The sequence below is a fragment of the Miniopterus natalensis genome, chromosome 12, assembly GCF_054644295.1.
Source record: "Miniopterus natalensis isolate mMinNat1 chromosome 12, mMinNat1.hap1, whole genome shotgun sequence".
Classification (NCBI taxonomy): Eukaryota; Metazoa; Chordata; class Mammalia; order Chiroptera; family Miniopteridae; genus Miniopterus; species Miniopterus natalensis.
Genome location: NC_142092.1, coordinates 60,373,593 through 60,445,681, shown reverse-complemented (window position 1 = coordinate 60,445,681; position 72,089 = coordinate 60,373,593).

The window sequence follows — 72,089 nt, the reverse complement described above, 5'->3', positions numbered from 1 at the left end:
TACCCTGTCCTTCTGGCCCAAACTCCAGAAATACTTCAAGATTCAACTCAAGTTCCACCTACTCTGGGCAGCTTTCCTCGGCCTTTCAGAAGGGCCACAGTATCTATGGAGTGTACCCTATACTAACAGTTTTCATTTACTCCTGCCATGTAACTCCCGAAGATGGTACACAGCTTCCATGTGCCTTCTTATGCCACGCTAGGCAGTGAGAATACAATGGTGAGCACAAACAGTCTTTACCCTCATGTAGCTTAAATCTAGTTTAAGGAGGCAGAGAGCAATAACTAGCCATGGACTTACACACTTAGTGTTTTGAAGGAAGAGGGAGTGTGGGGAGAATGGATGAGAAGAGAAGCCCTCCAGTAGCTCAGGGAAGGCTGTGATGAGGAAATGAGTTCAAACTGGAATCTCAAGGACTAGACGGTGCGTAGGTGTTACCCAGGGAAAGGTTATGGAAGACAAGGCGCTAACCGTGGCCTGGGCTGCAGGAACGCTCTGCACAAGCCCATGCTGAGAGAGACATGATGTATTGAGGGACAGAAAGGAGACAGTGGTCATCAGCCAGGACCCAAGGAAGCAAGCAACAGAAACTCACTCTGGTGAAATTTAAGCCCAATGGAAAAATCATCAAGAAGATATTGAGAAGTTCACAGTTTCACCAGGAAGGTCTAGGAAGCAAAACAAGTCCACACAACCAAAGCATGGCACATAAGCAACCTGGTAGGGATACCGATAGCTCCATTGTTTTAACATTGGGCTCTATAGTCAGGATCATTCACACTCCCAGCACAGGGCTTCTGGCACTGACTCTGACACTTTCATCAACCATGCCCTGGAAACAGGCACATGTCACGGCTGTCACCATGGAGAATTTTTCCCCCAGTTCTCTCCCTCTCACCCCCCCCCCACCATATCACCACATCCAGACACCCCTGATTGGCTGACCATGCTCTCACTCCCTGTGTAGCTGGGAAGGTTTACATCTGGCTCTTTCAGCTTCTATAGCAGGATATAGACCACTTCTCATAAAGATTTAGAAGGTGGAAAACTCCCCAAACATAGAAAGAAGGTTCAGGTGTTGGGCACGCAATAGCACAACCGGAGGACGAGTATGTCTATAAAATTCTCAGATTGTTTTAGTTGTGCTCATCTCATCTGCAAAACTGTATTGGGATCTCCTTTGGGGAAGTGCAATGCTTTCTTCCTCACACGCTCAGCTTCGACTGATGGTGCTGGCCACATACTCCCTGCTCAATAAATTCTTGTTGACTTCAGTTTAGTTCATTCTGCAAAGGTCATTTCATTTGGCCTTAGCTGGAAAATGGTTTTCAAATGTAAAATATGAATAACTTGGCCCTGGAGTGAGTAACATCTGCAGATAATTATGTCATCTGGCCATGCAGAACCTCTGGGCATGGGGACGGTTTCTGGAATGAGAGCAGATATGGCATGGAAACTGCTACCTGACATTCCCATCCCTTCTCAGTGGTCTATTCCCTCTAGGGCAGTAGAGAAGCTCATGTCTTGAAAATGCATCTGGGCAATCCACTATTAGGTAGTGGTTACTTAAATGAAAAAAAGCTCCTTAAAAAGAGAACAGTCTACACAATCAGGTGCAATGCCTTGCAGCAAGGAGGCTTCCTTCCCATGTTCTTTTATAGCACTTCGGTGGAAGGAGGGCTGGATTAGGAACCAGAATATCTGAGTCCTAGACCAGGCTCTGGGCTTATTAGACATGAGGTCTCGGTCTAGTCCCATTATTTCCTTGACCTTCAGATCCCCCTTCAATAAAATGGGTATAATGATTTGTTAGGATGCAGACTGTGGTAGGTATCTCTTGTTTCTGCTTGTTCCGCATATTTCTATCTTTTTCTGGAAACTGTTCATACTACTTCTTCTACAATGATGATTCTCAAATTTGAGCATACATCAAACTCACATAGAGGGCTTGTGAAAACAGATTCCTAAACCCTCTTTCTGGAGTTCACGATCTTATAGGTCTGCGATAATGCTTGAGAATTTGTATTTCTAGGTATGTGCCAGGGGATGCTGATGTTACTGGTCCAGGGACACACTTTGAGAACCACTACACTAAAAAAACACCCCTCTCTTATTCTCAGTTCCTGAGGTTCAGAGGTTAGTTTACAGCAGTTGGCTCAAAAGATGGGAACACAAGTATGGCCTGACTAGTTAGTTAATTCCAACCACTTAGCCATAGAGGATAACTTGGGATGAGTAGGAGGACCATCTCAAGCCAGTGGACATCTCTCCTTCAAGGGTTGCTTACCTAGTAGAATGTAAGCCTGAAGCCACCAGGGGAGGGGGAGGGAGCGCAATCTTGTATCTCCTGATGATTATACTAAGAAAGAAAATCAGAGCTTAGACATGCAAAACAGAGATTCTTAAAACTCAACTTGATCTTCTCCAATCATCCTTGAAGCATGCTACAAGAGACTACACATCCATTCTCTTTTTGCTTGAGTCATTTGGGGTTCTGTTACTTGCAACCAAATAATCCTGAGCAATACATACATATCACTTCCCAAGAACAGAGTGTGAATTTAGTCCTTTAAAAACAAACAAAAAATAAATTTCAAGAAGTTGTAACTGTGAGACAATGACTAGAGGGGAAAATTATGAAATGGTGACATCGTTGGGGGTTAGCCTTCAATCAATCTGAGAATAACACACCAAAACCATCATGATATTTAGGAGGAACCTTTGTTGAGTAGTTAATGAATACCAGGCTCTCTGCTTAGTGACTAATGTGCATTATCTAACTTAATCCACACAATGGCTCTTGCAGACAAATAATATCAGCTCATGGACGAAGAAATTGAACCTCAGAGATTTAAAGAAACTTGCCCGAGGTTGTTTACCCAGTAAAAGGCACTGGAAAAGAAAAAATGGAAAGAAGAAAAAATTCAACCCAATTGGCCTGACATGGGAAGCCACACTCTGTCACCTTTGTGAGATCGGAAGTCTTGGCCTTCCACTTCAATTCAGAGACCACATCGTCTTGAGGATATGAGGATGGTCCTTGGTTCAAACAAAGGGATAAACATAAAAGGGATGGACCCTTTTGAGAAATAAGAATATTTCAGAGCCAATTTGGCCTGGGCTCAGAGGACTGAGAAGCTCCAGTTGACTTCAAACTGGCAGAGGGAGGCGATCCTGCTGGAGTTGTCTGAGGGTCTGGAAGTAACTGCTTCTGTGTCTGTGATCAGCTGACCATCGCTGCCGGCCTGGAACTCTGTGCAGCGCCTGCTTCAGGGCCCCCAGACAAAGGCACCCGATGGCAGCATGCCAGGTCCTTTCCTGCCCTCACATCAACAAACTCTTAAACTGTCCACTCGTCCCAACTCATTTGTTACGTTGACAGCTGCCCAGGTCTGTTGCCTGCCCAACTTATCTAATCAGTATCCCCCACAAGCCTGCCCCGAAGAAGCTGCTTCCAAATCAGAATGTTGCTGGTACTCCAAGGATACCCCCAATAAATATTTTATTGATTGCTAATTTTTCTGTCTTAAAAATATATACTCAGATGGTTTCATTATATAAACAGATCAATTTTTTTTTTAATTTTCATATCTTTCAGGTCATTTCAGTGTGTTCTGTGGCTCCTTCGCACATCACCTCAACTGTTACACTCTCCAATTTCCTTTCATTTGTATTTGTCTCAAGGCACAACAGCAGCCTGGTGTCCCCTTGAGTATACAATGGAGGTGCTGGGATTTGACACAGCGTGGTCTGATCAGTCCTCCTTTATTGCCTGCATAAATTCTTTCGCCAGCTTCCAAACCTGAATTCCTACCTCCATTCTTACTCCACACACCTAGACTATGCGCCTGCTGGCTGCACTGCTCTCAATCCGAAACACAAAGATTTCTCTCACTCATAAGCTAAAATCCTGCTCCTGATTCAAGCGCCGTGTGAAAGTCCGCACAGACTATTCCCCTGCAGTTACACCCAGACTAAACATTTAGTCTCCACCACCCCAGCCGTGGCCCATCCTCACTGGACCCCTGTTCCCTCTCAGTCCCTACACCTCTGCTAAGAATTGTTTCCTGACACGGTGACAACCACCGTCCTGCATCTTTGCTCATCCAAACATTACCCATCCTTCAAGTACCAGCTGAAAATCTCCCTCCTTCAGGTCGTGTCCTCAGATCCCCTCACCTGGAGAGAACGTGCACCTCCTCAGGATACCCACAGCACTTTTATTGCTCCTCTCTCACAGTCTGTAGCCCTGTCTCTATCACATTTATTTATAGGCAGGTCTCATCTCCCCCACTAGTCTATAAATCTTTGAATGCACAGTCCCTGTGTCATTCATCAATATATTCCGCACTAGACCTGGCTTAGTACCTTGCACATATTGGAAACTAACACATAAATAAACCTGTGTGGCTCTGGGATGGGACCCTACCCCAAAATGTCCCTCTCACAGTCTGTCATATTGATGAAAATCCCAAGGTCTAAGATTAGTTGCCCTGGGCTGTCACTAAGAGCCCATAGTAGGGCTATCTCATTAGACCATACTTAACAACAAATACCTCCAGTAATGTGGTCAGTGATCAGGTCACCCTGGAGCAATTAGGGACCCAGTTAGACGAAGCCCCCCCCCATAAGCACAATTTTTTTTAAAAAAATGCTTTATCTTTTAAAATCCATGTGCATTTGAATTCTAATCCATAAGATGCCAATTTTTCACTTAATACAACTATATCCTCCAAATGGCCAAATAAAATTAAGCCCCAGGCATCTATGCCAGGTACACCCTGAGGCTCCCCTCTGCTCCCCATCACAGGTGATGTTGCCCCTGACTGCACTGAAAGATCTGAGTCATTAGTATATTTCTGTGAATTAATGAGTCCACTCTTTCCTAGCTGAGGGCAAAGGGAAGACAATATGAGACATGGGAGACTTAACAGGGGCCAACTAGAATTGTGTTTTCTTGAGGGACAGTGTCAGACAGATCTGGGGGGGGGGGAAGGCAGAGAATATGCTTGGCATATGAGACTAGTCAAGGTGCCCTGAGACTGAAGGTGAGGGAGGGAGCCTGACCTGGTCAACAATGTTCCAGATAACGGCCCTGCTTTGGCCTCTCTTCTCCCCATTGAATCTGGAGGCATGAGATAGAGAGGCCATCAATTCACTTTGTTATTGGGAGCTGAGCTAGCTTATCCAGAGCCTGGGGGCTGTCAGCCCAGGATTGTTAATGAACATGTTTCCTGTAGATAATTATAGAAAAGGGAATATTGAAAGCACTTAAAACATTTCATTCTTTTTAATTCATTAATTATATTGCAATTATCCCATGCTCAGGAGCTGTGCAGGAGGCTGGATTCCAGCTATTCCTGCAAGACTCTCAGGGCAGAAATGAGGGCTGAGGGCTTGGGGAGAGAGAGCCTGGAGAGAAAAGCTCAGAAAAGGTTAACTGTGCAGATACAAAAGCTAATTGGAAACCTCTTAAACAAAATCCAGGTTAATAAGAGTGGAAAAGAACAACACGTCGCTTTTATAATGATTATTACGATTATTATCATTGTTTCCCCACCTACATTAAAATTGTTTGCATTCGGATGGGGTAGAACTGTCATAGCAACCTGACCCCTCCTGCAAACACCTGGCCTCGAAGCTAAATCGGGAAATGCACAGATTTTAGAGCTGGGGTGAGTCTATGGATGACTGAGGAATGGTGGGGAAACAGGTCTAAATACTGCATCTCCTCAAATTCTTCTACAGCATTACCCATGATGGAGCGTTGTAAGTGAGCTGGGTTAAACATTACATCCTGGGCCCCTACCATATGCCAGGCGTGTGAGATCGATAGCAGTACAGGTGAGGCCTCTGCCCTCATAGAACTTACATTCTGTGAAAACACGGGCAGTTAAATAGGCAATCACGTTACAGGGGAGCGACCTGGGCAGAGGCCGTGGAGCTCTAGGAGGGAGCTCCTCTGTGGTCAGGAGGAGGCGTGGGGACAAGACTTCCTGCGCGTTCTGTCTCTCTTCAGCACACGTGCACCACTTTAACAGTATTACCCCGAGTGCCAATGCTTTCACACTTCACCCTCCTGGTTTTCAGAAATTCCAGGCTGTTTTCTTCCCCAGAAATTTGCGGAAAGGTGAGAACATTGCCCTCATGTATATTTGGAGCTACAGCCTAAAGGACTGCAGTTGGCTCGCTTGATGTTCCCTGATCTTCCACCCTTTACCCCTCTGCAATCCATAGCTTCCTTTTTGTCCTGTTGAGCATGCCACCGCCAATCTCCTCCGGAGTGCTAACCCCCATGGCATCCATTCGTGACATGACCCCCTGATAGCAACGTGCAGCATTAAAGTCTGAGTCATTAATACATTTTTGGGAATTAATGATTCTGCTCTGTTCTAGCTGGGGGCAAAGGGAAGACAATGTGAAACATGGGGACTTAATAGGGGTCAACTAGCATTGTTGTTCCTGAAGGGACAGTGCGAAATGCATCTGGGGGAGATAGAGTGTCCTTGGCATCAGGCACTAGCCAAGTTACCCTGAGCTTGAAGGAATGTTTCTTCTTGTCTCCATCATGTGAACTAGCTCCTGTCACTTGCCATGCGGACCACAGATGAGTCAACCCAGTCGTCCCAGTCAAAGTCCCAAATATGTTATAAAGTCCAACCAATATGTCAGCAAAAGCAACATGTAGGTGGCTCATAAATGACCAGACACAGGGCAGAGTGTAGCTGAGACCAAAGGAACTACCCAGCTGAGTGCAGTACAAACTGAGAACCTGCAAATCATGAGCTAGATAAATGGCTATTGTTTGGAGCCATTATTTTTTGGGGTAGTTTGTTATGCAGCCAGTCAAATAATATTTAACTATATTATAGATCAGTTTAATTCAACCAAAGGTTTTTGAACACCTACTATGTTCCTAGCCACTGAAGGCATAAAATGAGTAAGATTCAGTTTCTGTTCAAGGAAACTTATAGTCCAATGCCTCTTAAGTATAACCAAGCAGTTGAAAAACAGAGATTTTTAACCCTTTGTCTAGGGATCACTAGAGCGTCTATGTTTAGGCCTCAGGGTGGTCTGTGGGCTCCTTGAAAATGTATTAAAATTTCACATGTATGTGCTTCTGGACATTTTTAAAAGAGAAGGCCCTTGGTTTTATGTCATATTCTCAAAGGGATAAGTGACCCAGCAGCTGCTGAGAACCATTTGATGATAACACCATCCAAACCTGTTCACAGAGCCCAACACCCCCTTGGCCGTCTACCCTATCGAGAGATCTATGTCACTGCTGACTCATCCAATCAGAAAGGTGCCTTCAGGATGATATGCTGCCAGAGGCCACTGGGGTTGATGTGCTGGGCGCTCAGAGTGCTATGGCTATCTCTTTAAAAAGCTTCCAACAGATAATGTTATCACCGCCTTGTCATACAGAACAGAACCTCCGTATGATCCAAGGCACATTTTCTTTAAAAAACGATGGGCTTCTCTACGTCTCCCTCTTGCTCACACCCACTACAGGGTTGGTACATCTTTCTCGTAGGGCAAGAACACAGGTCCTTCATTCCTTACAGCCTCACTCTTCTGGCAGCAAAGGCCCCTCCCGTTAGCCAGCAGTGCAGAATATCTACCTTGCGAGGTTCATGTTTGAGGGTTTCATTGAGATCTGTATGAAATTAAGAACCATATATAACCTTATTACAATATCTGATGTTTGGAGAGACAGTGTGATGGGCAAACTAATTATCCATTTCTCTAAATTATTGGGGTTTTCTTCATTTTTAAGCTAAATAATCAGCAAAAGGGGGGTGGGGAGAGAAGGGTAAAGAAGTGTCCTAATCACTAGGAGAACCACCTTATTCCCAGCTCTTCTGTAATTTTACTTACCAGCACCTTTGACCAAAGCTACCAACCCTGAGTCTAGGTTTTTTACTTATAAAACTGGATTTATAACCCACACCCTACCCTCATCACAAAGGTGGCCCTGTGTAGCTCAAGCAAAGAATATGTGAAAGTGCTTTCCCAATTGTAAATTCAGAAAGTTGTAAATTTCTATCAAAGTTTGGCCTCCTCTGTTTTGTGTTTCTGTGACTCACTTGGAGTCTTATGCCTGGTCACATATAATTCAATCAAATTGTCACCTGTGGAGTTAATGATATCATATGTCATTATCAGATTTATCAGATGAACAACATCACTCCCCAAGTCAGCCCCTCCGGGAAGGCTTCTCTGGCTCCCACTGGATGGCTGGAGTGGCGAGTATTGAACTTCTATAGTCCCTGTGCTTTCCTGGATTGTCATGTTCAAATCACTGGTCTGCATCAAGAAATGGTATAATTTATTGGTTAAGAGCATGAGTCTGGGAAAGACACTGCCTGGGGTCGAATCCTGTAACAACCACCTACCACCTGTATAAGCTTGTACAAACCATCTAACCTCCCTGTGCCTCAGTTTTGTCTCATAGGTAAAGTTGGGAAGATCAGAGTATCTGTGTGTCACACGGTTTGGGGAAGGTGAAAAGAGTTAAGTATGTAAAGGGCTTAAAACAATTCCCAGTGCTTAGTGAAATATAAAAAGAGCTCAAAAATGTTAGCTAATATTAGCTCTTTCCTGTGTCAGCTTGGGAGCACCTTTGCTGGTGGTTAGGGCTGCATTTGCTTGCTGATTTTCATATCTTCACTACCTTGATAGGTGCTCAACAAACATTAAAACATGCATACACAGCATGAATGAATGAATGAATGCATTCATGAATAAATGAATGATGTTGGGAAGAACCCTGCTTCTGAAGGCAGTAGGCATGAATCCTGGTCTAAGCCCAATCTCTAACTCCATCTGGCACCTCTGAAACACATTATTTACTTCTCTAACCCTCAATTTCCTCATCTATTCAATTTCCTAATGCAAGCAGGGGACCAGATCATCACTAATGACCGGGACAACTCCAGGGTCTATAAAATGAGATTATGAGGTGAGAAGGAGATGAGCTGTTTTACCCAGAGTCTACTGGTGAGCCACACAATTTACACAGAACATCCTGTGAAGTCTTCGCAGTGCACTGTCAGGTAAGCAAGGTTATCTCCATTTTATAAATATAGAAGCTGATGAGGCTCAGAAAGGTTAAGTAACTGGACCAAGACCCCATGGCTCGTAATTTGTGAAGCAGGACTCAGCGGAGTTCTGACTGAAGCCAAAGGTCAGTCCTGTCCTCCGTCCTGCTGAAATCCGAGCTATAAAACTGAAACGCCGTGTGCTGTAGCTCACGCGACACCCTCCCGGCAAAGGCAAGCCGAGGGGAAGCAGGGGCCGAGCAGGCACGCTTAGAGCAGGTGTGGGGAGAGCTGCCGTTTGACATATATGTTTAGACACATCGGCATCTGTGTTGGGATCCAGATGGGGAGGAATGAAGCAGGCAAGACAGTAGCAGCGATAGCATTAGCCTTGAGTTAATTGCTATTTTGGTGTCCTTCTGGAAGGAAACATCCACTGTACGGATTCACATAGCAAATGGAATTCATACCAATTTCTTCGAGGTGGAATCACTGGTCCCCTCCTCCCTGGAGCTAATCCAATGTCTATATTTAACCCGGTGGCTGGGTGGCATTGCACTTGCATGGTTATTTATAGATCCCCTCAAGCACGGTCTGCTGAAAAGCCACGGGGGTTTCGCCAAGGCTGGGGGCTGGGGCTGGGGGCTGGGGGCTGGGGCTGGGGGCTGGGGGCTGGGGGCTGGGGGCTGGGGGCTGGGGGCTGGGGGCTGGGGGCTGGGGGCTGGGGGAAGGAACCGCTCCGGCTGTGCGGCTGCATGTGAACCCATGTCTGGGCCTTTGCTGGTAAGGATGTCTGGGAGCGCAGGTGTGCACACGACCTCAGCGTCTCTGCCTTTCATTTATATTCCTAATTCCCAACATGAGGGGGTTTATTTGAACATGGCGGTGGCCAGATCATCAAATCTTAAAGTTGGGAGGAAATTTAGAGTCATGACCCCAATATCCCATCTGATATCTGAATTTCCTCTGCAGTATTTTCATTCAGCAAATACTCATTAATTACTACCCGAACTTTACCACTCATCAATTCAGCAGATAGTGACCGGGGACCCACACTGGGATCAGGGCTAGGGCTGCACACACGGTTGGCTCATGGTCTCTGCCCTCGGATAGTTATGTTGAGTTGGGAGGATGACAGGGAAGTGGAGATTTACAGGCGCACAATCAACAAGTCAGCTGTGACAATGGAATCACAGGACGTGGCGTGGCTTCTTGGAACAGGTGCCTGGCCTGGATTAGGGCTCCAAACGTGACCATTGTTATCTTTCCCATCTTCCTGATGTGGCTGGAGAAAGCCTCACCGCGGATGCTTGACTATCAAGTTCTATTTGTCCAGGAGAAGAGGGGGTGAAGTGGTCAGCGGGGAAGAACAAAACAATAGAGCGTTTTCAGGAAACGGTGAGGAAACCAGAGGGTCTGAACCATATTCTTTACGTTGAGGCGTAGACTGGGGTGAGACTGGAGGGGTAGATCGGGCTCATGTACAAAGGGCCTTGAATATCATACTAAATAAGAAGAGACTGGTCAGAATGATTTGGTAACTAAAGGAGTAATAAACTTTTTTGACTTCAAAAATCTGAAAAAATATCCGTATCAGTTTATACTATTCAAATTTTAGGATTTCTTGGGAATGATAGTTGGAGTCTGACTCACTACTCCCTCTGAGCCTCAGGTTTTATGTCTGTAATGTGATTAAGATGCACTTCCCCTCAAGGAACTTAGAGTCCAGAGAGGATAAGACTATTAATATCATTATAGTGTGAGGCAGCTCATAATTAGTGCTATAAGGCGCCATATGGGTCTTGCTTTCCTAGCACATTGGTTAAATACTATAATTGTGAATGCTATTATTAATAGCTGCTCTTTATTGATCACTTACCATATGAAAGCTACTTGTCTATAATACATCACTAAGTTTTCACCTCTAATTTAATGTTAGCAACAACCCTGCGAAGTAGGTAGACTAAGCAGATACATTTTACAAATTAGATAAAGTTTATAAAAACTAATTCATTTGCCCAAAGTTGTACAGCTAGTAAGAGAGGAGCAAGGAGCCAAACCTAGGTGGCTCTGATTCCAAAGCATATGACCTGTCCCATTCTGTCGCACACCTTCAAGGAGTATTGTGTTTCGCTGTGCTGACGGGGGAAGTTAGGAGAGGTGGTGGGTTGTTTCCATGTCTTCATGCGGTCTCAGTTCTAGAAGTTCTTCACTACTCCTGAAGCCCATACTCCAGATCATCTAGGGACTCAACCTTTGTGAGCTGTCCCGGTCACTCCTCATTTACATGGCTTAGGGAATTGTGGCAAGGAATTTCCCAGCTTATTTGCTAATATGTCATTATTTACATGGTCACAGTCAGATATATACATAATCTATTAACCTGATGTTAAGGTTTATTTTAATGAAATAGATTTGGCATACTTTCAAAATGATCTTAAAGTCACAAATGTACAACACACCCAACTCTGTTATCAACTCATTGTTTCATACAATTAACATCAGAAGACTGCATCTATTTTATCAGGACCCCATCTTCAACTAGCTGTGCATTCTTAGGCAAACCACCAATTTCAGTAAAAGCAGTAGGTTGGGCCGTTTTATTTTTAAGTTGCTTTGCATTTTAGTTATTCTACCTTCTGGTCCCGGACTAGGTGCCATGAAGCACAGAAACGTGAGGAGAGAACAGTCTTACTCCTCAAGCAATGGACCATCTACTGCAATAGACAAAATCTATCCAAACTAAAAGTTCAAGCAAACAGTGTCACAGAAAGCACAAATTAATCTCCAAAAAAAGTGTCTTGGGCAGTCAGTGCTGGCAGCGTGGAGAAAAGGTGATCATTTGGCTGGGGTGGGTGGCTCAGAAAGAGGCCAGGGAAGAAGTAGAACCATGAAACTGATGAGAAACTTGACCAATTTCAAGATTCTCCAGAACTGACCTTGGAGATCAATCAACATGCACGATTGCTGTTATATTTTTCTATATACGTATAGTCTCTGCATTTGTAGCTTACATACCGACGCACGTAGAGATACATAATCACACTGAACAAGAAGTCAGGGGCTGAGTCCTAGTCCCAGCACCATCACTAACTGTGGAGCCACGAGCAAGCTCTACAATCTCTGGGTCAAGGTTTCTTCACCTATCACCTGAAGGCACTGAAGCAGAAGGCTCTCAAATTTCCTTCTAGCTAAATATCTTAATTATATAATTCTGAATTTTAAAAAATCAAAGAAGGGAAAATGCACGAGAGAAAATTCCAACCCCTTGGCTAGCGGTAACTTTCCCATGTAAAACCTCTCCGCCGTAGCACAAACACACTTTTGCTCGTTCCAGCAAAAAAATAAATTTACAACACTTCCTGAAATATGTCCTAAATGTTCATTAGGTCCCAGTGACAACATTATAAATGAAGATCCAGTGACAGTCTTGTCACCTATTAATAGTGTACAATTTTCGACAGGTGGAATTCTGGGCTTTATGCAAATGAAAGATTGGCTCCTCTGTTATACTTTCTTGGTAAACTTCCAACATGCTGACTTAATGGCTCCGGTGTGCTGGGGGAAATAAAGAAGCCGCTCACATATATTATGAAGGAGATAATGTATTATTATTCCAGAAGTAGGCTTGTTGCACTCATTTGCATATAATGTTTAATTTTTAGCAAATGTTTCATTTTAATACATGCAAAAATGATCAAAAACTATCAAAATATGCTAATGAACTTTTTATTGCAAATATGTGTTGCCCTTGATTCGGGGGGTTTATTATAAAAACATTTGAAATTCTCAATGGTAAAGTGATTCTCTTAATAAAAATAATATTGAAGATATTCACCCAGTTTTGAATTGGAAAGGACCTTAGAGATCATCTAGGTAACATTCCTTATTTTACAAAGGTGGTTCCCAGGGCTCAGAAAGCTGGAGCATTTATTCGAGGTCACACAGCTCAGCAGAAGATAACCCAGGACTCCCACTGTCCAGTTTAGTGTATTTTTATTTTTATTTTTTTAATCCTTACCCATTGCTTTTCAGGAGAATGGAAGGGAATGGAAGGGAGAGAGAGAAACATCGATATGAGAGAGACAAATTGATTGGCTGCCTCCCGCATGTGTCCTGACCAGGGCCGGGGATCAAGCCTGCAACTGAGGTACGTGCCCTTGGCAAGAATCGAACCCAGGGCCCTTCACTCTGAGGTCTGAAGCTTTAACCACTGAGCCAAACTGGCTAGGGCCGTTTTAGTGTATTTCTTACAGGGCTACATTATCTCAAACTAACAGGCTCAATGTTTGTATTTCAAATGTTTAGAAATGCATCAATTAATCCTTTAAGTCATTTGAACTTCTATGGAGACTAAAATACAGGGTCAAGGTTGGGAAGGAGAGAAAGCCTTCCAAACATATAGACAAAAGTAAACTGTAAAACACTTCATAAAAGGAATTTCCTGAACTCTGGTCATTCAGCTACCATGATCTTTACTATTCATAGGCTATTTATATGATTATTTTACTTAACTTGTTTTTCTTAAATCAACATTTTTAGTTAAATAAATGCATGTTATAGGAGGGACTTTAAATTACCAGAAAATGGAAAGTCAGAAGTACTTGTTTTAAATAGAAGACAGTGGAAAAAATCACAGCAAAAACAACAATAATAATTAATAATAATGAAAACATATCACTGTTAATTAAATTCTAACAGGATATTGTTACTAATCAGAGGTTCTATGCCTGGAGCCTGCTCTTACTTTGTTATAAATAAAGAATGCAAGTGGGAGATTAGCAAGTGTTAGAAGTGTTAAAGACATTAGCACCCAACTAAGATTTTTCTCCCCTTGACATTTAAAGATAATTGAACAGGAAATGACTTTCTCACAATATGATTCAGTGTTTTCTGTGTCCTGTTCCGTTTAAATCACCTCTTGGACCATCAACAGTGCAGGTCTCACACTTTGGAAAATGCTGGGCTAGAATGAAACCTCTCAGTTATTTAGGTCTCTGACACTTATATTTCCAACCAGGGAAACTGAAAGAAATCTTAGTGAGCATCCAAGCAACATAATACAGTGGCAAAGGTGTGGATTCTGGATCCAGCAGCTTGGCACGAATCCCCTTCTTGCCACTTAATAACTGTAAGAAAAGTAAATTAACTGCTTCAGAACTCAGTTCCTTATCTGGGAAGTGACGATAGTAATAGAACTTGTCTCAAAAGTTTGCTGAAAAGTTATATAAGAAAACATGTAATAAAAATCAAAAACATTTACTGAGCACATAGTAAGTGCCAAGCTTTACATATATGATATTTTGAATCCTTGCAACAGCCTACAAAAATAAATACCATTAATCTCATTTTACATCTGAGCAAACTGAAATATAGGAAAGCTAATGATTCCCCAAGGCTAGTAAGGGGCCAAAGGGATTTAAAGCTCAGGTTTCGCCCGGCCAGGAGTGGCTCAGAGGTTGAGCATCGACCTAGGATCCAGGCGATCGGGGTTTGATTCCTGGTCAGGGCACATGCCCGGGTTGCGGGCTTGATCAATGACTCTCTCATCATTGATGTTTCTATCTCTCTCCATCCCTCTCCTTTCCTCTCTCTGAAATCAATAAAGATACATTTAAACAAAAATAAAATAAAGCTCAGGTTTTGTGGTCTACAGTTCACATCTTCTTAGCCATATACTTTGGCCATGCAGATATGGTGGATGGGGGAAAGAGGCTCTCTCAGGTGGATGGGACACTATGAGCAGAAATTCCATTTATAAGACCTATATAAGACCTTTATACCATATATTAGACCTATAAAGGTAGCAGTGAATTATTCAGTTGATTATGGCATTAGTTAGTGACTGCTACGAAAATGCTGCCTAACAAACTACTCCAAACTCAAAACTTATAACAAGATTTTATATTTTTTGTACTCATACTCCAGAAGTTGTTTGGTCCTGCCTCATGTGCTTACATTCTCCCTAAATTAGCAGCTACTTGGGCCTGTTCTTCTCATGGTGGTTCACAGGAGCTCAAGAGAAGAAACCCAGTCGCACATGCACACTGAAAACCTTTGGCTGTGTCACATCCCTCCCTCCTCACTGTCCACAGGCAGAGAAGAGATGTACTGGGAGGATATGGGTGGCTCACAGCACTACTGGGAAGGCTGTAGAGCCACGTTCAGGTAGGACCCAAAAGAGAGAGAGAGCATGGCTAAGCTCCTGGCACTGGAATGATCTGCTTCAAGTGTCTGGTCCCAATTTGTGAACCACACGAATTGCTTTGGGCCATGAAACAGGGGTGGAAATGCCAGGGATCAGTTCTGAATCAAGGCTTCAAAAGTCATCTCCTGTTCCTATTTGCCCTCTTGTACCTCACTGTCTCCACGAGAAGAGCATCTCTGCTCGCCTGTTGGTACAAGGAGAACAAGAATCACGTGAGGCAGACCTCATCCAATTTGCAGCTCAGAGCCACCCATCTGGGCCTAGCTAAGATCAGCAGAGCTCCATGCTAAATAAGTGCTCACCACAGGGCCTCTGAGATTTGGGGTTGCTTGTTATGCAGCAACTGGTGACTGATATAGCAACAAAAATGAGAAATATCTGATGCAGTCGCTACCTTTGAAATTGTGTGGCATGGGCAACCTCTTGCCTTCTCTGAAAGGAAGAAAAATCACTGACATCTGGTAAACCCCTATAAAGGGTCACACACAGAGCTAAAGGCTCGACCTGCATTTCATCTTTTGATCCTATCAAAGAGGCATTAATATATCTCTTTTATAAGAGAGAAAATAGAGGCTCAAACAAGTAAACAATCTTCCCAAGTTTATATAAATAGTAAATGGCAGAGCTTGGATTTTAAACCATGTATATTTGATGTCCTTCCCCACACACAAAAAATGCTCTTTCTTTAGCAGGCACAGTCTAATTCATACCTCTTACCAGAAGGTCCTGTTCCTCTTTAACCAATCCACGTGGGTGGACACGAGAACAATCTTAGGATGTAGTCAAAAGTGGAGCTGCCAGGAAAATGTCATAGGACAAACTGAGTTTTTAAATCCATCTCCAGAGAGTTGTTCCCCTGGGAAGCCAAGATTCTCTTCTGGAGAGAGGGGCCCTGGGCAGTATGCAAACTTCTGAGCTCTGAGCAGCCTCGGCTAATAAATCATTTGTGAGACAACAGCCGGCGGTATCAAGTTACTCCAGGGCCAATTTTGCCATCTCTGGATAAAAAATTGTGCTCTGCACTGCAGGCTGAACAATTTGCTACTTTAAAGTGCTCAGGCTTCTTGTGTCACCCTTTGTTCCCAAAGTCCTACTGCAGGCTTCTGCCTGGAGAGAAAATAGGACCCACACCCACTTTTTAGATGTTCTCATGCCTGCCTAATTCAAATGACCAGGGAGAAGCACCGCCCGCCTGCAGAGCAGCTGGAAGTTCATGGCTGACTCTTCCAACCGTGGCCTCATTTTCTCCTACCTTCAGCTCAGTGCAGTCAGTTTTATCACTCCTGTGTTTCCAAGGAGGAAACTGAGATTCTAGAGGGTAAGGCAGTGGCTCCAGGTTCTGCAACTGACAACTAGCAGACCTGGATTTGAAATCTGGGCTCCTGAAACCAAGTCAAGGGGCTTGCTCATGAGGACTAGCCAAATGGTGTCATAGTGCCTAAGTTGTATCGCAATGGGGCTGTCGTTTGGAGATAAACTTTGCCCTTTCCTAGTGATGTTCCATAAAATGACAAGTTGTCTGTGAAAGCATTTGATGAAGCCATCTCTATACCTTGGTATATAGGAGTTGATCATGGAATAACGCAGAAGGAACAGGCCTTAGAGACACGTCTGCCCCAATTGCTCCATTGTATATCTGGAAGGATTGAGGTCCCAAGGCCATGCAAATACGTCAGTACTAGAAACCCAAACTAGTGTTTTTGTATCACAGAAGCAGCCCACTATCCTCTCTACAAAAGCCAGTCTGAAGCACAAAGTGGTGGTGGGCGGACATGGGCGTACAGAGCACAGGCGGGTGAGCGGTCATTGGCAGGGAGTGGGACTGCTCCTGCTGCAGTGGAGGGAAGTTAAGAGTGGGAGCAGATACAGGTCGGGTTCCCATGTGAGATGTGGCAATCTGGCCTGGAGGGCACCTCTGATCCTACATCCAGTGTGTATGAAAAACCAGGAAGGGAACTGTGGGAGAACTGAAGATAAATGTAACTGACTTCTGAGCTGCTCCTGCAGCTCATGTGGTTGGTCCATGCTCTGTGGATGGAAGCCGCAGGCCAGGCCCCAGAGCCACCAGGTGAGAGCAGGGGCAGGGCATCCGGATCAGAGGCAAGATAGCACCAGATCAGGTTCAGCTAGGTGGGCATGCACGCCAGGGCCGCAGAAGCAAGACATGTCTCTGTTCAAGTGATTAATTCCTTGTCTCCATTACTCTAAATGAGCTGAACAAATCCCTCACTGGGCCTGTCACACTGATGTTCCGCATGCAAATTGTTCCTAATGAGCAGGGCACAGGGCTGGTCCCCTGGTTTGTAAATCCATTCATTTCACAACACATTGTCTTGGTCACATATTTCCGTGACACGATCCATTGGCAGATGAGCTGTTAAAATGAAACATAGACCATTCGGAACTGTTTCAGGAATGTGCTGTCTCACTCACAGAGGGCACTGCGCATGCAGGGAACTCAGGATTAGATACTGGGGTTCGTGTCCTGACTCTGACAAGTTCTCCTTCTCTGAGCATCTAGTTTCCATGCATGAATGAGGTGTTTGGGTTAGACTGCTCTTTCCAAAGTGTTTGCTGACATATTCATGGCTTGTAAAACAAATTTTAAAAGGATTCCATGATAAAAATTGTATATATGTGAGAATAACTGGAGAAATATTAGAGAAATACAGGATTGAGAAGTTTAACAAGGTTTCTTAGTTTTTATCACGGGATAGCTCAGAACCATTAATATGTTAACTTGCATTGTGAGTATATGATCAAACAGGCATTTTTTAAAACAGAGGATTTGTTTACCAAATCTTCTGAGAACTGCCAGACCAGATGATGCTGGCAATCCCTCCAAACCCATAACTGCCAATAGCTATAAGGAACCAGTGGAAATTAGAGAAAGAGGAAGAGCTGGATGGGATCAGATCACTGATTTTCAAGGACATTTTGGGGGCAGCTGCTCTATGCCAGGCATTAGTTTTTAGTTTCTTTTTCACTTCTCTTGAACTTAAAGAAGAAAAAATTGGAAAAGAAAGGAAAATCAAACTGCCTAATTGATTTTATTGAATTAAACTTTATTGTATGTTGTATTTATTGTGTTTGTTCTCAGCGTTGACAGCAGATCTTACTAAATCTCACATGAGCCCCAAGCCTCTTACCCACATCCCTGTTACCTGGTACCCAGCCTCTGCTGAACTACCTCCAGGGGCATGGGGTTCTTTATCTTCCAAAACCATCCACTCCCACTTTGGGCAACACTGCCTTAAAGAATGCCAGAAGTTCCTCCCAATGTTTCTAAATGGACCAGAGCAGGGAAGTTCATTCATCTTCCTGGACCTCGGTGTCCTCATGTGAAAGGCTAAGCAGCTCCCTAACTCATCTCTAAGTGCCCTTCTGGCCTTAGCATTCCTGGGTTCCAAATGTGGGCCAGTCCTATGTAAAGTCCCAATGTAGGAAATATTAAGAAGATAGTCTACCTAGGTCCCTTAAGCCTGATCAAGGACTAAGTTTCCTGAGAGAAACTGGAATGTCTTGTGGCAAGGACACTGAAAGAAGGGCCAGAATCCTGTATTCTAGGCCCTTCTCTCACCAATTAACTCTGTGACTTGTAGCAGATTGTTATGGACTGATGCTTGTGTCCTCCCAAAATCCATATGTTGAAATCCTAACCCCCAATGTAAAGATACTGGGATGGGGCCTTTGGAAGATAATTTGGTCATGAGGGTGGACATGAGATTAGCGTCCTTAGAAGAGACCCCAGAGAGCTCTCTTGCCCTCTTTCCATCATGTGAGGGTTCAAGAAGTCAGAAGTCTGCAACCAGGAGGTGGTTCTCACCAGACTCTGAATCTCGGACTACCAGCCTCCAGAGCTGTGAGAATCAAATTTCTGTTGTTGATAAGCCACCTAATTGGTGGTGTCCTATTATAACAGCCCAAACTAACTAAAGATATAAGTGATCTCCCCTCTCTGAGCTTGTTTACACACTTAAACAAGCATCATGCCCTGTGACCACTAATGTCCCTTTCAGCTGCAACATTCTAGATGCTCCTGACATGTATCTAGAACTTATTCTTGAAGGAACTGGGTAAGAAAGAAGAGAAATGCTTTTACAAGCAACAGGAAGGAATTGGGTAAGAAAGAAGAGAAATGCTTTTACAAGCAAAAGAAATACTGAAAGCCTCAGGAATTGTCACATCATCAAATCTTCATGATGGACGGTAGAAAAGCCTGTTGTGAGATATAATGAAGAGCAATATCTAATAACCACTAATGATGATTTATTCAGTGATTACCATGTATCATTTACACTCCATTATTCAACAAGTATTTTGAAGCACTTACTCCATGACAGACACTGTGCTAGTTCTGTGGATATAGCAATGACTAAGACAGAGTAATTGCTGTTCTCATAGAACGTGTGTGCGTGTGCGTGTGCATGTGCATGTGTGTGTGTGTTGGGAATAGATACTAATCAATTGAATAAACAAGCTAAATAACTTGAAATAAGACATGGGTGAGCAAATAGACTCGATCGCTATAATAGCAAAGCCAAATAACATTAGGTTATATAAGAGACAATGTTTATTTTTAATCACATAACAGCCCAGGCATTAGGAAACTAGGACTGGTCTGATGATTCTGCAGGGTCAGAAGAACTGGTTCCTTCCTTCTCGTTGCTCTCTCCTCTCTAGGGCATGTCCCCTGTCTGCTTAGTTAAAGATGGAATCATCACCCCAATCTTCTAGCCAGTAGGAAGGAAAGGGCACAACTTTCTCTTTAAGAGTAAGACTCAAGTGGCAAAGCTCTCTTCTGCTCTGATCTCATTGGCCAGGGCTGTCACAAGACGATAGCACCTTCCAGGAAGCTTGGAAAATGCAGTCCCTATTCTGTGGGAGCATATTCTCATTAAGAATTAGGAGCTCTATTACTGGAGAAGAAAGGGGGAGTAGACATGGAGGAATAACTAACAATCATTTTCATAGATAGTGATAAATAATACCAAGGGTGTATCAGTCAGATTAGTCTAGGTTATGCTGCAGTAACAAACACCCCCACCCCCAATCTTAGTGGCTTAAGATTTACTGTTGCTGATGCTGCATCGTGGGTCTGGAGGATAAGGGATCTCTTCCTATCATCAGGTAGGGACTCATCGTGAGCACTGCCAGTTACCATGCAAGAGGGAAAAGAGAGCCCTGGGTGGTCTTGAATTGGCAATTAAATGCTCACAATAACTGATGTTACCTTTGCTCAACACTCATTGGCCAGAGTAGGTGCATGGTCCCATCTAATAACAAGGAACCAAGTGTCCTCCTATCCAGACCATTTCTATGGTCTGGATAGGAGGACAAGAAGGAGGTAGAACTGAAAACATTTGCTAAATAGAGCTGCTCACTACGCTGAAGGGCAATGGGGCAGAGTGGCTTAGATGGGGGAGGGTCTACTTTAAATGTCAGGCCCACGGAAAGCCTTTCTGAGCAGTCATTGCAGCTGAGACTTGAATGATGAGAAATAGGTCAAAAGCATGTGAAAAGTGGGGGGGAGTACTTTTTTAAAAAACTCACTCTGGTTGCTATGTAGAAGGGATAACAGGAGAAGAAAGGAGATCCAATCAACAGTGATCATCACCTTAAAGCAACTGAATAGGTAAGCATTCTTGCCATCCCAGATTTAGAGATGGAGTCACAGAGGAGTTAAGTAATTTACCCCAAACCACACAGCTAGTAAGTGGCAGGACCAGAATTAGAAACCAGGCAGTGTGACTGTGTAGTGAAGCCTTTAACCGCTGAGTTACAGCCCATTCCGGCCCTTGAAAAAGACCCTCTCTAGTGGAAGACAGCAGGCTTGGGACTGTGATTAGAGTATCACATGAATGGGGGGGAGGTGTGTACAAGCATCCAAGAGCCCACCAGAGGACCGCATAACTTCCTGGGGTTGTCAAGAGACTTCCCCCAAACAAGGTTCTCTTGTGAGCGCATGTTTGTTAAGTGGAGAGGGAGTGGAGGATACGTGTTCCTGGCAGAGACTTGAAATGCGGCTGCAGAGAGGGACTGGCAGGGGATGAGCCTGAAAGGCTGGTTGGGGCCAGTTCTGCCCACCAACACTAGTGAAGAAAGCTCATCAATTATTCACACTTCTTTCTGATTATAATCTCCATCACAAAGTATTCTCATTTTACTAGAGCAAAGCCAGTATCCCAAGAATTTCTGGAGATTATCGGAGGGAACAGCAACAGTAGCATAGGCCCACTGGGGCAGAGAGAAGCCAGCAGCCCGGCCATGGGGGAAGGGTGTGGGGAGAAGCCACCAGTGAAGCATGGGGTCTGTGAGCCCACTGTGCCTCCTGTAGTGTAAACCCTGGCAGCTGGCTTTTCTATTTGTAAAGCGAGTGCCTGACTCAAGCTTGGCTTGCCTGGGGATCCACCTCAAGATGGACATCTCAGTGAACACACAGCCAGCCCAGGACCAGATAAAGAGGCACTCCCACCTTGCCTCCCCCCACAATGCCCCTCCTTTGTTTTATAGATTTTCTTTGAATTTAATAACTGACCATTGGGGCCACTACTTTTTTCTCTTCATGCACTTTAAATTCCCACTTTTATGTTATAAATTCACCAATAAAGAGTGATTCCATGAAACCTTACTCCCCCCCCCTCGACCCCAATAAAAGCAGACCACCAGGCCCATACACAGGGCTCTCTCTCTCTCTCCCCCTGCGACCTCACGGTGTCACATCAGGTGTGCCACTATGGAATTTCCAGAACCTGTAAGTAAATAATAAACCATTTTTGTTTGTTTTTCAGTGTTTTCTGATGGCTATTGCTGTGGGCATCTTTCGATCATAAGAACCACAAGGGCTTGTCCAGTGGCAACATGTTATCGATAGGCTGAGACCTACATAAAACAAATAGTCCCTCTGCATTATCTGCTGCTCCTGGCTTGCATGGTGGGGCTGGGAGAAAGCAGTTCGTGGTTGGAATTGGCTTACTTCTGGGTCACTGGGCAAGAGCATGGAGGGAGCATCTTTGACTTCAGGCAGATGTTACCCACAGCAGAGGAATTTGGCAGGACACAGGCAGGACTGAGAACTCCAACAAGCTTACCTCGGCCTTCAAGGTTCTAAAGGAAATTGGGTCCAGCTCCCTATCTGACTTCATTCCCCACCACTCTCCTCCACCCTTATTGCACTGCAGACTTGCCAGCCTTCTAGTGACCCCCTGACACACCCCACATCCCCATCCCAATGCCTTTGCCCCTGACTGCCTGGAACACTTTCTCCCAGACACCACAACTCTCCTTCTTCCCCTACAGGGCCCTGCTAAAATCTGCTCTCAGAGAGGCCCACCTGAAGGCACAGCTACATTAATCCCTTCCATGCTTTCGCTTTGTCTTCCTAACAGTCACGGCTGCCTGATAGTACAGTGCATTTCCATTTGTTTCTGATTTGCCTCCCCATAGAATATAATCTCCATAAAGACACTGTCTACCTTTTCCACCTCTATGTCCCCAGAATTTAGAACAGGATCACACCAACAGTGCTCATTAAATATTCATGGAATGAAGGACGATTAGACTCAAGTGGCGGAAACATGTACAACGCAGGGACTTGGTCACAAGGGAACATAAAAACTACCCAGTTCCTGGAACTGGGGCAAATATGAAAGCTGGAATTAATAAAAAACTACCCAGTTCCTGGAACTGGGGCAAAGATGAAAACTGGAATTAAGCCAAAGTAAGGGAATGCCACTTAGTGGCTGGCCTGGGGCTACTCCCATGCATTTTACACAAAGCTCAGGGTAGGGCCAAGTCTTGAGGTGGACCCCACTGCCCCCCGGATTGGAGATATGCGTGTCCAAGGTAGGTGACTGTAATTCTCCTTTGAGGATCTTCTTCAGTCCAATTTAGTTTCATGTGAAACCTTTGGGGGATGGAGTGAGGACTCACCCTGGTTCTGAAATCTACCTCCAATGCCCCATCCATCTATTCCTAAACACCCCTCACTTCTGCTTCCGATCTGGAGCCTGTTGGGAAGAGATGACTGTGATCATAAACGTTAGAGAAACTCGGAGCCAGGGTAGCTGGCAGTATCCCTCAGTGTGTCATTTTGCCCTGCCTGCGGTTTGCTAAGTGCCTGTCGGCCAGTGTGCGTTCCTGTGGCAGGGCCAATTATCTCCATATCACAGCGACGAGCGTCCTGACCACATATCTTGACAAGCGCCACGGCTCATTAGGAAGATTACACACTCCAGAGGCTGTCCCATTGGTGTCTCCAAGTCTAAGAGATGGACTGGAGCCATCCTTGACTTTCTGGGGCCCCACCCCATCTCACGCAACCAAGGAATGACAATGTGAGAATTGATTTCAGCTGCAAAGTCACCAGCCTGTGATACGTCTGAAAGAGCTCTGGTTTTGGGGAGCAGGTTTAGGGGACCCAGTCCTTCCTCTCTGCCTTTGATTTACTGTGTAACCTAAGATGACTATTAAAGAGCTCCGGGCTCAGTTTCTCCTCTGTAACACGAGGCCAAGGGTGCCTGCCTTACCTCCTCGAGTTGCTCTGAAGGGTATTTGGGAAACTTTGTATATTCTGGGGAACACTGATTATCACTTGTGACCCTTGGCAGGGAGAGAAGAGTATGAGAGGTCAATGGGCTACCATTTGCCTTTTCCTTATGAATCTAGACTAATATTATTACATCGTGTTTTCTTATAAGAATAATGCCTCCTCATTATAAAGACCTTCAGTTTTAAATTCGTGAGTAGAGCAACTTATGTCAACTTTTAAAAAATAACATTGGCCACTGATACAGCTTCCCTCCTTCAAACCGTGTTTCTTCGCACCCTTCACACAAGCCTTCGTTCTGGTGTTAGAGCGTTGCTAGGGTAAGGTTATCATGCCAATACATGCCTATTAAATCTGCTACTTCTCCCAGTTACCACATGTATATTTTAGTAGATTTTCTTAAACATTACCCAAGGAATAATGCTATTTTAATGGTAGACTTTCAGGCACAGTGATCTTATGATTGGGAATTCGGGGAGATAGTCTGCCCCAAGTGTCCTATCTTTGTTCCTCAAAGTAACTGCAGCTTCACAGAGAATCACCCCCAAGAACTTTCCTGCCATTCTTCCTGCCCCTCGGCTCGGAGTCTGCAGGCTTGTCTTTCTTCAGGCACCCACCGCGGCCCAGGCAGGAAGTACCCCAGGAGCCAGCCCCAGAGGAGAGACGACAAGCTTGGTTACTTATTAGAAAATACAGAGGTTATTCAAATTGATACTTAATTATTTCCCTAAATCTTCTTCACTTGCTCATTTCTATTGACTCCTGGCCTTTTTTTTCAGAAAGTCAGCCTCAGACCCCACCAATTCTGGAAATACGGCGGGGTGGGACAGATGCTAGTCTGGGAGTTGGATGACCCGGCTTTGAAGCCTGGCTCTGCTCCTTCCCTGACCTTGTCAAAGTCACTGACCCTCCATTCAACCCCGCCCCCTCCGTTGACCGTCCTCTCACTGTACAAGGAGCCGGGTCCAGGAGGTGATATCCAAATCTCTTCCAGCACCATGATTCAATACATTCCTGATTGATTTCATTTCAATTAATCTTGATTCAATCCAATTTGCTATATTTCAATTCAATTATTTCCATTTAGTTTAGTAATTCTATTTCATTCAGTTCAAGTCAATTCAAATAAACTAAATTCCACTGACTCCAATTGGATCCATGATTTCCTGGTGTCCCAAGCAATTTCTAGGGCTTGAGAATCTAGGACTGAGCTGGGGTGAATGAAGAGCAGACTGGACTCCTTCGTGGCCCCCATCCTGGTCTGAATAAAGCTACCACTGGAATCCTTGGGTCGTCAGAGACGAAAGCATGAAGCATTGGAAAGAACGTAGGATTAGGAATGGTCTGTGTGGCCTGTGAGCCCCTTTACCCATATAGGCAGTGAATAAATACCTCTTGAGTGAATGCATGTAAATGGAAATGGATATAAAGAGCCTCCAATCCTTTCTCCAAAGCTGGCTTTCTCTGTGACCTTGGCCAAGTCATTTCACCTCCTGTTATTCTCATGAGAGAACTGAAGGTGCTGTCCTAGGCAGTCCAGGTCTAAACCCCATGCCTGGGTTCCTGTGAGGCTGGCTCTCTCTTGGCCTAGCCCAGAGTACTCCTCCAAGGAGCAGAGCTGGGAAAACAACGTCCCATGATTGGCTCTCCCAGCTTCCCCAAGGGCAGAGCAGCAGGTGAGCAGGGGGAGCCCTGATTGCAAGGCCGTGAAGAGCTGAGAGGGATTGATTAGCTCCAGCTTCTTAAATTGAGTGGTTCCAGAATTTCCCGTGTGTGTGCATCCCTCCCCTCGGCCCTTGTCCCCAGAGCTGCATGTTCAGCTTCCAGCAACAGCCGCGCTCCTCCGTCTGATGTTCTTTGTTTTCCCTTAAACGACTTGGAATTTAAGAAGATAATAAAAAAATAAAAAAATATCTAGTGCTTACTCTATGCCCAGTGGAGTTCTTCGATCTTCATTAAATTCTCACAATGACCTCTATGAGACAGTGTTATTACCATCCCCAGTTTATGGATGACACAACCACGGCTCAGAGAGGGCAGTCACTGACCCAAAGTCGCACAGCCAGTAACTGCCGGAACCTTCAAATCCAGAAGGGATGATACATGAAGAGCAGGGAAGCAGGCATGCCATGCATGCCACCTCCCTTGCCCGTTTCCCTCATCTCTGGTGCACCCTGTGAGATCTCAACCCTTCATCTGTCTCCATGGCCTTCACATGCTGGTCAGCCTGCCATCTCTGTTCCCTGCCGAACCAGAGCCACATCAGCCCAGGAAGCAGGGTCCAGTTCTGAACCTTTTCCATTTAACTCCCACAAGAGCCTTAGGAGAGAGGTACTATTTTTATTACCCTGTTTTACATAAGAGGGAATGAAAACTTAGAAAGGTCAAGTGATTTGCTCAGGTTCACAAAGCCAGGAAACAATCAAGCTTGCATTTGAACTGCGTCTGTCTGATTCCAGAGCCCAGGTTCTCAACCAGATCCATCATCAAGAAACACAATTACATGATCACAGCCTGCTCCCTGACGAGCGAGCGTCCCACATCACCTCTGCCTGGAAACCTTCGCAGCATCACAGGACACACCAGGCGAGGCTGTCTCGGATAACAGCCCTGGCCCAGATGGAGACTCAGCCCTCTCCACCACTTGGCCACTACACTTTGAACTCCTGGAAAGCTCATTTTTAGGCCAACCATAGAGCTAATGAGCTCCCTTCAGCCCTGATCGCATCAGCTTCTTCGGTCAACTCATCAACCTAGCCTGATGGCCCAGCACAGCTCACAGCTGAGTGACTCCTGGTAGTTTCATAACATGGCTGCAAACGTCTTTAAAACCCCATCCAGGGAGAGGTCAGCCTATGTCCCTACCCCTTGAATCTGAGTAGGCGTATGACTTCTTGGACCAAAAGAGTAGGACGAAGCGCTGCTGTGTGACTTGTGAGACTAGATCATAAAAGACCAACGGCTTCTACTTTTTTACTGGAACATTCATTCTTGGAGCCCCTGGGCGAACATGTAAAATGTTCAGATACCCGGAGGCCACCATGCTGTGAGGAAGCCCATCTACGCTGAGGGTTAAATGTAGTCAATGGTCTCACAATGAGCCCAGCCTTTGAGTCAGTCCAGCCCAGGGGCCAGGCAAAAGCCTCCGGACTTTCTGAATCTTCCTAGCAGAGGTTCCAGACATTGTGAAGCGGAGATGAGGCACTGTGCCCTGTCCCCACCATGCCCTGTCCCCACCGTGCCCTGCCCAACTCCCTTCTCCATGGAATCCGCAGCACAATGTAATGGTTGTTGCTTTATGTTACCAAGTTTTGGGTGACATGTTACCTAGCAACAGATAACTGGAACCCATCTCCATGGTTCAGCCCAGTAGTGTAGCTAATAGTTAGGAGTGTAGGCTCTGGAGTCACATAGAACTGAGTTTGAATTCTAGGTTATGCCATTTTCAGGACGAGTCAAGTTATTTCACTTCTTTGAGCTTTACTTTCTTTATCTGTAAAATAGCAATATTAGTATTTCAATCCAAGGACTATTGTTCGGATTAAGCAAGACGCATGAAAAATCTTCTTAGTACCTTGTATATAGTAAGCACTCAGTAAGTACGAGCTTTGAGTATCATCATCGAAGTCTTAGTAAATGCAGTTATTATGTTAATACTTTAGATGAGGAAACCAAAGCTCTGACAAGTAAAATGACTTCCCTGAGGTCACACAACCAATCAGACTTCCTATTTCCCCATCCAGAGCTTCAGAGCCTTATCACCGTGGACATGGCCAGCTCCAGCTGAGGCCAAATAATTTCTGGTCAAATAATTTCTGAGGGAGGGACCTGGGAAGTGAGGAAAACTGATCTTTTTAGCCCTTAGGAAGCACAAAACAAGTCACAAAACTCTCCCTGTGTCCCCACTTTCACAGCCCCAAGCACCAAATTAGAGGGACATCTTCCCAACACATTCCTAAATCAGCTTCTTTTTAAAGCAAAGCTAAAAAAAGATGTGATACTCTAAATGCCATCCCTCCCATGCTGGTAAGCAGCTTATTTAGCCCAGTGTGTGGCCACCTTAAGAGCCCAAGGAGAGAGCCTGCTGCTGCGAGTTCTCACTAGGGGTGCTGGGGGTGAGTGAGTGACTGGGACGCTGGGGGGAGACAGGAGGGGAGGGGCAGGGAGCTGGCTCAGGTGGCTGTGTAGGGACAGGACCCCCGGGGGCTGGGGGTTAAGGTAAGGGGGGAGGGGGGAGGCTAGGGTTGGGCATGCGTTTGCATGGGCATAGACAATGGAGACTTAGCATTTGAGAGCTGGAAGGAGGCAAAAGGTATGATCACTTTACGGATGAGAAAACTGAGGACTTGGTAGAATGAGGATAGGGGAGGCTTCTGCAGCACCATGGAAAGGTTAATATGAGTACACCAGACAGACAGGCAGGGCAGGACTTCATAGACAGAGGGAATGACCCAGGGGTGTGTCCAAGCATGTGAAGCTTGGAGTCAGCTAACTTAGCCCAGGTGGCTGGAAAGTCAAGTGTGTGGGGGTGTCAGGAGCTGACCCTCCAGAGTAGGGGCCACCAAACGTTTTCAGTGAAGGGTCAGATGGTAAAATGTTAGGCTTTGCAGGCCAAGGGACAATGTCCTCCACTCTGTAAGCCACCATTCTCACCAAAAAGCCAACAGTCTACTTCACGTTTTACATTTAAAAATGTAAAAGCGTTCTGTCCTCATGGTGCACACGGGCCTGTGCTGCATTTGGCTCTGGCAGTAGTTTGCCAGCCCCTGTTCCAGGAGGCGAGGAGCTGTGCTGGAAAGGGCGCCATAGGCCTTGTCGAGGAGGCTGGGCTCCTCCAGGCAGGGCAGAGGCCAAGGGTTTACAGGGGAAAATTCAGTATCAGATTTGCATGTGACAAAGCAATGAGGAGCATGGCTTGAGGGTCAAGAGGGAGGGGGAGATTTAAGTTGACAGTTCAATGAGAAAATTACTATAATTGCAACGAAAGTGATATTTGTGTAGGGGCAGCAACAGTGAAGATGCTGAAAGATATTTAGGGGCAAAATGAACATAATTGGTTGTCTAGATCTAGGCAGTGAGAGGGAAAGGGAGGAAGAACACTCAACGTATCTGCTTATCCAGTGACAGATGGGCCTCTCCTTAGAGTGGAAGTGAGTGCCCCATCCCCAGAAGCATTCAAGCAGAGTATAGATTCCTGCCTGACAGGTGTTCTGTAGACAGCGACGGACGGAGATAGGAACAGATAAAGTGTCCCCTAGCTCTGAGGGTCCATGATCCTCTGGTTCTGTGATTGTCTTTATCAATCTAGCAGGAGCCAACGATTTGTTTAGTCAATGAAGGATGTAGACAAGCTTTACCCCTCAATACAAATCACCTTGGTTTTGCAGGAAGCTGTCTATTTCTAAAGTGCTCACATCTGTTATCTCCCTGAGGGATCTGGAAAAGGACTCTGAAGTCTGAAAAATGCTAGACAAACGTGGGATTGTGTTATTATTATCATTATTCTTTTTAAAAGATGCTTCCATTGAATGTAAGGATTTTCTATTTTATTTTCAATTTAGTGCAGTTACTCTGACTTGGGTCCAGTGAATTATTCATTTCTATACCTCTCTCATCTCTTGGACAATGCTTGACACATTGTCGTATATAAAAAAAAATTGTCAAGTCCTAGCAATGCATCAAGAGCCAGCTCGGAAAGTGTTTGAGCCGCAGAGCTACTTCCCATCACTGCAGAGAAGCCTCCCCCATCCCACTGTTCCCATTGCTCCCATTGCAATGATAATAGTCTCACTATTAATAATAATAGTCGCCATTTATCAGCATTCCTGTGTGGCAGGCACTGGTCAGGGCTCTTTGCAGACCTTCTCAATTAAAGCTTTCAAGAACCTAATGACAGATGTCATTGTGGTGCCCATTTTACAGATGAGAAAGTCAAGGCTCAGAGAGGCACAGCTACTTGCTCAGACATAAAGGTTAGCACTGTGCTTTCAACAGCCTAATTTTAATAACCCATCTTCCCAGTGGACACAGGAAAGCATTTTGTACATATTTATTCTAGGAGGGAGAGGCTGGGCTGCTCAGTGTGCCAGGACTGGTAGTAAGGTCTTTTGTCATAACTGCCTGTCCATCTCAGGGTCACCCTGGGAAACAGGCCTCTTGGCCCCACAGGCTTGGAGGCAGAAAACAGCTTCGGTGTCCCCAGCTCCAGCCGCCAATGCAGCTACCAGCCAGCAGAGGGCAGCTGCGGGAAGCCGTCCAAGGGCGGCCTCCCCCCATTAGAGCTAATTAAGCCGCGAGGCAAGAGGCAAGTGCATTTCTGCGCAATGAAAGTAAACAGATCTACTCCTGGGCTGAGCAAGCAGGAGGATCAGAGAGTGGGGACATTTATCGGCTTCCAAGAAGCCAGCTGGATGGTGCCATGGTGGCTGCCTGCAAGGGAACATTGGCCTGTGGGAACCAGACCCAGGGGCGTCCCGCGAGTCCCTCCTCCCTGAGCCAGGCAAACAGAACAGGAAGAGTCTGGCCCAGGGCTATAGATGCTGTGAAGCCCACAGAGGGGTGGCTGGAGCTAATGGGCTAGCGGCAGCCTGTTTGCAGCAGAAAAATCAATCCACACATCCCAAGAGATGCATAGGACGCCCACAAAGTGAGTGCTCACAAAACAAGGTTGAACACACAAATACCTGAGGTGACCCACAGTGGCTGCCTGGCTTCTGGTGTTAAAACCTCGATATTCCAGGCAGACCAGGCTGGTTGGTCACTTACACACCCACAAACATACACGTGGATGAAGCTCAGGTGCATGTACACACACACACACAAATGCAAATATCCACTAATGCAGATGCATATGGAGGTAAGGGGCGGCACTGGTTTGAATTCAGAAGGCCTCAATTCCAGCACATACCAGCCCCGCCACAAACCTGCACAACCTTGAGCAAGTTAGCAAACCATCCTGTACCCAGTTTCCTCATTTACGAAATGGCCTCGCCTGGTTTCTTAAAATCAGACAGGTGCTCACTCACAAGTTGGGGAACCAAATCAAGTTTCCCCAAGGAAGCCTAGGACTGCTCCCCATTTCTTTTAGCAAGTCTGCAACCTTAGAAGAAGTATGAGCTAGGCGGCCCCGTCCATGCCCCATTCCCAAACCAATGTCCCCAGATTGCTCTTACCTATCTAAGGACATGGGGACCTCTAAGTCGATGTGTCTGGTTTTCTCCCTATCAGCACAGTCATACTGAACACGCGATTTCTTTTTCTGTCCCCCTTTTCCACTTAACTTCAGCGCGGAGCATAAGTGCGTCATAGCATCTTTCCAAACGGCCACAGAATGTTCCCTTATATGGCTGTCTGGACCCCTCGAGACCGTTAGTTTCTGATACTATAAATAATACCCCTGGAGAAAAAAAAACCTGTCATGCATGGATCTTTTCTCTATTTTTGGAATCTTTCTTTAGAAAAAAGAAATCTCAGAAATTAGATTACTAAAATTAAATCATATTTTAAGACTGTATGCACATGGCCAAATTGTTTTCCAAAACGGTTGCCCTAGTTTACTTGTAGACCAGCCGTGTCCGGGCCCCTATATTGGCTCATTCTCGAAAGCAACGGCCATCCTCTTCGGGTTGATCTGTTTAAACTGCGTTAATTCAATAGGCGAAAAACATTATCTCGTAGTTTTCATAGGCATTTCTTTGATTAGTAGAGGGAATGAATATGTTATTCTGCTGTTTGTGAACCAGTTGTCTGCATTTCCTCTTTTGAGAATTGTCTCTCTGTGTCCTCTGCTCCCTTATCTGCTGGGGTCTTAGTGAACGTAATTGATCTGAATGCTCTCTTTACATAATAAAGATAGTATTTTTGCTGGGGGCATTTTTCCAGTTTGCTTTCTTTTCCTTTGTGGTTTCCTCTGTCACTTCTAAGTTTATAGGGCCACCCCATCCTCCAGAGACTTGATAAATATTCATTTCTATTGCCTGATTTTTTTCCCTTGGTATGATCTGATTCTATAAGCTTAAGATTCCATAAAACCACAGATCAGTGATTCCGCGCTTTCAAGGCGAGCGCTCCGGAACTGGGTTAGCTCCGCGTCTCAGGCTCCCTAACATCCTTCCTCATTTCCCCTTTATCTGTGCCCGCCCTGCGGACTCTGAGCTCCAGGCAGGAGGGGCTCTGCCCCCCCCCCAATCCCAGGAGCCCAGCACAGTGCCGGGCCCACAGGGAGCGGGCCCCGACTCTCCGCCGCCCGATCGGCCTCCTGGCCTGCTCCAGCCCCACAGTGCTGCGGCTCTGGCCGTGGCCGGGTGCGGGGTGGACGGTGAGAAAGTGGGCGCCTGGACAGCAGCAGCAGAAAGGGCAGCGAGGGCCATTAAACCTGTAAGGGACACGGCACCGGCACATGGGAAACGATAGCCCGGCGCCAAGAGCAGAGCGTGCGTGGCTGTGACAGGGAACGTGCATGGAAGTGCAAGTTGGACCCAACTGGTGAAGGGCTCCGCGTGTCAATTTTGGGATTTCATCCACAAAAATCCCATTCTCCATAGTGCAGCCAGAGCGGTCTTTTCAAAGGTAAATCTGATCATTTCACTTGCCTGCTTTTCACCCTGCAAAGGCTCCCTCTTGCACTAGGATACGTTGAGAATCATGTGAGTCCGTCCACCAGGCCCTGCCTCCCTCGCTGACCCCGCCTCGCGCCATGCTCCCCTGCTCACCACACCACCCATCCCATCGTCAAGGCCGAGCCCATCCGGTCATCAGGCCTCTGTGGTGCTGTTTTCCTACCCTGCTAACCTCTCACCCAACACAACTGCCTCCTTCCTTCCTCAGGTGGGGCCCAATTGTCCAGTGTTGCCCGGGCCCCCATCACTCCTGTCACATCCCCTGATTTCGTTACCTGCATGAAGCTTATCACTATCTAAGATGATCTTTTCTGCTTATCTTCCCGTCTTCTCGCTCCCCTTCTTGGCTGCCAACTTCAGGACAGAGGCGTCGTTTGTCTCCTCTCCCTCTACAGTGCCCTCGCCTGGCACAGCGCCTGGCACGCACAGCAGGCAAGGGCTAAGCGTTGCCTGACTGGATTAAAGCGAGGAAACTCATGGGCAGTCGGAACCACGCGGGGGCGCGTGAGCTGGGCAGGACCCGGTGTGTGTTCCAGAAAAATAATTCTGCTGGCATGGCGGAGAATGGTTTGGAACTGGAGACACCGGGGGCAAGGAGATGGAAGGATGCCACGTGGAGATGACTGATGGCAGAAACTTTCTGAGAGGAGGGTTAGATTCTGGGAGATGGAAGAGTGCTGGGCAGTTGGCATTACAAAGGAAGAAAAAAAAGTGTGGAGAATGGGCGACCTGCAGACATGCCAACTAAAAAATAGCCTTAATTATGAATGAGTTTAGCTTCCACTGGCTTTCACATTACCTCATAGTATCCTCACCATCACTGTTCAGAGCAACCAAGGCACAAGCTACCATCGTGATTTTACAGATGAGGAAATGAAGGCTCAGGAAAGTGACCTCAGGGCACAGGGCACATGAGCCGCGGGCATGGACAGGAGCCGAGATCCTGACCCTCAGCCCTGGGCCCTGCCTGGCAAAGCCGCTGAGGCGCAATTTTCCCACAGGGCATGTGCTCTGCAGAAGGGGGTGGTGGCTGGGATCAAGCCTTCGGATCAATGAGCCAGATGGGAAACCTTCCCTGGCCTTTGGGCTTGGAGGGCAGTGCAGGGTCACTTCCTTTCTTAAGAGACTTAAGACATCACCAGTCAGGGAGGAGGCCATTTGTCGCCACATTAACAGTAAATGTCATTACCTCCAGTGATATCTCCATATCTGACTTTTTTCCCTCCCCCGTGGCTGGAATTACAACAAAATGGAGCAGGGACCAAGGGCAGGAAGAGATAAACAAGGCTCAGAAGGAGACGGGACTGAGGGAGTGACGCCTCCCTCCAAGCAGGCAGACGGGCTGAGAGGCCAGATCTCCTCACCCCTCTGAGCTGGAGCCTGCAGCATCCTGTGGAGGCAGCAATTAGCAGTGGCTCAGCCGGGAGCCAGGGACAGGCCCTGGTGGAGGGGTCTCCGGATGCATGAGGAGCAGGGGTAGAGAGAGGAGCCTGGGATGGCTGGTGGTTCTCAGGAATGCGATAGCTCTCCCACCCCCCAAATTTGGCACGCCCAAAGCTTACCTATTGTTCAAACGCCATCGGCTTCACGGAGCTTACATAGGTCACACTAATCATTTTCATTCAGAGCTTGTACCTATCTGTCATGTTTCTTTATGGGGAGAAAGAAATGGAAGGCAGTAGGGGTGCCCAGACCTGCCCCGTCCTTGAGTCTGGGGAATAAGGCATGAGGCAGGGGCACAGAGCAGAAAAGGGTTCCCATCTGGATGGCTCCCTAAGGTGACAGATCATCACCTTCTGCCTTTGTGGGTTTTTCTAGTAATTTTCATCCAAATACAAAAGGAGGGGCCTATTGGCAAGCCTTGTCCCTGCGTGCTGACAGTGCCCAGGAATAACTTGACTATGCAGAGGTGGTGCTGATAGGAAATCGGGTGAGTCTAGGGCATGAGGTCCCATAGCTGACCCCACCAGAGCACACCCGACAGGGATGGGTCCTGACGGGGGCAATCAGCCAGCGGACTTTTCTCTCCCTACCCCCTCTCTTCCCCCTTCTCTCCATTCCTTTCTCCTTCTACTTTCACTCACTCACTCCTTCCTCTTCTTTCTCTTCCCTTTTCCTGAAACCAAATCCATTTCTTCAGATATTTTTCTTGTGTTAAAAAAAATAAGTTCTGCCTTTTCCATTTGTGCCTACAAATTATTATAAAGGAAATGAAAAGGTTTCCTTTGGGCTGTTCAGTGTGTATTTGTTCCTAGGTGAACAGAGGCATCATTTTAAGGTAAAGCAGTGTGTGAGTGTGTGTGCATGTGTGCGTGTGTGTGTGTGTGTGTGTGTGTGTGTGTGAGATGTCCCCTGGGGAGAAAGGCACAAAGAAAGGGCAGAGAGCACAAGTCAAATTCATTCATTCATTCATTCATTCATTCATTCAAGAAATATTTGTTGTGAGCTCACTGCAAGCCAGGTGCTGAGCTGGCACGGGCTTCATGGAGTAACCAACCTGGCACAGAAGTGGACAGCTACCAGGACACTGTAAGTGAGCGAGATCCGTCTTGTGGGAGGGGTCATATAAGGAGTAGCAATGAAGGAACACAGCAGAAGCAGTGGCCTTGGGGTCAGAATAATTGAAGCAGCTCAGGCCAAAGAGGGTGTATGTAAAGCTGTGTCTAAGGAGAAAAGGGGAGGGTAATGGTCAAGAGACCCTGCTGGCCACTAGATGTGGGAGGGACATTAAGGGCCAGGCAGGGATAAGAGCTCAGAGTTGGGACAGTGAGCACGAGTCAGGGATAGAATGCCTCCTTGTATGTATATGTGTGTGTGTGTTTGTGTCTTTTTTCAGTTGGGGGAAAAAGGTATTTAGCTATTCAGAGTCCGCAGGTACATGCCCTTCGCTAGCTCTCCTACAAGGAAAGATCCTGGGAAGAAGATCTGGTTTTGTTGAGTGTAACAAATGTTGAAAATGCAGATCTGAGAAGCAGAGAACAAGAGGGCTAGTTAAAATAATTTTAGGGTTGGCTAGTTAAAATAATTTTAGTGGGCCCTAAGGCATAGGGGCTGTCCCTAGCCATCTGGGGTGATTAGGGCAGGAAAACAGTGGTCTTGAGTGCAAGAACCCAGGAAAGGAGGTGATGGAGGTATTTATGTTTCAAGGAAAGAGAGAGATGAAGAGAAACACAGAGACAGGGAGATGGCACAAGAAATAGAACACTGGAGAAAGAACCAGGATAGGTAAAGAAGATTCTTAGGAAGCTTTGCTGCCTGATGGACATGTAAACCCTTCCTTTATTACATGAACATTGCTCATTAATGCTTTTGGCATTGGCGTTGAGGAGGGGCTGCTATTATATGAGACTGGCCTAAGACAGCCCATTCATATTGAGATTTTATGTTTTCAATATGAGTCATGGAACCTTTGCTCCAATTGAGATCTTATCCACAGTTCAAATACATTAAAAGGATAGGAGCAAAGGTATTTGGGCTGAAGATGGTGGTCTTAAGGCCCTACCAGCCCTACTCCTTTTAGCCCCCACCGGAGCTGCTAGAGCCCCTTTATCTAAAGTGCGAAGCTGTCCTGAGCATAGTTTGCAAATCTCTGCTCTGGGGCAGTGATAACCATACAGACTGGAGCCAACCCTGGGGACAGGTTTGAGATGAAGCACAGATCTAAGATGTGGTCTCTTTCTGGGGGTGGGGCAATCTATAAAGGTCCCACTCTGGAGAGAACCCACAGATCTGCATTTGGCATATAGGGAAGGGGTTAAGAGAATGATTTTATTCCAATAATGTAAATCTAAGTTTGAAACTCACCTCTAATCCTTGGGCAAGTCACAGGAATCTCCTGGGCCTCAGTTTCTTAGTCTATAAAATAGGATGCATGACATGTATCCTAAAGCATGATCATTAGGATTATACCAGAAAATGTACCTACTAGAGTGTTTAATTAGTAGTAAGTGTTCAGTACATGTAGACTATTATGAGCAGCCTCTTTAGTATTATTCCCCAAAGAACTAAGCAATTCATGTTGGTTCATCCTCAATAAGACCTTTCCAGCTTCCAGAGCTGTACAAAAGTAGAATGGGGTATCTGACAGTGCGAGCTGCCCAATCTGGGGGATGGTTAAGAAGGAGTTCAAGGCCACTGCACAGAAATATTGCCAAGTGGATAAACTGACTAAATGAGATGGAGGACAACACCATTTTCCAAACTCTGTTCCAATCCTGAGAATCTAAGTCTTGAGATCCATCCTCGAGATCTCTTGACTGTAAGATTTTATATTAATATCCCATCAGTTCCAGTTTTGATGAGCCAGAGCTGCTTGAGGCACAGTCTCAGATCCTTGTTGGGAGACTGAAGGGGAAAAGAGGGGCAGGTTGGTGGGGTGGTGGTCAGTGGGTGGTGGTCAGTCCAGAGTCTATCAGTCCAGCTCTCCACAGAGCTGTTGGCCCTCAAATCACTCAGGTGGATGAGAGTTCCTGAAATAGTAACAGGTCTCAGGCAACTGCTGCTTCCCAATGCAATTAGAACCTAATTTGGGGAAGTATGTTTTTCTGAGAAGGTTCATTAGCCAAATGCACCCCCCAATTCAGTAGTTCAGGAAAGACGGATGGACCCAGTATGTAAGCACTTTCCTGATGCCCTGGGAGAAAAGATAGATGCATTACACTAGATGGGAACACAAATCACCTTCCGTCTTTGGAGCAGCAAGTCATTGGCAACCCCACCCATTACTAGCACACTTCCCCCAGCACATGAGGGCCTTCAGGGAGTCATTGGGAACGCTGCCATCCCTCCCACCAGGTAATCCTGCTGTCTGAGAGGGACTTCGAGGTCTTAGTCGAAGCAAGCAACCTCTCACCTTGAAAAGGAGTCCTCTCCACATAGACCCTGACCATGGGGCTTAAGCATGGTGAGGGGTAGGGACCCTTTCCTGCCTCATGGAGTCAAAAAGCAAAAAAGCTTTCTGTATTTGCTCTGTAAATGGGTTGATGTCATCTTCCCGCTTCTCTTCTCCAGTGAAAACACTCTGAACACCTTCAAATGCACCTGCTTGTGCTTTCCAGACACACCCTCCTGGCCTTATGTCCCACCACTCGCCTTTGAACACATTCCTTTTGGTCTAAAAGTCCAAATAGGACAGCGTTCTTCAGGTGTCACCTGGCAGTTACAGTGTACAACCAGCCTAGTTCCTCCATTCTGGACACTACATAGATGACACCTCAAATAGTAGATACCATTTACTGAGTGTTACTGTGTGTCAGGCTATGTGTTAAATGATTTAATCCTTAATATAACCCTGTGAGGAAGGTATTATTCTCACATTATAGATGAGAAAGCCAGGACATGGAATAGTTAAATAATTTCCCAAGACGACATGACTGTCTATAGGTAAAGTCAGGACTTGAACGCAGGACTCTGACTTTTAACCACCATTTTATTCGGCCGCTGCCTAAGATCAGTCATCGTTTTATGTTTATATCTGTTTTATACTTTATACCAAGTGTTTTTTTATTTGTGGCAAGAACACAGCACAAGATCTACCCTTTTAACAAATTTTGAGGTATCCAATACAGTATTGCTGACTATAAGTACAATGTTGTCTAGCAGATCTCTAGTTATCTTGCTTAACGGAAACTTCATGCCCAGTGATTAGAAGGTCCTCATATCCCTCTCTCCCCAAGTCCTGGAAACCACCACTCTCTGATTCCACTCTCTGATTCCATGAATTTGACTATTTTAGATGCCTTATATAAGTGGAATCATGTACTGTTTGTCTTTCTATTACTGGCTTATTTCACTTAGTATAATGTCCTCAAGTTTCATCCATCTTGTTGCAAGATCTCATTCTTTTTAGAGGCTGAATAATCTCTCAGTGTACGCGTATGCCACATTTCCTTTACCCAGGCATCTGCCGATGGCCACCTACCCTGCTTCCACAATTTGGTTTCGTAAACAGTGCTGCAATGAACACAGGAGTGCTAATATCTCTTCAAGATCTTGATTTCAATTATTTTGGGTAAATATCCAGAAGTGGAATTGTTAGATTGTAAGGTAGGTAATAATCAAGAAAATGAAAATCCAGACCAAAATGAGGTATCGCCTCACACCTGTCAGGATGCTATTATCAAAAACATAAATAAAAGACAAGTGTTAGCAAGGATGTGAAAAAGGGAACTCATACACTGTTGGTGGGAATGCAAAATGGTGCAGCTACCTGGGAAACCGTACAGAGGGTCCTCACATCCCTACAAATATAACTACCACTTACAAAGGGCTTTCATATGAAAACCATTTTATTCCCAGAAAGATGCTAGATTTGTAGTCCTCTGAACCTCCATGTCTACACCACATGAAACGTTCACAGGTCAGTCACCCATCCAATACTACATTTTCAATTCTACAAAATGTAAATAAAGTGCGGGTTTTATGCATCCCTTAAATTTCACTTTGGTTGTTTTTAGTGAGATCATTTTGAGTCTTTCCCTTGTCATCCACTGTGTCTGCAACACCTAAACACCTGACCAGCATTCCTTCTATATCTTCATCTCCATCCTTCACACATGAGTTTATAAGCACCAGGCCAAGAAAGAAACCTGTAGCTTACCCTGGTGAGTCACCCTGGTAATTCAACCACTAACCACTCTACCTGGTTATCATCTCGCCCCATGGTTTCCAAACCAAGATGACCTTCAGCATCAACTGGAGATCACTGTGATCACCAGATCCCACTCAGAAGCACCTCTATCAAAATCTGAGGATGGGACTCAGAAATATGCATGTGGGTAGTACCCCCTGGAGATTATAGTCATCTCTCAGGTCTATTTACCATCGGTCTAGTCTATGTTTTTTCTGACTTGTCCAGAAGGAGAAACCAAGCCCTTTGCTGTAATGGAGACACGTTATACTCGGGATTCTTAAATCTAATAGACCCATAATAAGAGAAAATTAGGTTCCTTTAATATATAACTTAATTTCGGTAAAAATTCAAATTATTTTCTCATACTTGCTGGGCTTCAGGCTTAATATTTTAGATCCACCAATGGGAAGTATGTTTCATTGAAATCAGTGATTAAATCATGATTACCTAGCACTGCACCTACTTTTATCAAGGGAACAACAGGAACCTGAAGTGAAGTGGCTTTCCCAAGGCCACGCATGAGTCAGCGGCAAAGTCTAAACTAGACTCTAAATCGCCCGATTAGAGGTCATTTCTCTGTCCAAAACACCATGCTGCACCTTAAATTTGTACTTGGCTTTGAAATTCATTGTGGTTTTGTTTGATTTACTACATATCAGATGGCCTCTCTTATTCAATTTTGCTTTTGCTGATGTAAAAATGAATTTGCATTCACTGAGAACAAGCCCACTAATGGCAGAAGGAGAGGGAGGGAAAAGAATGGGAAGATCTCGTCCAGTTTCCAAATTATAGAAACTCAAATTCAAATTGCAATATTCTGGAAGAAAATCCACAGAGATCACGTTAATTTCAGAAACTGCGAGAATAGTGGAAAGTATTCTGGATCGAAGATCTTGCTTGGTGACTAGATAAATTGATAAACTTTTTACAGGAATCCAGGTTGTGGGAGTCTTATGAATCTCACTTTGCCGTGGAAAAGTGCATTTCTAATAAGATAAAAGATGATTTTATTCAACTCTTTGATCTAGATATAAACATTATAGTAATTATTCTATGGCATATTGAAAACAAATAAAGCAGAAATCACATTATAAGGCCACAGTGCTAAAACTAAAGTCTACTTACATTGTTGAAAGAAATGTTTCAATATAAAATCAGAAACTATTTGCAAAAACCAAGAAAGACATTTTATCTGTTCATCACTATTGCAATAATGAATGATAGTCACAATAAGTAGTCACTGAATTCTTGCTCGGTATCAGACACTAAGCTAAACTTCTTTTTATTGTTGCTACTATTATGGATGTCCCCCATCTCCCCCCCCACCTCTACCCAGCCCCCCCACCCCTCCCCTGCCTTCACCACACTGGTGTCTGTGTCCGTGGGCCGTGCATATATGTCCTTTGGCTACTCTCTTCACCTTCTTTCATCCAGTCCCCCCCCTCCCCTCTGACCTGTCAGTCTGTGCCATGGACCCACGCCTCTGTTCTATTTTGTTCGTCAGGTGATTCTGTTCATTAGATTCCACATGTAAGTGAGATCCTATGGTGCGTGTCTTTCTCCGACTGGATTATTTTGCTTAGCCTAATACTGTCCTCTCCAAGTCTTTCTATGCTGTCTCAAAGAGTAAGAGATCCTTCTTTTTTACAGCTGGGTAATATTCCACTGTGTAAATGTCCCTCAGCTTTTTTATCCACTCATCTACTGATGGGCACTTGGGCTGTTTCCAGATCTTGGCTATTGTAAATAACACTATTATGAACATATGATTGGAGTTTTAGGGTTCCCAGGATATATTCCCAGAAGTGGGATCGCTGGATCAAAAGGCAGTTCCATTTTTAATTTTTTGAGGAAACTCTACACTGTTTTCCACAGTGTTGCACCATTTTGCATCCCCACCAACGGTGCACCAGGGCTATCTTTCCTTTGCGCCCTGACCAGTCCTGTTATTTGTTGATTTATGGTGGCAGCCATTCTAGGAGGTGGAGGTGCTGCCTCACTGTAAACTCCATTCATTGTCTCACTTAGTCTTTAGGCCACACCTGGGAAGCAGCTGTGGGCTCCATCTTACACGTGGGGGGAAAAAGTCCTCAAACTTTAAATGTTGCGTCGTACTATGGTAAGAAACCAAACTTATTTTGAATTAAAAACCAACTTAAAAATATATTAAAGGAATAACCAAGTTGAATGTCCAAAAATAACAAAGACTTAAAATATCTGCCTATTCTTATGATCTAAATTTTGGATTATAACACCCAACGGTCTGGAGCTAGTATATCTGTGCCTTCATTTTCTCATCTCTAAAATTATCAAAAGAGATCATTGACGGAAAATTATTATTTTTTAAGTACACGGTTAAGAAATATTTCTAAGACACAAACAAAAACATTTCTCTCTATGGCACTACAATTAGCTTGAATGACTCCACCTCCCCAAAAGTCACCCTCATATTGCATTTTGGCATGCTGTATATACACAACTGTAAAATTACTCCAAATTATTCACTGTATCAGCATATCTTGGCACGTAATTACACTTAGTTTTTGCCCGCTGAAAAAATGGTATTCCAACCTTTTTTGGCACATACTTTTCTGTTACTAATGGTCTCCATTAGTAATGGTCTCCATTAACCATTGCAGGGAGGGGACGGCTAACATTTATTCAATACCTGCTAAGTTTTAAAGCACATGCCAGGTATTGACACCTTCCACCCTTATCACAACCTACAGAAAAGAGCACCATTTTCCCTCTTCGACAGGAAGAGAAGGCAAGTGAGGTTCAGAAAGGCTCCCTGACTTGACCAAGGGCATACAGCTGGGAGTAGCAACATCAGGATTTAAATCCCCCGGTTCAGGCTCATTTGTCTACTGCAAGCAGCCTCCCAAAGGAAAGGCTGACGCTCAGAAACACCATGCAGTATATTCCAGACCACACAGCAAGCCCATGGTGGCTTCAGGCTGAAAGCCAGATTTGAATCCTCCTGGGCTGGGGACACTGCAGTATTGACATTTCTTTTTCATAGGAGGCCTAGATGAGTTTTAATTGAAATGATGAATTCCCGAGCACGTTGCTTTTTGAAATACAAATACCACGGGAGAGAGTGTCAATAACACAGTCCCTTTCCAGGCCATTTCAGAAAGTGAGTTTGTTGCCCTACCTCTGGGAACAGAGATGCAGGGAACAATGACTATGACATTCAACGTATGGATCTCTGGGGAACTAATTTATGTAAGGGCTGGGAAAATGCCCAGGAGGTCTGCAAATAAATCAGGAGCATCCAGGTAGTCAGAGTCCTCCTGACTAAAGCTAACAGTCCCGCCCTCCGTGCTCCTTCCTCCCTGCTCTTTGCCAACGAGACAGGCTAAGAACAGAGAACAGACAGTGGAGACCAGCCAAGAAATGAAAGTAAAGGCGAGGGCGTTCCTTCCAAGCAAACCCAGTTAGTCCATCTTCCTTGCACCGGCTCTGTTTCCCTGTCTCCCCACGAGTCCCCCCGCCCCTCATCTCACAGGTCACTCCCTGCGCTGCCTCCCTTCCCCGCCCCCGGCCTTGTCACAACCCCTCCAAACAGTTCTCTAGCCAGACCAGCAGCCAGAGCCGCTCCCTAAAACCCAAATGAAAGGGGGTGCCCAAATACTTGGTAATCAAGGTAAGCCATACTCTAATTCAATATTAAAAAAAAAAAAAAAAATTACAATTAGTCCCCGATGAGCAAAATATCAAAAGTTTAAATTAAAAGCGCCATGCCAAGGCACATTGGAGCCCGAGGCAAAAAGGAATAATCAGTAATACTGATTCTGTTTTTATTTAAACTTTTGATATTTTGTTCGTCATGGATTTTTTGGCATTGATTTTTATTTTCTGAAACACTAATATTAAACATCAGCGCTAGCCCTGCCTGTTAGATCTAACCTGTGACAGTATTAGATTATAAAAGACCTAGAAGAGCAGGCCAAAGGGGGATATTTTGAATTTGGGGGATCATGAGAAAGAGTTACAATGTGGAGGAAGGGGGACAATTCAACCAGTGAGGTATTTTTAGAAACAGAGGCCTGGCCGTGAGAGGGCGGAGGCAGCGAGAGACCACGGTTTGGCCTTTGCCGCTGTTTCCCTTCCTTCCATGCCCGTGAAAGAGTCTGACTTGTATATCACTGACCCCCCCTGCGACTGAGGAAAAGGGAAGCGACTGGTGCGGGGACACAGAAGCCGGAGTTGAAGTAGAGCCAAGGCCTTCTACACCTTCATTTAATTATTAATTCAGTTATTCATTCAACCACCAAATAGTAAGTGCACAGAAGCAGGGTTGCCACGCAGCACATCGGATGTCCAGTTCAATTTGAATTTCAGATAAGTGCAAATAATTTTTAGTACAAGTATGTCCTAAATATTGCATGGAACATACGTAAACTAAAAAAAAAAAAAAAAAAATGTTGTTTATCTGAAATTCAAATTTAACTGAGCATTCTGTGTTCTGTATTTTTATTTATTAACTCTGATGACCTCTTAAAAAGGTTACTATATGCCACATGCTGTACTAGGAGCTGAGCACATAATGGAAAATAAAATATAGCCAATTCCGGCCTGTGTGGGACTTACAATAACTGAGACAGGCGTGACTAGAAATACTGCACAGGTGCCTCTAAGGAGTGCATTGTGATCTTTTCTTACGCAGGAAAAGCACAGAGTTGCATACTGGGACCTGACCTGGTCTAGGGCACTAGTGAAAGCTGAGACCTGAGGGTTAGGTAGGGTTTAATCAGGTAAATAAAGAGGAAGGAGAACTTTTTTTGGCAGAAGCATCAATATGTGCAAAATGACCATGAGGAAGGAGAGATTATGGTCTGCAGGAGGAATGGAGAGAAAGTGTTGCTGAACTTTAGAGAGAAAGGCCAAGAGTGACGAGAGGCTGGAGAAGAGGGCAGGGGCCCTAGTGCAAGCTCAGAATGTCTGGCTTTGTTCTAGATAAACGCAGAGTTACTCAGGGGTTTTAAAGGGTTCCCAGCCTATTGGCAGAGAGTTCAAGGCCCGGGAGGAAGCAGGAGCCCTGCTAGGGACCTCTGCAGCAGTGCAGGTAAGAGACCATGGTGACCTGGACCAGGTGCTGGCCGAGGGTTAGGGAGAGAGGAGATTTAAATGCAGTGTCCTTCCCAGTACCTTAGACTGTCAGGTGAGAGGTGATGCCATTAGTGATTGGGGAAGGAGAGGTGAAACGCAAGAGACACTATAAAAGTGAAGCTGACAGGACTTGTTCAATAAGTGCTTCTTGATTGATTGAGTAGAAATTAATGTCAGGTGCCTTCTGTGGGGGGGGGAGCACACACATTATGCAACTGTTTAAAAATTGCTCTTTTATGTTCTCTTAGCTCTTTTAATGTCATCAAATGTCACCTCTTCTGATTGTTGCATGTAACGCGGCATGTAATTAATCATGCAGGTAGCAGGACGTGTAATTAAGCATATATGCATGGTGACTTGTAATTAAGCACACGTTCTCTGTGATGTGAGCATTGCTGGATGCTTCCTGGTGTGTGTAATTATGCATGTGTCAGATGACATGAAATCACAACTCATTTTGTGAACAGAGGAAGGTCTCAACTCCTATCTCGACCTGTTAATTGGTATTAATCTACTTCTTTTAGAAAAACATCTTTGGTAATTGAACCCGCTCTACTCTGAGGCATGAGCTATGGAAACATCCATGGATACCAAAAAGAAAGCTCTGTTTCCATTCAATATACATGCAATTGACTCTATCATCTATCTATCTATCTATCTATCTATCTATCTATCTATCTATCTATCTATCTATCATCTATCTATCATCTATCTATCTATCTATCTATCTATCTATCTATCTATCTATCTATCTATCTATCTATCATCTATCTATCATCTATCTATCTCTATCCGTCCATCCATCTCATCCAAAAGAGAATATTGGGTAAATTTCCAACAACATCCTATGAATAGTAAAATTTTCTTATAGAGTCTACAGGATGCTATAGGTTCCCCATTAGTCCCTGCTGTCAGAGAAGGCAGCCTGGTGTGGCAAAGAGGATATTCGGTGGTCTTCGATGATCTGCAGACAGATCTTAAGGTACCCGGTCTACCCCTGGAGCCTGGCTCGCTGCCTACAAGTGGTTTATGAAGTCAGAAGGGCAGAATTCAAGTCCTACACTGCTGTTGAACTTCATGAGACAAATGACCTAAGCCTCAATCTTCTCACTTATAAAAAGAAAATAATAATAACAGTATGTGGCTCAAAACTGTCATGAGGATCAAACAGGGTTGCATCAAAAGGCTTTGTGTAAACTGAGATTCAGAACATTAACTATGTAGACTTTACATACATCTTCTTGGTCGACCCTCACCATAACCCCACAACACAGGTGTTATTATTCCATGTCACACATGAGGATGCCGAGGCCCAGAGAGGTGAACGGGTCACACAGCTGTTAAGGAATGGAGGAGGGGGTCACCCTCAATTCTGTCTTAGTCTAGAACCTATGAAAGCTGTGGGGCATGCCCCCACATTTTGGTTGCAGTGAGACTGCTTTAGTATAAGCATTATATCACAGTGAGCTGCAGGTACACATGTAACTTTCCGGCCTTTTACACAGGACTCATTGGGGAAAACAGAACATAAAGTGAACAGTAGAGCAGAAGATTTGGACCCAAAGACACCTAAATCAGAGTTCTAGATCCATTACTCATGACTGGTGTGAGCTTAGCAAGTCATTCCCGCTCTCTGAGCTCAAGTTTCCTCATCTCTGATATGGGGGCTATTCACACCTTGCTAACCATGTAACTGAGATGATTAAATGTAATTGTATCTACACCAGGAAGCACAGAACCGGGCACATTGCGTGAGCCCAATGGGAGCTGCCATTATAATATTTTGTTATCCATTGTCTTTTTCTTCTCCATTTTTGTAGTCCCTCAGCATCTCACACCTTTACATGGCACGAAGTGGGAGCTCAGTATATGTGTGTTAAATTGAGCCGAGCTAGTTTTTACTGAAAACCATCAGATGCGTTGGTGGGGTTTTGTAGCTCGAGACTTTGAACAGTGGCCTGGGACTTTTCTAGGCTGATAAGGCTCTTGGCTGCTGCATCGACCTGATGGACAGAAGAGGAAAAGACCCAGCATGGGTCTCCCAGCACTAACCCGCCTCCCTCCTCCCAGCCTTGGGATTCCACTTCAAAGGCGCCGGCACCACACAAACACTAACGCGCTCGGTTATCATGTCAGTAGCAAGACACGGGGTGTCAGAGTGACAGGGGGCTGTCACGAGGCTGAAATGTTTTCTGTCTGCTCGGGAGAAAGGTTTTGCTGCAAGTAGGGAGGGGAGGAACACAGGTGCCTGATGGGGCTTGGCAGCTGATTTCATTTCTTTGTCAGAAATGATCTTTCCTTCTGTGCTAAGGAGGGAGGAGGGTAGTGAGCAAGGGAAGGGAAGGAAGCTACTCAGGTGGCACCACCACACCCACTGACATATGAAAACAGGAGTTAATGAGAAGCAGACTTGCTCCAGCCAAGGTCTTGACCTTGACCATTAGCTCGGATGATCATGACTTTCATGGTGTGCCCTTGAGAGCTCTACACTTGTCAATGACCCTGACCCACTGGCCAGAAAGCTGACAAAGCAAGTTCTACCTCTGATGACAGTAAACACCTAGAACCTTCCTCTTTTCATTACTCATCTGCCACCACTTTATTCCAAATCTATGAGTCTTCTGTCGCTTAATGTCTTAGCTTGATTTCTCTAACAGTGACACCTGACACTGCCCATCTAAGAACTTTGTCTGAGATCCACTGCTCTGGCACTTTCCATGCCTAGACCCTATAAGTTGGATGCTTTAAGTAGAACTTCTCTGGCCTATGCCCAGTACTTTAGCCTGGAAGGGATACACCCCCAGACACATCCTTCTGAAAAGATGCTCAAAGATGAATAGCTGAGCTTATGCTCACTCTCTGCTATGAATCTCCACCCTCCCGGGTGAATCAGCACACAGTCCTCTTTGCCCAAGAGCCTTTTGGGGTAAGTGGACTCGAAGTCCGTTATGTAGGCCCTACCATTTAGACTCATGGTGTAGGAAATACTTAAGTTTATGACCACAAACCTGGTGTACCAGCACCACTTCTCAAAGAAGCTCGGCATTTGCAGAAAGCCACCTGGGCCCAGATGTTTAGGCATCAAGTCTATATGCTGTCCCCCCATTTCTCCATTTTCCTCATGAGCTCAGTTTCCTCTTCAAAGAGTCCCAGATTGATTAGTAATGAGACACCAAACCCTTACCCCAAACATGCTGCAGATGCACCAACTGAGCTTTGGTGCCCTAGGACTCATTTGACTGGTCCTGAAGCAATTCAGACAGACACACATTATTTGCACCTTTCTCTTGCAGGGTTTTCATGGGAACTGGCAACTTAGTTATGTGTGCAGATAACCATGTTATCAAAGACAGAGATCTACACAAACAATTTATGTAAAAGTCAGGGTTAAAAAAGGTAATAATATTGGGAAAGCCTTTCAGAGTCCAGAAATGTCAAAAGAGTTTATTCAACAAATTGGTACTAATTTTTTATTTGGAGCCAGAAACTGTATGAAGTGCCAGAATTGAACATGAACATGGCACAGCCCCTGCCCCAGGAATCCTCCAGTCTAATGGGCAAAAGGGCAAGTCAACAGACTCTGATACACTGTCAATGCCGTGTCAGGGCGTAGACAGGGCATCGAAGGTGGCCTGGCCCCTGAAGGACGAGAGGAGGTAAGTCAGGGAGGCAGACGGGCATTCCAGGGAGAAGGGGTAGCCTGTGCAAAGGCAGTGGGTTGACATTGCATGTGGCATGGGTAAGAGCAACTGTGCAGAGGTCAGTTTTGTTTAAACAATGAGCTAGGATGGAGTACAAATAAGGACTGGGGCATAGTGATGAAAGCAGCTCCCAGAAGGAGGCCACCAGACTGCCAACCTTGGCTCTGCTGCTTACTGGCTGGGGACCCTGCACAAGCTCCCTATCTTCTCTGAGCCTCAGGGTCCTCATTTGCACAATGGGGATCCTAATAGCCCCTATCTCATAAGGCAGATATAAGGACTAAATGAAGTTTTATGGATACTGTGTTTAGAAGCCTCCCAGCACAGGGTGGGTGCCGACCAAAACAGTAGCTGGACTCAACGGACAGAAAAGAGGGGGCTGGTTAGAAGCCTGCTGAGAGAGGAAACTGGCACAGCTCAGATCCTGAGGGCTTTTGTTAGTTGTGCTAAGAAATAATGCCTGAACTCTGACCACAAAGAGCTTGTAACCCAGAGGGGAAAGGCAATTATAACTGAGCGAGATAAGTGCTGCAATATGGAGAGTGGGTGGTGATGGGGAAGCTCAGAGAAAGGTCCCCAACCCAGTCTGGAAGGAATGAGGAAGGCTCCTCAGAACAGTGAGGGTGGGTGAAATCCTGACAGAGCCGACCCCTGGGGTGGGGAGCAGGGTTTTTTGGTGGGGCGATAACCTGTGATGGGAGGGAAGGCGCTCTCAGGCCAATGGTGCAGACAGATGCTGTCCCCAGGACAAATGCTCGGTCTAGCCCAGAAGTTCCAGGTACCCAGGCAGTGGAAAGAGGAAAGCTCTGAGCCCCTCAATTTCAAGAACCACATGTTTGCCACGGTGGCCTGCTGAGCAGGTGTGCCGCGCACTTTCACACGCTCCCTCACTCGATGCTCACCATCCCCAAGGTAGCCACTGACACCCCCTCTACAGAGGGGGATCTGCAAGGTCCAGTGACTCGCCCACGATTATAAAGTGAGTTGAGCTATGACACCGATGCCCTCTGACTTCAATGCCTGCATGCTTAACCGTTCACTTCAGATGTTCAAACTTCAGGTAAGTAGCTTCCCCAAGATCATCTTCCCAGAAGACAAGGGAGTGAACACTTTACAAGAGAGCCCAGGGGCGTCCAAAAAACCCAAAGTCCTTTTAAAGCCCAAGTGCAGTCAAGCAAGGCCACAAGATGAAGCCTTCCTTAGTGCACTAGTGTGTGTGTGAATGAATGTGTGCGTGCTTGGGTGTGTGTACACATGCGTTGTTACCAAGGCTGGGTCCCCTTTGCTACTGGTTGATTTTATGTGATAACCATACATAGATTGGAGATAGATTGGTGGACAAACCGACTTACATATATGCGGGTGGACAGATGGAGGGGGTGGTGATGAGATCTACCCCGACTACCTCGGTGGTTGACTCTAATAAAACAGCTCTGGTGGAATAATGCAGTGCCTGAGAGATGGGTGTAATATGGTTAAATGCTTTTACAGTTCCCCATTAAAGTAAGTGGATGGAAATTCATAAAATATTGATAGCATTTGAAATGTGTTCATTCATAGCTCTGCCTTGAATCTCAAGTGGTAGCAGAGGGACTGACCCAGGCGAAGACGGCCGGCGTGCCCCAACCAGCACAGCCCCTCCATGCCCAGGTTTCTGGGGTGTTATCTGGCTGACAGAGCCTACAACGGGAGCACTGTGATGAGGCAAAGTGGAGGCAGGAGAGCTAGGATTCCATCTTCTCTGGTTCCTATGCCCAGCAAAGAAAGCACAGACAAAGGACGTGTGCCCACCATGGCATAAAAAGCCCTTACCCCAAATTGAAAAGCCAGCTCAGCAAAATCAACAGCTCTCCAAATAGACTCAGTATTTTTATAATCTCTCCCCCACTCCAACCATGTAGTAAGGATGATGGTTTGAACCCTGACCTGTGTGGCTCAGTTGGTTGGAGCATCACAAAGAGAAAAGCACAAAGAAAGATGGAAATGCCTGTGGCGTTCAAAACCTTGGTTCTGTCATCCCATAGGAGCCACCAAAACACTGCTTTAGCCCGGCAGGTGTGGCTCAGTGGCTGAGCACTGACCTATGAACCAGGAGTACACAGGTTCGATTCTGGTCAGGGCACATGCCCGGGTTCTGGGCTCGATCCCCAGTAGGGCCATGCAGGGGGCAGCCAGTCGATGTTTCTCTCTCATTCCTATGAATTTTCTCATAGTAATCCTATGAACTTACTATTATCATCACTCCCATTTTACAGATGAGATAATTAACTCTGAGAGGAGAGACACAGCTGATTTCATATATTTATTAAATGGCTGAGCCCAAAGTTAAGTAAGGATGAGTTTGATGCCGACAATGTGTCCTTAGCAAGTATAATGTACTTTCTCCCTAAAATGCTCCTGAAAATCTACACCGATCATGCCCCAGTGGCATTCAACTACCATCTGGCTCTTGCCTCCCCCAGCAGTCACTCCGAGTTGCATGGGCTCTCGCTCCCAAATACACGGATCGTCTCCTTGATGTCCCTGTCCTGTGTCGGGGCCTCACCACTCCGCAGCTGGGCTGGGGCCACCTGACTGGTCTCATAGATCCCAGTGTTTGTCAAAGAAAATCTACCCTTCACTTTGTAAGTGTCCGTTCTCTCATTTTTTGTCAAATGCTACCTTGATCATGCTACTCCTTTGCTAGAAAATCTTCAGTGAAAACACATTTTATACCACACCAGGGTCAAAGTCCTTTGTAACATATTCATTATTTTTCACAGTCTGACCCCAACCCACCTCTCAGGACTAATTCCCAGCCAGTCTCGAAGATACTTCCCCTCCCCTGTCCATGCTGAAGGAAGTTCTCATTCCTCATGTGCATTTTGCTTGCTGCTCTTTCTGTCTTTACCTCTTTCTCTGGCTGAGCTGATTTCTTCCCGTGATTGCAGTTTCTGAGGGGGAGATCTAGAGCTGAAACCCCGGTATCCTGATTCCCACTACCTACTACCTATAATTATTCACTTAATATTTTTTCCCATCTGCTTACTGACAGCATTGAGTTGTTTGATTTTTAAAACCCTGTGCTTTTCTCTTTGAGGGTGAAAGCATTAAAGATCTCTGTTGCCCTGGCCACTGTGGCTCAGTTGATTGGAGTGTTGTCCCATGCGCTGAAGGGTTAAGGGTTCGATTCCCAGTCAGGGTATATACCCAGGTTGCAGGTTCAGTCCCTGGTTGGGGCAGGTATGGGTGGCAACCAATGTTTCTCTCTCTCTCTCTACCCCCCCTTCCTCTCTCTCTCAAATCAATAAAAACATACCCTTGGGTGAGGATTGAAAAAATATATTTTTTAATCTCTGTGAACATATGAAATGACCTGGGAGGACAGATATTATTATTTGTTTAACCTGTGAGATCCTTCTTTTTTTAATTTTATTAAATTTATTGGGGTGACATTAGTTCTATGACACATCATCTGTATGTTGCATTATGTTCACCACTCAAAGTCTCCTTCCATCACCTCGTATATTTGACCCCTTCTACACTCTTCCGTCTCCCTCCACTCACCTTCCCCCCTGGTAACCACTAATACTGTGTCTGTGTCTATGAGGTTTTTGTTTGTCTTGTTTGTTGGTTGCTTTCTGTCTGTATCCCACATATGAGTGAAGTCATATGGTTCTGAGATCATTCTTTGTCATATATTGGTGCTTTTATAGATTTCTGGATGATGTGACATAGGACATATATGCACATTTTAATACATGGGAGAGAAATGTCTGGCGACTTAGCCATTTCCCGAAACACGGGCATTTGTAAAGCCCTAGGAAGGGCCCAGGAAACGCTCTGTTAAGGTTACAGGGAGCTTGTTTGAGGGGGAACGAATGGATGGAGGACATTCACTCCACAGGCAAGACAAATCCCAGGTTCGAAACTTTCTTAAAAGATTCCCAGTTTCACTCTCTCTCCAGTGTAAAGCCTCCCTTCCCACAGATTTGAAAGCTGATCACCAGCTCTCTGCCTCAGCTCCCGTGGATGGAGAGCTCACGGTGCCGCGCCCACACGACAGCCCCGAGCAGCTGCAGTGGGTCCCCGGACACCCTGAGCCAAATGCGACGCACCCGCAGCTCCAACCGCTGGTCTCATTCCGCCCCTGAGATCCGCTGAATGAGCCCACTCTTTCTTGCACGCTGCTATAATTTTTCTAAAAAGGACATTTGAGCATGACTCCTGCACCATTACATTTGAACCATGAGCCTTTCCTGTTCTTTGTGGACACTCACATCAGCTTCCCTCACCCTGGAGCTAACTCTCCAAAAAGGAGGCCCTTCTCCCACTGACGGCCATTAAGGGGAAGTAAATGTGCTGACATGGCAGATCGTGGGCAGGATATTTTCTGGGAAGCTGTGGCCTCCTGGAGGTCAATGTGGGAATATTTCAGTTTCTGAAGATTAAATTGGGTCTTACTAAAGGCTTGAATTTCCGGTAGCTAGAGACAGGGGAAGCGAGTGTAAGGAAAAGGGATTTCAGTGAAAAACTTGGTAGACTCACCCACCAGATTTAGCCCCAGATGGTGAGCCGTACCCAGGTGTCCTGCGGCTGATATCATAATCAGGCCCCCAGCTGAATTAGCCAGGAGGTGTTTTTGAGTCTAATGCAAGTGTAATTAGATGCTATTTCATTTTGAAGAACTGTTTGCTTGGAAGGCTCTCGCATAGCAACAATTCTCTGAGTTTTCTCTTAAAACTGTGCCACTTTTCCAATGTGATCTTGAGCAGGTCACTTCTCTTTGAGCCTGTTTCCTAATTTACAAAACCGCAATGGCAGCATTGTCCTGCTCACCTGGCAGAGTACCTGCTGCGGACACCCTTCCAGTTCTTCTTTACTTGGTCAAACCCCATTTCACCCTTCCAAATATGTCTGAGACATAACTTCCTTGGAAGAGACTCCCCAGATCTCCCGAGCCCCCCAGTAGGTCCCCACTGAGGTGCCCCCATGGCTTGTCATGACTTTTCAAGAGTTCCTGGAGACCTGGAGCACCAGGCTTCTGGAGCGGGGCCAACTCAGTGACAGAGCTGTGCGGGGTTTGCTCCGGCCCTACTGCGCCCCGGCCCGGCCGCCCAGTTGTTCATATGCTCCCCCCCTTTCTAAAAGTAGACGCACTGCCCGGCCGGGCGTGGCTCAGCGGTTGAGCGTCGACGTAGGATCCAGGCGATTGGGGTTCGATTCCCAGTCAGGGCACAGGCCCGGGTTGCGGGCTGCAGCCGATCAATGACTCTCATCATTGATGTTTCTATATCTCTCCATCTCCTTTCCTCTCTCTGAAATCAATAAAGATATATTTTTTAAAAATTAAAAAAAATTAAAAAATAAATAAATAAAAGTAGATGCACTGTTCCTAGAATTTCAGAGCATGTAGTTGTTACAGCCTATCCCTTCTCCCTTATAACCATCACTAATGCTTAGTTCTTCAGGTGGCCAGAGATTTAATGCTCACGCCCGGCCTTCTGTCAATGTCTTTCCAGTCATTTTAATTCTCTGGAAGTTTACTCACGAAAGGCTCCTGGGGACCATATTTCCTTTGTTCTTGCTTGCTGATAGCAGTCTCTCTGCAGTCTTTACACTTGAAAGTAAGTTTGGCTGGGTTTATAATATATGGCTCATATTTTTCTTTCCTTGAGTATCTTAAATATGTCACCTCATTGTCTCCCGATACAAAGTGTTGCTGTCAAAGTCTCAGGACCATCGGGTTTCCTTTCCCCTTTTAAGTGACTTAGTCCTGCCTAGGAGCCCACAGTATTTTTTAGATTGTTTTGGTATTGGGCATTCTGGGTCACACTGGAAACCTAGGCATAAGCCCTGACCGGAAATCGAACTTGCAACCTTTTGGTGCACTGGACAACACTCCAACCAACTGAGCCACCCAGCTGGGCCACTGTTTTCCTTTACTGTTGACACTATTACAGATGTCCCCCACTTCCTCCCCTCATCATTTGTTTTGATGTTTACATTTTTATTTATTTTTTCACTTTTACCATTTAAGACATTTTCTGTTTTTGCTGTTTTCATTCACTCTTGTATTCTTTGTATCCTTTAGTCTGCATTTCTGAAATGAGGTTTCTATTTATTTATAATTCTTTCTTGAGGTCTGTAACTTCAGTACTAAACTTTTCTCTTACAGGTTACATTTTGCTTTTATTTCCCCATCATTATCTTAATTTCTTTTTTACATTTGGAAATGTCAGGTACAGTTTTCACCTGTTTGGTAGATGTTTTTATGGTGTGTTTTTATTGCCAGTAGAGATACCATTGTCCTTACTTTCCATTTTCTTTATGAATAAATCTGTATGGGGCTCAGACTCGATCCTTGTGTGTTACCTATTCTTTTGTGAAATCAGTTTTCCTGAACTTTTGGGGGTAATAAGTGGGTCCAGACAGATTTTGTAGCTTTCCGGTTCTAGAGCACTCTTGTTGCTTCATAATGTAACCTGTATTTTCCGAGATTTTGCTTCTCAGCCGCTCTTGTGTGAACTTCTCCTTCCTTTGTCCTATCATCTCTGCCCAGCTTGAGCCGCATGCGGTTTCCGGCACCTTTTTGTCCAGGTGGGACTCTGGCCTAGGATGGAGCTGAACCATCCTTTCAAGTGTTCCTTTAGCTCAGGCCTTGGGGGGACCTTCTGCACCCTGCTGCGCATGGGGTGCATAAAACCCCAGCAAAGTCGCTGCTCCCAGATTCTCCTACCTGCTTTCTCTTGGATTTCAGATGGAGGTTTGGCTCCTGTCCTGCTTTTAGGGTCATCAGAAAATCTGTTGCCCCCTTTTGTCTCCTCCTTCGCACGCTCTGATACCATGTAGATCTCAAAGAGATGGTGTGTCACCCACATCTGCTCAGGAGTTGAGGTTTGAAGGAAGCTTGATAACTCAGCATTTTGTTTTTTGTTGTTTTTCTTGTTGTTGTCATTTGTTTGTTTTTAAATAGGCGTTTTTAAATAGGGTTTTCGGTTTTGATATCCCAGCTCTGTTTTTATGGGGGATTTAGGAGAATGCATAAACTGGATCATCAATGTCATCTCCCAGATTTGCTGTGTTGCCTTTTGCAGTGATCTTTAAAAGACTCATTACGATGACATCCAACATGTGCAACTGACACATCCCCGTGAATAATCACGGAATCTGTGTTAAAGGTCTTCGCCTCATTTGTTACCGGTTCTGTCACATGGCCCCTATACACCTCTATAAATATGCACAACCAATGCTATTTGAGGTTATTGTAGACAAATGTGTCTTATTCAAACACTAATTTATTATTCAAAATAAACTAAGAAAAGAATCTGTGGGAAGACAAAGGGACGCGTAGACCTCCCCTTTGGGGAAGTACCAGTATCACCTGGGAGCAGTGTAGTCATTGGACAAGAAGCTGGGAAGTCGAAATGAAGCTAGAGGGACACAAAAGAGCGTCAGTCCACCCGAGACTCAAATGGGTTGTACTGACAACCATCAATCAGTTCTGTGGATTCTCAGAGAAGTGAAAGCTTAATGAGAACTGGGTATCCAAGACATCCCTCGGGGAGGAGGGAGAATCTGAAGAGCCTGAGAAAACAATATACTTGGATCGACAGGGCATTACAGCTGCATTCGTATATTACGGCAGCGGATGGAGCTGGATTCACAGCAGGGGGTTCTCACAACACAAGTCTCCTGTGTCACCTCCTGCCGGCAGCTGAGAGCGGGAGTCGCATCTGAGCTGGAGCTCCAGAAGCCAAAGCAGCCTTTCCCACACCTCCTGGTCACCAGCCTAAACATCCCGTTAGACGAAATGCTATAATGCAGCAGAGAGATGGCTCCTGGGAGCTGCGGGAAGAGGACTCTCTGTTGCCTTCTAATATTTCTCTAGCTTCTTTTCCTGTGAATGCTGGGTGTGACTTCCCACTTCCAGGGTCCATCCAGATCAGCAAAGGCTGGGGCTCTGCTGACCTAGCAACACGTGCCTATAACCCAGCTGCAACCCAGCCTCCCCCCGTCCAGTCTCTGCAGGTCACACGCACACACTTTGATCATGGGGAGGCAGATGAGACGTCACACCGCATGCTGAACATCCCTCTAAGCAGCTCCCTCTTCCCAGTTATTTTCCCAGTCGTATGTGTTGCATCTCCGCGCACCACTGCCTTTCTGCTCAGCCTCTCCCAGGACCTTTGCTGGTTGCCTTCCCCTCCCCTCTGTGTGTTTTCCCTCCAGGTTTCATCATTCCTTTCCTTTTGAGAAGGCATTTAGCCCTCCCTCAGCCTGCCTCCCCCATTTGGCTTCCTCACCCAACATTTCTAATCAGCAAATTAGGGGCTCTCATCTGGGATCTGTTCTCCTCATAAAAGGCAAAGAGGAAGGGTGGGTTGTAACTATCGCTGAAAGACGGTCCCAACCTGGCGAGTCCACGGTTTCCTCTGTGGCTCAGTTTTCAAGTTCTTGGAGAACTAAGAGTTTGCTTCAAGATATTTGCTGTCCCCTCCCCATTGGCCAGTCGGAACATGTGGTAAAACATGTTCACCAATGGCTACCAGTACAGCTGGCTTTTAGCTGGACTGAAGACAGTCAGCTGCTGCCATTGTTGTCACCAGAAGGGCCGTGGGAATGTGGGGTGCCAGGAGATACAACAAATCAGAACCGTCACAGTGCCTCATTTGGGACTACCACCCTGAGAATCAGAGCCACTTCCCTGGTTGCGAGGCCCACCGCCGCATATAAAGAACAGGCTGGATGTGCCACAGTTCATGATCGAGCAAAAATGTGTGCGTGTGTGTGCGAGAGCGAGAGCGCAGGTGCTGGGGGCCGGGCAGTGAGGCGCGGGTAAATTCATGCCTTTCTGACCACTACAAAGCAAACGGCCTGATCAAGGAAGAGGCACGCTGATTAAGGCGCACTCGACTATGTCTGTGATGGAAGCCTCCCAATAGTCCACCATCAGCCCCTCCGAGCAGATGTATGGAATGAGGCTCAGGGCACTCGGACAACCTGCCTAAAGGTGTGCCACACATAAGGTCACTTTGACTTTTGAGTTCATGCTCTATCCACTTCCCGGCACTGCTTCCAGAGCCCCCCTCCCTTCCCATCCCCTGGCAGCTTTGCATTTCAATGAGGGAACCGGGTCCAGGGTGAACAGGGAACAGACACTGACAACGGCTCCCCAGCCAATCTGCACCTGACGCCACGCTTCTTTCTCAGGGCCCACAGATCCGGGGCTAGCCACAGGCTTAGCCCAACCGGTCGGAGGAGACGAGCAAGAGGCCAGCACGTGCTTTCTCTCTGGCCAGCCTCTGCAGCCTAATCTTCTGTCCTTCTAACGCGGGGATCAGACGCTCCTTTCTCCCCCGCCAGCCTTGCTTAGAGGAGAGCAGCACAGCTGGAAAAATAGATAGGTCTTTCTAACCCTCTCACGCGTGTGCTGTGGGGCCAGGTAGCTCTATAAATATGGTAATGGCTTCTCAAGCATGCTCCGACTGGAAATGAGACTGTGGCGCTGGGGATAGGCTGTTCCCACTGATAACTGCTGTGGCAGCCTTGCTGGAGGCGACTGTGCAGCTGAGCTTCAGGGTCAAATGAACTCATCCCCCCCCCCCCTTGAGTAGATCCCCTCCCTCCTTATTAATCGCCTGCACCCACCTGTTCGGTGATTGCACTGATGACATCCACCGAGGGAAGGAGGCAAGCAGCAGCCCGTGTTTAGTCTATTACCAGGAGGCCCAGACTTGTGATAAAAAAAACTACACCAGCAACAACACAACTACATTGATGTGTACAATGGGGAACCAGCTTGACACTTCCCCGCCGAGGAAAACAACAGCCACAATGAAAGTCAAACGCCTGCTCAGCCTACACAACCGCGTGCTCAGAGACGCGCTGACTGTTCCCAGCCTTTCCCGAGCTCTTCCTTCACCGAAGAGAGCTGACGGTGACCCCCCTGAAAACGCCCTGGAAATGTAGTCTATGGAAAATGGTGACTGGGATTCTACAGTGACTTTAGATGAAGCTCCTCACATTACTCTAGATCCTTCCTTCTGTGTCACGTGAAAATAATAATGCTTTACAGTATTTGGGGTGGCTGGATGATTTGGAGATCTTAGTGGACGCTCCTGCCTCCTCCGCCCCCACCCCGCTCTTTCTTGGCCTTTCCCACTTTTAAGCAGCAGTGAGACTACGCGGCTGCATTGGTTCAAGGAAGGGATAGCGACGCCGAAGGGAAGGCTTTCTGAGTGTCAAAAGTCTGGGATGGATGGGGGTTGCATGCAGGGGGGGTCCATGCTGGGCTTCTCAGCCCTTTTGGGGGGCCATGGGTCCCTTTGGCAGCCTGCTGATGGCTGCGGACACCTACTCAGAATAATGTTGCTACGTGCATAAGCCACGTTGCAAAATAATATTATGAGGTAAAATCGTGACTCTTGTGAATATAAGATGAATACCTTTTAAAGCTTTTATTTAACTCAGTGAATGAAGAAATCAGGAATGAGTTACAAACCTGTTCAAAGGGAAATTTAAAGAGCAGAAACATAGGAAGGCAGTTAGAAGTGCTGAAATGAATGTGTTAACATTGCAACACTCTCCTGTACCTGGGAAGGTCTGAAAGGAGAGAGTCGGGGAGGCAGCAGGACTTAATTGTACCTCTGTGGGACCAATTTCACCTCGGGACAAATTTCACCTCTGTGGACAAGAGTTATTTCTGTTACTCTCAGTTTTCCTCAGCGTTCAGAGTTTTGAAACAGCTGAAAGGCAACGAAAGGGGAAAACCACGGAACCAGATACCAGAGGCTATGCTGGAGGTTGTCTCGCATTCCATAGGAAACCAGCTGTCACTTTTTGCCGTTTCAAAGTTTTTAAAAATAACTTTTCCTGACAAAGAAAATAGATCCAAATACAGAGGAAGCCAGCTACATGGAAATGTAGCCATTAAAGCAGTTTTAAATTCTGCAATACAGTAATACATGTGTCTCTTCATTGACACTGATTAACATGCTGCTGTGACTACTATAATTTTAAAGGAATCATGGCATCGACAATATTTCACGATATTTGCAATGAGTATAGAGTAATATAAAGTATCTATTATTTCTTATGGGACAACACCACGCGTATTGTTAAAACCAATGTGATTTGTTAGTTATATTCATAAGGGAAGGAAATGATATATTTCAGTCGGAAGTTAGTAAAAATAAAGATGCATTTACTTCCCCACTAAGTTCATAGGCCTTTTAGATTCCATCTGATACTATATTAAAAATCTCTGAATGAGATTTAAAAAAAAATCCCCCTTACTTCTAATGTTGAGATAAAAAATGGTGATTCCGATTGGAGAAGGAGGGAGCATGAGAAGTAATAATTAAATAAGTTAGACATTGTCGCTGCAACTGAAGAAGGGGCCCCTGGCTGTACTGCCCCCGGAGCCATCAAGAAACGAGAGAGACGCAGAGAATCTGAGAACAGAGAGGAAACACGCTCCTGTTTCTCGGGTCAACGTTTAGAAGGTCACAAGACCCCGGAGTCTGAATGACAGGACTGGGGCAGTCTCCTAGGGTTACCCAAAAGTCAAGACAAGGTTTCCTGGGCGGCCGACTCCAAGAGGCCCGCGGTGGAGGACATGGGAGTCAACAGCTACCCGGCGACTTCGTGCCGGGGCCAAGAGACACACAGGTGGGTCTGGACAGGCTCCGCGCCCAGCACGCCCATACCCACGGTGCGTCCTTCCTCGGGCACCACTGCCCGGAGGGGGAGTTCACCCACATCACCGGTGAGTAAGCCTCTGCCAGAGAGCGCAAGGGTGGCTTAGAAGAGAAACGGCTTTCGGCTGCAGGAGGGGAAAGAACTCCTCTATCTTGCACACTAAGTTCCTGGGTTAAGGTTGCATCTAATTTATTCCACCTAAGAAAATCTCCCCAGACTAACTCTCTCTCTCCATTCCACGGCCAGCGAATTAAGGCAAACTCCTTACCCTGGGACTCAAAGCCCTTCGGCCTATGTCCCCACCCGATTTCTGAATCTCATCTCTCCCCACCTGCCCCCATCGCTCCCAGGCCTGCTTCTCGGGCTCCTCTGCTCTCTGACCTTCCCATGGTTTGGCCTCTGCTTTGTTCTCTCAAATGTCTCCCCAACTTCTTACCAACACCTTCAGACTCTTCCCTGAGGCTCTGCTTTGGCCAGCAATGCTCTCTATTCCCCAGCTTCCTTCCCCACCTATTAAATGCTGTTTATCCATGGGCCACACTCCTCCAGCATAAACGACTCTTCCATGAAGCCCCCCAGAAGCCCTTCTCCCAGGGTATTTGTGATACTGTGACCTAGGACAACACATATATATTTCGCACAAAGCTCCTGGAAACCTTGGAATTTTCTAAGTGCTGAGAGCAATAAAGGTGTCTTTCCTTATGTTAATAAAGTTACTTTTGAAAAGCACCTAAGGACAGGGGCTGGTTTCCAGTGGAGCCAACCAAGTGCCTAGAGGATTGGAACTTTCAGTCCTATCTCAAGGTTGCCAAAAAACCACCAGAAGCTGGGAAGAGCTTTCAGAAGGAGCATGGTCCTACTGATAACCTTGATTTGGAACTTCGAGCCTCCAAAACTGCAAGAGGGAAAATGTCTGCTGTTTCCAGCCACCTGGTTGGTGGTGCCTTGCTATGGCATCCTGGCAAACTAAGACAGAGGCTTCCTAATTCAAGAAGTGACGTTGGAATACATTCTGTTTTTCCAGCCAGAAACTCGAGATGTATTTGCCCAACAGCTATGGATGAGAAGGACTTGTTCCTTCAGTTTTTCTAGTATTTACAAGCCTGTATATTTCATATAGATCCTCTGATGTTCAGCTTCCCTTCTCAGATGAAAGGAGCCACGTGCCGCCGTGAGCTAGGGTTTGATGGACCAGGCTGCTCCTTCGGCAGTGGCACGGGTTCCCAGGCTGCCCTTTTCCCAGACCTGCCCGTCTCCATTCTCTACATTCCCTGCCTGGCATCTTTCATGTAATGAATGCATGAGTAGGGTCTAAGAAGAAAGTTCAGAAGAGAAGTTTCTGCAGATCTCCCCTGGAGCCCGGCTAAATGGCCCTGACTGTCTGTCACCTGTCCTCCAGAGCCCTGGCCACTTGCCTGTGTCAGTATCGGTAGTGGATGAAACCTCTCCCACTATCTTTAATTAAATCACCACTCTCCAGACATCCCCTTGGTCTGCAACTTATTACCATACCCTGGATCCCTTACCCTTGCTGAATTCCAATGTGATGGATCTCAAGCCCCTTACGCGTTCCACAATTCGCTCTTTAAGTGGAAATGCTTACATTTTGATTGCCTGTATGTTTCTACCATTATCCACCCAGAAAGATGTCAGGGCCCTGAACAGCACTCAGGAAAGTAAACCGGCCTAGGCTCCCCTCCCTCACCAAGACTACGCTCAGGCCAAACCCAACGCGTCCACGAAAACTTCCAGGGTGGTACAGGGACTACCCAAGTCCATGGGAATATCCCCGCGCCCCACGGAAACCAAGGCAGAAAGACCTGGATCTGAATTTCAGCTTCAGAACTTATTAGCTGTTCGGGCAAATGAACTGACCCTTCTAAATCTTATTTGTAGAATGGACATAAAAATAGTCTGTGGGGGGAGGTGGCGGGTAAAGGGGTTCAAATATGTGGTGACTGAAGATTTGACTTGGGGAGGTAAACACACAACGCAATATACAGACGTTTTATTATAGAATTGTACACTTGAAACCTATATAATGTTGTTAACCAACGTCACCCCAATACATTTAATTTAAAAAATAGGCTGTCGCACAGGATTCTCATAGTGACTAAATGACATAAACATATACAAAGGGCCTCGCACAATGTTTGGCCTGTAATAAGCACACTTTACATTTAAAGTTGGCTGTTGCTGTTACTATAATTGTTACTGTTGCAGTTTCATGGCTGTTTTTATTGTTGCTGTTATTATTATAGCAGAACACTCCGTGATAATGCTCCAAATAGGGTCCAAAAATTCAATTGCATAAAATGTAGGATCACATTATTGTAAAATTTGAGAAAAAACTAGAATAAAGCTACTATGCAGGAGGGTAAAATTGCCCATCATGTTATATCTGAATTCATGTCATCATGATGTGTGTGTTTTATAGGGTTTCTCTGCAGTGCATTTGCTTTGCAGAAGCACTAGACCCGTTTGGCACCAGGTGGAGTCACAAGGCAGATCCAATATCGCAGAAGAGCCCTCCCTGGTCATTTGGAGAAGCCCAGAGCTGTGCACAGAGCGATGAGCAATCACTTGAGTCAAAGATCATAAAGAAGGATGGCACTGGAGGGAGCATGCAGGCATCATGATAGACAGACTTCATTTGGGATGGCACCTCCGGCTGCTGGAGATGTAAGGAGACGGGACCTCTGAATAATCATCATCCCGGTGACAGATAGCCCTCCTTCTGGGAATTCGGGTAGCCTATGTTCTCATTAAGTTGGAAAGCAAACAAAGCAGGGTTTGTGTGTTTTCCTTACCCACTTTCTTTCACAGTTACAACTTTCCACTAGAGGACGGCAATTTATCTATGCAAAATATGAGGCCATGTTAATACCATGAAGGGTCTCAAATATAAACAGACCAGTTCGGATGCAAGGCAGAGTCATCCGTCTTGCATGGGTTGCTACAACCCACGTAATCTCCCCAAGGAACACTCTTCTTCACGTCACTCCTCTGATCAGCACGCTTCAAGGGCTCCCTGTCGCTGAAAGAGCAATGTCTGAGTTCCTAGGATGTCTGCATGCTGCCCGGATGTGGGAAAGACATGTGTATGGTAAAATGAGGCGGACGCCAACCGCATTGACACGTTGCATTTCCTGTGTCATTGAAAAACTGACCGCTGTCCCACAGCCACCATGGTCAGCAACCTGGGCATCCCTGATCCATCTCTTTCCTTCTTCTAACACACCCATTCCATCAAATAATCACTCACTGAGCCCGTATCAGTGTAACTCCTAAAAAGCTCCTGAACATAGCCACTGTTCCCATTCTCTCCACTATTACCACTGGCCAGGCTGAAATTATAGCCTGAGCACCGCTTGGATCCTGGGCCTCTCCCATTTCTCCCCCTAAATCCATCCTTCCTACTCATTCCAGAGTGGGGGAAACTCTGATGTGTGTGTGTGTGTGTGTGTGTGTGCGCGCGCGCGTGCGTGCTTGGGAAAAGTGTTGGGAAGGAAGATTGTGGCCATGAGAAACAAGGCCTGGCTAGAGAAGAGGGAAATAATAATAACAGGCAACTTTTTACTGAGTGATTAGTATGTATTAGGTGCTATACAAAATGCACTCTGTTCCTTAGTATCTCATTTAGTTTCTCCACAAGTCCCATGACACAGGAAGGCGAGGCTTAGAGGACGTGGTAAATGAAAGATGGCTACACATTTTTTGCTGTTCTTCCGACTGAGAAATGGAATCCAATTCCCCTCTCCTTCCCCTAGGCTGCCTCAAAAACTTGTTCAACCAGGAGACTGCAGCAGAAGTGGTGTTCTGGGACTTCAGAGGCTGGATCATAGAGGCCTTTCTTAGACCATCCTCTCTCTAAAAGCCTTGAGAAACTGTGTAAAAAGTCCAACAACCCTTAAGTCTACTCTACGAGAAGCCCAAACCATGGGTAGAGGTCCTGGAACATGGGACACCTTGTGAGGACAGATGCAGGCCAAGGAGCACTGAGCTGTCAGGCATGTGAGTGAAAGAGCCACCTTAGAAATGGGTCCTCCAGCCGACGGACAGGGATCCAAGGTGAACAGCCCAGCTAAGCCCCGAATTCTTCAACTGCTGGACTGTGCTCAGAATAAAATGCTATTGCAAACCACTAAGTTTTGAGATTTTAAAAAATGCCAAAACAGATAACCTGAGCAGAGAAGTTAACTCGCTTGGTCAAAGTCATGCAGTAGATATCGGAACCGAGTCTCAGATCCAGGTGGCCTGACCCCAGAGTCTGCACCCTCAGCCACAGGCCATATTGTTTCCTTAGTGCAAAGTGTTGGTTAGTGGAGTCGGGGAAAGTCAAATGCCCAGAGTGAGGAAAGGAGGAGGGCAAGAGGCCCAACACTGAGCAAGGAGTTGCTTGTACAGTCATTGTGCTAGAAATAGTTTTTCTTATTACCACATTTAATTTAAATATGCAAACAAATAAATAAAAGACAAGGGGGGAAAAAACACCCATGATTCAGAATAACCTGCCAAAGTCCAACATCCAGGATGTCATAGAGCTGGGTTTTGAACTCAGGTCAGGGTCCCAAGCCATGGTGATCATTGCCCTGGGTGATCTGCTGAGTGAATTTCGAGAGCAGGTCCCAGCACTGGTTTCCCCAGAAGGAAGAAATTTGTGCCCACAAAGGCAGGTTTCAGCTCCAGGTAGGCAATGTGCATGCTAAGGTTAAGAGTGATTTATTCCACTCCTACATCAAAAGACAAAACTTTTAATTAAAAGAAGAGAGAGAAAACTGCCAGAGACAGAGCAGGGAGTCCATACCATCTGACAGCTTCAATTTTCACTTGCAGCTACTTTCACGGATTGATATCCTTCTCTTGTGTGCTGACGAGAGCCAGTGGCTTCCATAAATCACCTTCCCGAGCCGCAGCGACTGCTGTTTTAACCCTGGCTTAGACAGACACTTCGGCCACAACAATACCTGCCACGTTTCAATGATCACTACAGGCTGTGTCAGAATCTATGCGAAATGCCTGCATCTGTTTTCCCATTTAACTCCCACCAAACCCTATGAGGTAGACTATTAGTGTTTCTAATTTAAAGATGACTGAATGGAGTCTTGGCAAGTTAGCCTGAATTGCTCGAGATCATAAGGCAAATATGTGTTGAGGCTGGAATTTCTCTTGTGTTTGAACCCAAACACATATCACAGACTAACCATCTTCGTTGGCAGAGACATGAGGCTCCATACTTTTCACTTTCCCACCCTTTCAAAAAAATTTGGAGATACAAAACAATCCTGTAAGTTATGTGCATGAACATATATCACCCCTACTTTATAAAGACCAAAAGAAATGAACTCAGAACCATCCAGCCCACCAAATGACGGCAATAACAGCTAATGTTTATATCGTTCTCACTATGAGCTAGGAATTGTCTAACAAATACTTTAAACACATTACTCAATTTTCCCACTATAACATAATAATAATAGTAAGACCTATCATTATCCCCACTGTAGAGATGGTGATATTGACACAGAAGATGGATGTCACTAAAATCACGTGACTATTAAGTGGGAGCTCAGAAACAAGACCCACTCCTCCCACCTCCTCCTCTAGAGTGTTTTCCGCTGCACCCACCACATCTTATCACAGGTCTGTCCTTCCCTTACAGAAATGGAATAATGCATCTGGGTTACTAGGCTGAGGGCCTGGAGGACTTGACATTGAAGCACTGGGCTACTGAATCCCTTAATTAAGAAGACAGCATATTTGGGGCAGGGCTGAAGTGCAAAACTTAAGGAAGCATTCACTTTTAGGGACAGCGCTTGCATGACCCTGATGACGAAAGGAAGCGCCTCCTCTCGTCATGCTGGGCGTGGCTCAGCAGTTGAGCATCGACCTAGGATCCAGGAGATCAGGGTTCGATTCCTGGTCAGGGCACATGCCTGGATTGCGGGTTTGATCCCCAATCGGGGACGTGCAGGAGGCAGCCGATCAATGACTCTCTCATCATTGATGTTTCTATCTCTCTCTCCCTCTCCCTTCCTCTCTCTGAAATCAATAAAGATATATTAAAAAAAAAAAAAAAAAACTTAAAAAAAAAATTTTTGACATCCAGGAACTTCACCCCCAGGGGTAAAGGGTCACCCTGACTTTGGGGAGTACTAGTGTTTGGTCTCATGAGAGTTACCGAAGATGTCCTGTGGGGGCTGTGAGGGGGAGCATCAGTAAATATGTCAGTTTATCATATCATAGCACCAAAAGCATGCACACCACTATGGGGGAAATCTGGGGAGGAAGCTTTCCTTTGGACAGTCAACATTTATCAATTGTCTGTAATTTCCCCAGCACTATGGATATAAAAAGAAACTCGGTCCTTCCTCGGAAGGTGAAAGGTAGAGAAGTCCTCTACAGACTCACACACGGACCGCCACATGAGCTCTGTAACGAGGGGGGCGGGGTGCAGGGGCCTGGAGGGCGGGGAAGAGCCCAGCGATGTCCCTAGTCCCTGAGTGGGGGGAGGGGGAGGGGAGGCGGAGGGACAGCCTGAGCTGGGCCCTGCACTGTTAGGGGTTCTGTGATCGCAAACGTCAGAATCAGCTTTAGCTAACTGAAGAAGAGAGCAGCAGCAACAAAAACCAAACAAAGGAAAATTACAGGAGGATGCAGGACTGATCCCCAGTCTTGAGAAGCGGGAATGGGGGGGGAACAAATGGACGGGCTCCTCAGAACAGCGCCACAGAGAGAACGCAGCTCAGGCATTTAGCCAGCGAGTGCCACTCTGCGTAAGATTCAGATTGTCAGCGAGTGTCTCAGCGGCCCAGGGGGTCAGGAGTCTAGCCTCTGGCCAAAAGAGGGCACACACAATGGGGCAGGGGCAGCTTCATAAAGGGAACACCAGTGCCCTCACTTTCCCAGGAGGAGCGGAGATGCTGAGCAGGCAAAAATGACAGCTGTTCACTAAAGGAAAAAAAAAAAAAAGAAATACAGAAAAGCAACTACATTCGTTTCCTAGGGCTGCTGACACTAAGTGCCACAAGCCAGGTGGCTTAAAACAACAGAAGAAATTTATTCTCTCTCGGTTCTGGAGGCTAGAAGCTTGCAATCAAGCTGTCAGCAGGGCCATGCTCCCTCCAAAGGCTCTAGGGAAGGCTCCTTCTTTGACCCTCCCAGCTCCTGGGGGTTGCCAGCGATTCTTGGTGTCCTTAGCATGTAGCTATGTCATTCCAGTCACCCTCCTGCCTCCATCCTCACATGGCTTTCTTCCCTGTGAGTGTGTGTGCTCTCCTCTCTCTCCCTAAAAGGACACTGGCCCTTTACAGCAAGGACCCACCCTAGTCTGGAACGACCTTATCTTAACTTGATTATATCTGCAAAGACCCTATGTCTAAACAAGGCCACAATCATAAGTACCGGGGCTTAGGGCGTCAACATAACTTTTTGAGGTCCACATTCCAACCACAATAGCAGCCACGTGGAGATAGGACTGTTAGAACCTCAGAAGCACTGAAGGGTGCGAAATGTTCAGGAAACTGTGAGGTATGAATGTGGCCAGAGGCCAGTGTCATGGGATAACTGAGAGAGGAGGCAGCGAGAGGGCAGATCATAGGCCGTCTCTGCCGCCCACCTGAGGGAATTTAGACTTCATGTTGTGGGCAGCAGGGAGCCCACATTTTTGTTGCTTATTATGCCCCAGGCTCCATTCACTAAATGCTTTCTAAGCATCAACTCCTTTGGGCTACCAAAAGCTGCCAGAACGAAACACGAATCAGTGGTGGAGTAACCACCACAAACCCTCCTCTCCCAAAAGTTTGATTCAGCCAGACCTTCCCCTATCCACTGCCCAGTCCCCTGCCCCAGGCTGTGGAGGTCCCAGCACACGTCCCACATAGTCTACCGCCTGGGTTAGGACGCAGGCACGGTAGGATGGCTCCATGAGGAAGAGGGTATCTGTTCTCCGCCTCTAACATTTCCATCCCCAGCCTGTCAGAGCAGGAGACAGACCACCGGCCCCAGGAGGATGCCAGCCGCCCCAGGAAAATGCCAACCGACAATCCATAGAGGCTTCTGGGAGCCCCATTCCTGTGCCTGCCCTTCGGTGTCTTCCTCCAAACCTTTGCTCAGCTGCGAAGCTGTGTCACCGGTCCCCAGACAAGGAGCTGAGTGATCTCAAGAAGTAAGAGTCTCTCAAGCTTTAGGGATCTTGGGGATTATTCCACTCTGCCCCGTCATATACACACTGGAGGCCGAGGCACGCGGGCTGGAAAGGGTTGAGGACCCTCCTGAGTTAGCGGCAGTGTTGGGACCACAGCTAGAATCTGCTGACTCCCTGTTCAGTGTTCTTTCCAACGTTACAGTTGTTTCTTAGATGGCTAGGGAGGGAATTAAGAACAATGGGTTCAACTGTCTCATTCTACAGATGGGAAACGCAGGTCCAGAGAGAAGGAAAGGCCTGCCCCAAATCATGGCACACGGCCCTGCCTTGGTGGTTTCTGTTCACATGCATCCCTCGGGAGCCTGTGAGTGCCGTGAACACAGGGTCCCTTTTGGATTCATCTCCATACCTAGGAGATGACCGGCACCGAGCAAGAGCTCAAAAAGTAATTGCTAAATGGATGACAGACCTAAGGCGGATCTGAATAAGCACAGAGATGAGTGAATACATAGGTAAAGGAATTAATAGATAAATGCATCTCTCAGGGTTTGGGTCCCCATGGGGAAGTAAACGTGAGATCCGTTTCAAATGCTTTCCTGCGCAGGGGATCTGATGAGCAGAGAGCAAGCAGCGCCCGCGCCCGGGGAGCTGCTGGGCGGGAGGGAGCCTAGACCTGGCAGTGGGGGACGGCCACACGGATGCCGTGTTTCCTGTGCTCTCCCTGTTATGCGGGTCTCTTCAGACCCGTTCTCTCATCAGTCCTGAGGACAGCCCCGTGTGGCATGTATATCGTGCCCACTTCACAGGTAAGAAGACTGAGGGTCACAGACATAAAAGAACTAGCCCCGGACCCCTCGGATCCCAGTGCGGGTCAGGCGTGGAGCCCAGTCTCCCTCTTCGCCTTGCTGAGTTGGAAACTGTGCCGAGGGTGCCTCCTGCACCATGAAACCAAGACCAGCTCGTGCTTTTTCCAGAAAGGCATCTGAAAACAGCTGGTGTCACCGTGCTGGGACCCTGTGGGCTCGGGACAGAATAAACTACAGCTCCGAGGACTGAGCTCATTTCTCACTCTGTCTCATTAGGAGTGGCCATCAGCGCCTGCAGCAGGGAGCCTGCCTGTCATCCACTCACACCTCCCGCTCACAGGTGACAGCCCCACCGGCAGCTCTATCCCACGTCTGATGCCAATTTCCCGGAGACAAATGGTGGGGCTTTTTCTAGGAACTAAGATCTGCTGTTTGTTCAACCAATATTTGTTGAGCTCCCTGCTGTGTGTACCTGCACAGGCTGGGGCCTGGGGAACAGGAGAGCGAACAGCCCTATTACCTGCTAAGCACGATACTAGGTAGCTCACATATATTATCTTATTATCATTTGTTGCTGTTGTTGCTATTAAAGGCTACCTTTTATTGAGCATTTATGCGGATCCAGAATCTTACCAGGCACTTTGCACTTCTTATATAAGGATAAGGATTGCACAGGATTCAATAGTGCCCACCCCCTGCAGCAAAGTTCATGCCCAGCCAGAACCTCAGATGTGATTCAGTTTGGAAATAGGGTCTTTGCAGATGTAACCAAGTCAAGACGAGGCCATAATGGATTAGGGTGAGACCAAACCCAGTGACTGGTATGCCTTCTAAGGTGAGGGAAATGTGGACACGCACACAGAGAGGAGAATGCCACGTGACGACAGAGACACAGAGAGGCTGAGGACCGAGGCCGAGACTGAAGAGCTGCATCTACACGCCAAAGGACACCACGGATGGTCAGTGACCACCTGCAGCTAAAAGGAAGCAGGAAGGATCCTTCTCTGACACCTTCGAAGGGAGCACGGCCCTGCCGACAGCTTGCTTTTGAACGTCTAGCCCCCGGGACCTTGAGAGAATCCATTCTGTTGTATTAACTTGTTACGGCGGCAGCCCTAGGAAATGAATGCGGTGACTTGGTTTTCCTTTCTTGAGCACTTCCTACAGACAGCACCGATGAGAATGTCACATGGATTGTCTTATTAGATCCTCACGTTAAATCTGAAAGGTGTTTTCCAGCCCGCCTTTTGTGGCTGAGGGAACAACCCACTCAGCGATGTGAGTCGACTTGCCTGAGGCTCACAGGTGGCTGAGTTTTCTTCACCCAACAGTGAGAACCGTGTTTGCACTGAACGAACCCTTCAACCGGCAGCTCAGAGTGGCCCCCTGCCCTGCCCTGCCCTGCCCTGCCCTGCCCTGCCCTGCCCTGCCCTAGCCCGCCCTGCCAAATGCACCCTCACCTCAGCTCCTCGGGGACTAGCAGAGGTCACAGGTTTGAGGCTCGAGTCCCAAAGGTCTTGGCATCCCAGCAATGTGACCTTGAACAAGGTCATCTCTCTAAACCTCAGTTCCCTCATCTACGAAACACGGATAACGGTATCTTTCTTACACAATTACTGTAACAATTAATAACAGGAATTTTATGGCACATAACACAATATATAGCAGCTACTATCACTTATATGATTATTCAACCAAAAACGAGTTCGTTCTTTCTCATGTTGCCTTTGTGAGTCCCATTTTTTCCCCTTGACACCTACAGTTTTATTTTCTAAAATGCCTTTGCCCCTCATCTATGCATAGGACAACCATACATATGATCCAAGGCCACGTTCAAAAGCCTCCTCTCCCAGGGAGCCTTCCTAGATCTCTCAGCTAGAAATGGCCTCTCCCTCCTCTGACAAGGCAGGGCCACATACAGACCCCTCCCTTAAATGGCACCTGCACTTCTTGTCTGTGTTACTTACTTAATTTTGGATGACAGATGGGGGACTGTCTTTTCTTTATTTTTAACTAAAATTTCTTGAGACCCTCAATTTCCCAGCATGCAGGAGTCCCGCATCTCAAACCTAGGGAACCTAACAAGCCCCTGCATCCACATATGCTATCCCCATTTCTCTCTCTTTGTCAGTGTAGACTTGTTGCTGTTTTTCCCGGGGCTTTGTTCAGGGTCTGCCCCCCTCCAAACCGTGAGTTATCACACACTGCCCAGCATTCCCTCCTCAGCGTCCTCCGCTCTCCCATCACCTCTCCCCGAAGCCTTCCCGCCAGCTCTGAACACTCAGTCTTTACATCGAGCAGAGTCATCAAATATTCCTCCAAATAATTTCAGTTGTGTGCTAAGAGGAAATCTATCCGTCGCTAAGACTTATTTCCTAGTTCATCGCAAGGTACTGTGCTCTGAGCACCATGGCAAGTGTTTTACATGGATTAACTGGTTCAGTCTTCGCAGTGAGCATATATCTGTTATTGCCCATTTTTACAGCTGAAGAAACTGAACACCTCGCCCAACACTACACAGCAAATGGGAGGCAAAGCCAGGATTCTAACCCAGATTTAACGACGACGCTGCACTCCCAAAGGGCATCGAGTATTCCTCTTATTCACTTGTATCTCTACCTGTCACTTATCCCTCCCCAAGCCTCCTAAGAGGTGGCCACAGTGGTGACGCTCTCACAGTGCCGAGAAATGTGCTTAATGCTTACTTGTCAGCTGGACCATCAATACCAGGTGAATACTGAACACAAAGCATTTCTCGCCTGTGAGCCTGAGCCGTCGGTGAGCGTGCTGCGCGGTTAAGGCTTCTGAGAGCGCCATGAAATGCAGATGTGCCAACCTCGCGACCAGACAAACAGCAAGCGCTGGCTGCCGAGGCTGCCAAAGCACAGGCTCCCTCGGGGAGCACATCTTTGCAGGGGATAAGCTCCTTGGGAGGGAAAGTTTCCTACGTGATATAACAGACAGCTTCCTTAAAATTAGATGGAGATTTGATTACAGTGATAGCTGCACAACTCTGTAAATTTACTAAAAATCATTAAATGGTACACTTAAAATGAGTGAATTTTATGGCACGGAAATTATATCTTAGCAAAGTGTCGACAACAATCGGATGGAGAGGCTAAGGGGAGAAGTTGCCGTGAGCTGGGCCATTTGACCCACGAGAGCCTACGGGGAAAAGCCCGAAGCCTGTGAGATCTGCAAGGGTCCCTGAGCCCTTGGCAGGGGAGTGGGGGAGGAAATATTAGGTTCAAAGTTCACACAAATGCAGCCTGTATTCAAAATCACTCATTTAATTAAATGTCTCTAAAATGTAACACTATATCAACTATGCCAACTACAGCTCCATTGTGACGATTTTAACTAAAGATATTTAATGTGGAGTATGAAAGTATTTCAGTTTCCCAAAGTAAGAATGCCCAAGGCCTACAAAACCTTAACATGGCCCTAGTTATAAACACAGGCCTATCCAAGGGTACCATGGATTGTTTGAGCATAGTGCAGAGGTCAGCAAACGTTCCTGTAAAAGTTCAGGCTGTAAATATTTTAGGCTTCCTGTGCTATCTGGTCTTTAATGCAACTATTCAACTCTG